This window comes from Bos mutus, chromosome 21, assembly GCF_027580195.1.
Source record: "Bos mutus isolate GX-2022 chromosome 21, NWIPB_WYAK_1.1, whole genome shotgun sequence".
Taxonomy (NCBI): domain Eukaryota; kingdom Metazoa; phylum Chordata; class Mammalia; order Artiodactyla; family Bovidae; genus Bos; species Bos mutus.
Genome location: NC_091637.1, coordinates 18,822,508 through 18,893,619, shown reverse-complemented (window position 1 = coordinate 18,893,619; position 71,112 = coordinate 18,822,508). Strand labels below are relative to the sequence as shown.

Genomic DNA, 71,112 nt, shown 5'->3' with positions numbered 1-71,112 from the left:
AATAATTTATTTTTACAAGTAGACACAATCCTTGCACAAGGTTGCTTCATGGTAGAAATTGATATTTGACCTTGGAGAGCCCTTTAACCTCTGTGTTACAGGTTCTCTTTACTCAAATAGGACTGGCGACCCTTCCTTTTCTCTCTAATAGCATTTTACTGAGCATCAAATACACTTACACACCAGAGAGCACTTTGAAAACTATAAATTCTGCTTAATGCTGATACTATTGTTATCACATAAAATGAAATGGCAAAAATATAATGAGCTAAGAACAGCTTAATCTAAGATTTACAACTAGAGCACACACTAATTTTAAATTAGGTTATAGACAAAGAGACAGCACTCAATTTCCCCCTTCATGTGTCCCCAGGGTGTTCTAAGCAGTGCAGATAAAGGCGTTTTGCCTAAGGAGGTGGGTGAGAAGGTCCTGGGTTTAACCGTGGGCATAAATCACAACTTTGGCAGTCTTCTGTGTTATCCATCAGGGGAGCCTTTTAGTGGAAAATGCCAGAGGCTGCAACAGAAAGAAGCAGGTAGAAGTGATCAGTTAGTTTGTCTAGGAGGCAGACCGTTTCAGAGAGGATACTAGTGAGTTCCCGGCATCCCTGAGGCAGGAAAGCTCTGGAGACTTGCCTCTGGGCCTCTGTCTTCTCTTGCCCTTGGGAAGGAAATTGATGAGTTAATTAATATGCACAGGAGATGCACCACGGCTGACTGACTACTGCTGATCCTCACTGTTATTACTAAAATGAGCTCAGCCCTTCAGCAGGATTGGGAGAAACCAGTTTCCTGGGGAAATCTCAGATCATTGCTGTCCTCTCATCAGGTGGGAAATCTCATTAAGTGCTCCAAGGACCTTGGTTTTATAGGTTTGGGCTCCACAGCCCCTGGCAGCCTTGGCTAGGATTTCATGCTAAAATAACATTTCCTTTTGGTAAAAAATGTTTTGTTGCTCCAGGCTCTGCGGCTCAATGACCTTTCTGAGCTTTAGACTCCAGGGGACCCAGAGGTGAACTGGAGGTTTGCAATTTATGTCAAACACACACACGTGCACACACATACACACACACACACCCCCTCTTAGTTGGCCTGTAAAGACAAGTGGGGACTTCTGTGACTATCCAGACAGGAGAGATCCTGTGTTCTCATTGCATCATATCAGGGGGACCACAGTGGTATCATCTTATGGCTGGTGATGTTAGCCTTTTATGACTGCACGGGGTCTTCACTGCAGTGCAGGGGCTTTCACTGCGGAGAGCAGGGGCTATTCTTGGTTGTGGCGGGCAGATTCCAGAGGGTGGGCTTGTAGTGCCCGGGCTTAACTGTGGGTGGGAGGGGCTTAACTTGTAGTGCACGGGCAGATCCCAGAGGGTGGGAGGGTAGTTGTAGTGCACGGGCTTAACGGTCCTGCAGCATGTGGGATCTTCCCAGACCGGGGATAGAACCCGTGTCCCCTGCATTGGCAGTTGTATTCTTAACCACTGGACCACCAGGGAAGTCCAGGAGGTCTTCACATACAAAGAAATGATCACTTTGTCTGTGATATAAGTTGCGAATTTTTTTCCCCAGTTTATCATTTGCTTTTGCCTATTGAGGTCTTTGTCACGTATAACTTTTAAAAATTCTGTGGTGGCTGAATGTATTAGTCTTTTGGGGTATCTGCGGTTTATGTCATATTTAGAAAGGCCTTTCCTGTGCTAAGATTATTTTTTTAATTATCCATAGTTTGTCTAGTTTTGTTTACATTTAAATCTTCAAACCAATTTGTTGTCTTTCATTCCTATATAAATCGTAATTTGATTTTTTTTTTCTTACCCTAAAGAATTATTTGAAGTGAAGTGAAAGTCGCTCAGTCGTGTTCGACCGTTTTCAACCCCATGGACTGTAGCCCTCCAGACTCCTCTGTCCATGGGGATTCTCCAGGCAAGAATACTGGAGTGGGTTGCCATGACCTCCTCCAGGGGATCTTCCTGACCCAGGGATCGAACCTGGGTCTCCTGAATGGCAGATGGATTCTTTACCGCTGAACCACCAGGAAAGAATTATTTAGGGGAATATTTAATTTTTCTAGGTAGATAATATTTTGGTTATCCCTTTAAAATTATTAATCTTGAATATTATTTCATTGTGTTCAGAGGTTTTGTACTCTGTATGATTTTTGAATTTTAGAATTTGTCCAGTTTTCCTTTGTAGCCTAAGACAGAGTCAATTTTTTGAGACTGCTCTCTATATGCTGTGTATGTATACGTCGTTTTATTAAAGTTTGTGTGTCTTTGTGTGCATATATGCATGTATGTATAAATGCAATATACATTTATATATTATCAAATTTAATTATGCTAAGTGAAAGCGTAAGTCTCTCAGTCGTGTCTGACTCTGATCCCACAGACTAGCCCACCAGGCTCCTCTGTCTATGGAATTCTCCAGGCAAGAACACTGGAGTGCGTTGCCATTCCCTTCTCCAGGGGATTTTCCCAACACGGGATTGAAACCATGTCTCCTGCATTGCAGGTAAATTCTTTACCGTCTGAGCTATTCCCTAAGTAATTGTGTTATCAAGTCTCTTATTTTTACATAGTATCCAATAAACACAGTCAAAACCTTCTACCTTGTGGGTTTATTGATTTTACTTTATTTTTCTATCCATTTTTTGGTCTATATATTTCAGTCATGCTCTTAAGTGCATAAAGAATATGATTTTTATTTACTTTTGTAGCTAAACTGGTAAAGAATCTACCTGAAATGCAGGAGGCCCTAGTTCTATTCCTGGGTGGGGAAGATCCACTGGAGAAGGGATAGGCTACCCACTCCAGTATTCTGCCCTGGAGAATTCCATGGACAGAGGAGCCTGGCAGACTAAAGTCCTTGGGGTCACAAAGAGTCGGACATGACCGAGCAACTTTCAGTTTCACATACACAAGTTAGTACACAAATACATCCTCATTGTTAAAATGCAAACAATACAGAAATGGAAGTGAAAGATCGATACTCAGTATTCTATACATTAAAACAAAAATGAGATACCATTTTCCCAATAATAGATTGGCAAAACTTTTAAAGACTGTTAACATTCTCTGATGGCAAGCATGTAGAATATACACATAGTCTCGTATTGCTGGTGAGCGTGTGACTAGGAGAGTCCTTACAGCATTGCCTGGCAGGTGTTAAATGTACAGTGAATGTGACCTCTTATGACAAGTGAAATTACCGAGTGTCATACCACCAAGCTGCCCACCTAAAGAGCTTTCCCCACTCTACATCAAGCCCACTCTGCCAAGTCCTCCTCTGGCTCCAGTGAGGGAAATCCAGTATAAATCATTGTTTCCTCTCCTACCATCAGACTTGTGCAAAGGTTCCAGGTTGCTGGAGATGCTAAGGCATTGGGGTGACTCCCCAGCTCACCTGGGTTTCCCTGAAGCCAAGGATCACTGGCCGCCCACACGGTTACTTCTCACCACCAGGTCCTGTGCTACACATGGCTTAAGGAATCCTTTGGTGAGGTTGGGAGCCCAGGTGCCTCAACCCACCTGAAACTGAATCCGAGCAGGACCCTGCGGGACTCTCCCAGGGACAGACTCTACCCCCCTACCTTGCCCCTTCCAAGACTCCTCCCATTATCCCTTGTTCTGTGGCTTAATATTTTCCTAGAGGGGAAAGGCCTTTGCCTATAGGCTGTTTCTGCATTCTGTCCTGTTCTGATTAAGGAATTTCAAGTCCTGCTCAGCTACTAGAATTAAGGAGACAGAAAAGAAAATTAAAGTGTAAACAGATAAAGTGTGATATTTCATAAATAATCCTGCCACAATATCCTTCATGGTGATTCCATCTTAAAGCCTAATACTCCTTTCTTCTTTCCCAGCTCGCTTTGCGTATGTACCCCTAACACACACACACACACACACACACACACACTCCATTTAAAAAGACAGCTGGAGCAACGTGAGTCAATGCCAGCCAGGCCTTTCTTGCACCTCTCAGTGGAGCAGAGGCTCACGTTCAATAGCTGCTAACTAGGCTCTCTGGCCATGCCGCTCTCTTGGTCTTTTCTGTAGGATCATCAAGGTTGCCTGGCAACCACAAGCCCATTGGCCTATCACATGGTTTCCTTAAAGAAAATGGCAAAGCACTCGCTCCTGACGCAGTCCCAGCAAGGCCTAATTAGTGTGAACCAGCAATCAATCATAGAAGGGTGGGGGGGGGCACTGTAAAAGGGTGTAAAGAGCACAGAGGAGGGTCTGTGATGGGCGCCTGGGAGCTGGTGTGAAAATAGCCATCATTTCTTAATTTTACCTCTTGCTGTCTCCATGATGCAACCAGGACGGGGCATAGCAAGGTGGATGGTAGCAAGACTCGTGTCTGAGCTACTATTGAAGGAATCTTTAATGTGGAGAAGATTCCTTTAGAGAATTGGAGACGTGGTTGTCTTTAAATATTTGGAATCTGAGAGTATAAAAAAGGGGTTAGTCTGGTCCTGGGTGTACCATGAGGGAGAAGCAAATGTGGGCCCATTATGAGGTAGTGTTTTTTAACTTTATATTTTATATTGTAATATAGCCAATTAACAATGTTGTGATAGTTTCAGGTGGACTGCAGAGGGACTCAGCCACACATATACATGTGTCCATTCTCCCTCAAAGTCCCCTGAGGCCAGGTTGCCACATAACACTGAGCAGAGTTCCTTGTGCTATATAGTAGGACCTAGTTGGTTATAAATTTTAAATATAGCAGTGTGTACGTGAAGGAGTGGTTTTGAAAACTACATGTTTCCTAGAGGAAGGGGCTAATCTTGAGGAGGTGGTAAATTCTCTGCAGCACAGGCGTGCTTGCTGGGGAAGGATGTGCTCAGATGGACACTGATGCCCATGATATGTGAACGTACATCCACAACACCTCATCTTGGACAGGTCAGAATTCCTGAGTGGCTCAGCGTGTAGGCACTGAGTCTGTCTCATCCATATCCTGGGTCCTAAGAACCAGACATCCTCTGGTCTCCATTGGCAAGTGCTGGGTATGCTGATGACCTCCTCCTCATTCTCCATGGAAATCCCAGCCCAGGGTCTCCTGAATGAACAGATGGGGTGGGGACCAAGGCTGGTGTGACCAGGGCTGCTGCTGGGAACACTGAGCGCAGCAGTGGGGTTTGGGTGATCTCATGGATTGGACGGTAAAAAGATTGACCCACTCTTGCTGGAGTAGGTGGCAGTATGAACAGGGGACAGCTCAAAGGTTATAAGAAGGACTTCTGAAGTTGGAGTCAGGACCAGAAAATCATGGAGTGCATGAGAGAAGGTGGAGAGAGAGAGGAGTTGCTACCATGCAACATCAAAATTCGTTTCAGATGCTGGGTGTGTCAAACTGAGATAAGAACAGGTAAGCAGGAGAAGCAGGCTCCTGAGGGGCAAGCTACTACACCCTGACCAGCGCTGCTATTTCCTGCACATCTGCCATGTGCCAGCGTCTTTCCATTGAACTGTCTTTGATCAGTTACAACTGGTAAGGCAGTCAATAATATCCCCTCTTTACAGGTGTGGAAACTGAGGCACGGAGGGGCCAAGTGACTTGCCCAGAGTGACTTACAAAGAGAGGAGTCAAGATGCAAATACAGATACGCCTCCTCCAAATGTCATCTTTGCTACTGATCAACCCCACCCCACTCCCCCCAACCCCCCCACAGCCCCCCACCCCCCTCCCCGCCCCCACCCCTGCATCAGCAAGCAGAGATCCAAGCATTAAGGCTCCAGTTGTGCACACACAGCCTGGGCTCCTTGGTTGTGGGATGGGGGTATGTGTTAAACCTAAGAGCTTAGCAACATTCAGTTGTGCGTTCCTTTTTTTAAATAGATTTTTTTCTTTTACATTCTAAAGTAGAAGGATAACACAGAGACAGTACATGTATAAAGGACATTTAGGCATATAGCTGGATGGTGTTTTTACAAATGCGTTCGTCTGTATAATCATCACCAAGGCAGGACACAGACTATGCATTTGTAAAACATCAAATCATCCAGGGACTTTTCTGGTGGCTCAGTGAATAATAATCTGACTGCTCAGCAGGGGATGTAGGTTCAATCCCTGGGACGGGAAGATCCCCTAGAGAAGGAAACAACAACCCAGTCCAGTATTCTTGCCTGGGAAATCCCACGGACAGAGGAGTGTAGCAGGCTACAGTCCATGGGGTCGCAAAAGAGTCAGACATGACTGAGTGACTAAATAACAACAAGGCAAGATACAGGATATTTCCAGCAGCTCCACTTGTGTTTTTCTTAACACAAATCGGAACTCTATTGGAACAGCTAAGCATATACATCAGTGGGTCATATGCTACTAGACAGAGCTTAGCAAGGTTTGCTAACACAGGCACTGTTTTCTCCCCAAATGCTATGGTTTCCAGAGCCCAGGAGAGGTGGGAATGAGGCTATTGGTCAGTAGATAAGATCCTCAAGCCCAGCATCTGAGATGATTGATTGTCTCTGGGCTGCAGTTCCCATTTTGTCTGATAATGGAGAGAGGGCAGTCTTGTTTAAACTCTCCCTGTTCCAGCCCCTTTTATCCAATCATGCTGCCCTGTTATCTCACTGAGACTAGACTTAACCTGTGTTTAAACTCCCAGGAGCCTCAGGGAGGGCTCATTATTGCTAAAAATCCATCTCTTAATGAAATTAAAGCAGTGTTCCTGAAGTGTTACCTGAGAACCCAGAGCTCTGCCTTATAGCTCTGGGGACTTTGGGGGTTTTCATTTTCCCCTGGCAGTTGTTCAGGACCCCTGCAGCCCACTGGCCTCGAGAAAGTGAGCAAGGAGGCCTGGGTGACCCTGTCTGGAGGATGCAAGTGCCAGATGGCAGGGCAGGTGCTCCAGCTTACTTAACCACTTATCAGATGCCCTGAGGGGTCCAGCCCCCAGCGGACAGTAATGTTTTCAGAAGGTGGCAGGAGAAGGTCTCCCCACTCCACTATCTCCTCCTCCCATCTCTTCAACCTGCCCCAGTTGGTCAGAAGGCCGTCCACTAGTCCTTAGCTGCTGGCTGTCACTCGGTCCCCATTGTACCAGATCCCTGACAAAGGCTGCTGGCTAGGTTCCTAGAAGGACATTGGGTGCCTCCGAAACACCATTTATAGACTGCCAGGGGGATGGGCTATAAAACTCCCTCCCTGGCTGCCCATAGGGGAGATTCCAGTTGGAGTAGAGGGTGATTGGTCTTACTGCGGTCACACTGGGGGGCTCGGACATCTGCAGAGGTCATCCTCTATCTTCTCTGCCCTCCTGAGCTGAGCCAGGACTTCTAGTCTTTAGTTTTCATGAATGGGGTGGAAGGAAGAAGAGTGTAACTCTGGGTGACCTCTGGATGGGGTGGCCAACCTCACATCCAGCTACTGTGGTTATTGGCCATGTGTGTGTGTGTGTGTGTTTTCAGTGGCTCGATCTTTTTTGACTGTTTGTGACCCCGTGGACTGTAGCCCACCAGGCTGTTCTGTCCATGCGATTCCCCAGGCAAGAATACTGGAGTGGGTAGCCCTTCCCTAGGGGATCTTCCCCACCCAGAGATTGAACCTACGTCTCCTGGATTGGCAGGCAGGGTTTTTGTTTTTGTTTTTGTTTTTTACCAGTGTACCACCTGGGAAACTCTGTGGTTTTTGGTTACAGATGGCAAATATTAATTTCCAGTTCCAAATGCCCAACCCAGCGTCTTGGGATAGAACCCAGCTTCTTTATGAATATACCTAAAGTGGTTCTTTTCTTATATTCAACCTCTGGGGACCAGGGAGGGTGAATGTCCCCACAGCCACAATCTTTCCCAGAACCTCTGCTCCTGTAAATGACAGAAAGGAGCCTCCAGGTCAGTGTGGCTCCTTGCACACTTATGTTTTCCTCTCCCCTTCTCTAACTCCTGCGGTGATGAACAGAAGGAAACAGACTCATGATGATGAGGAGAACAGGAAGAGGGACCCACAATAGATTCAGTGATTAACAAGTTTCTGGAAGGCAGAAAGTAATGGGTAATACTGAGCCCAAACAGCTGAATACTCTCATAGGACACAGTTGTCACTTCCACCAGAAAACTGCCAAATTCAGAGTCTGATAAGAGAGTGGTCGGTGAGGTTAAAGAAAAAGAGAGTGAAGTCATTCAGTCGTGTCTGACTCTTTGCGGACCCATGGACTGTAGCCTACCAGGCTCCTCCATCCATGGAATTTTCCAAGCAAGAGTGCTGGAGTGGGTTGCCATTTCCTTCTCCAGGGGATCTTCCTGACCCAGCAATTGAACCCAGGTCTCCCGAATTGCAGGCAGACACTTTACCTTCGGAGCCACCAGGCAAGTTACTTAGCATCATTGTGGTTACTTAGCATCTGTTCCAGGAGGAGGTGGAGCACTTGTCTGGGCACAGACCCCTTTGTCTCCTGTTGCATTGGATGATGCTTAGAACAGTTGCTCTCAAACTCTACTGCATTTTAAAATGCCTCCAATGCTCTGAAATATCCCCAAGCCCAGGCTGCATAGCAGATCAGTTAAATCAGAATGCTTGCGAATGGGCACCTTCCTGGCAGTCCCGTGGTTGAGACTCGGCTCTGTGTTTTCCCAGCACGGGGCGCAGGTTTGATCCCTGATAGTTTATTTTCTTGGGCTCCAAAATCACAGCAGATGGTGACTACAGCCATGAAATTAAAAGACACTTGCTCCTTGGAAGAAAAGCTATGACCAACCTAGACAGCATATTCAAGAGCAGAGACATTACTTTACCAACCAAGGTCCATCTAGTCAAAGCTATGGTTTTTCCAGTAGTCATGTATGGATGTGAGAGTTGGACCATAAAGAAGGCTGAGGACTGAGGAATTGATGCTTTTGAACTGTGGTGTTGGAGAAGACTCTTGAGAGTCCCTTGGACTGCAAGGAGTTCCAATTAGTCCATCCTAAAGGAAATCAACCCTGAATATTCTTTGGAAGGACTGATGCTGAAGCTGAAGTTCCAATACTTTGGCCATCTGATGCAAACTGACTCACTGGAAAAGACCTGATGCTGGGAAAGACCGAAGGCAGGAGGAGAAGGATCAACAGAGGATAAGATGGTTGGATGACATCACCGACTTGATGGACATGAGTTTGAGTAAACTATGGGAGTTGGTGATGGACAGGGAGGCCTGGCGTGCTGCAGTCCACGGGGTTGCTAAGAGTTGGACACAACAGAGCGATTGAACTGAACTGAGGGAAATATGATCCTACATGCATGCAGCGTGGCCAAAAACAAAGCAAAGCAAAAGAGAATACTTGGCGGGGGGGGGGGCGGTACCCAGAGTTCAGCATTTCTAAAGCTCCCTGGTTGTGTTTATCAGGCAGCCATGATTGAGAACTATTGGTCCAGGGGACACTCTTCTTTCAGGGGATTGAGAAAAGAGTGATTCATCTTGCTCCCTGGCTGCTGATCCATAAGAGGGGGTCCCTGGACACACCTCCTGGCCTGAAACCTCATCACCTGGAAGGATGACCCAGACTCTCCCATCACTCTGGTCCTGGTTCCCACCCTCTTTGTCTGTCTCACTGCCCTTTGAGTGATCTTTCTAAGGATCAACGCTATTCCTGTCACCCGCTTTCCGTTCTTCCTACAGAACAAGTCCAGGCAGTGGAGACGCTTCAAAGATCCCTGTGTTTTTCCTTCCATTCTTCCACCAGCCCTGTGCTCTAATCACACTGAGGAGCAAGCTCATCTTGTTCTTGTGTTGCTTCCCCCACCCTCAGTGCCTAGCCAGGCACCATGCAGAGAGATGCTCGCATAAAGAGCTTGTCAAGCTGAATTTTTTTTTTAATTATTAAATATAGTTGATTTACAATGTTGTGTTAGTTTCAGGTGTATGGCAAAGTGATTTGGTTTTTATATATATATATATATATACCTTTTCCGATTCTTTTGGAGAAGGAAATGGCACCCCACTCCAATATTCATGCCTTAAAATCCCATGGACGGAGGAGTCTGTAGGCTACAGTCCATGGGGTTGCAAAGAGTCGGACACGACTGAGCGACTTCACTTCACTTCACTTTTCAGATTCTTTACCATTAGTTATTAAAAGATATGCAGTAGAGTTCCCTGTACTGTACGGTAGGACCTTGCTGGTTATTTTATACTTAGTAATGTGTATGTATTAATCCTGAAAGTGAAAGCGTCAGTTGCTTGGTCATGTCTGACTCTTTGCGACCCTGTGGTTTCCCTGTCCTTCACTATCTCCCGGAGTTTGCTCAAACTCATGTCCACTGAGTCGGTGATGCCATCCCACCATCTCATCCTCTGTCTCCCCCTTCTCCTCCTGCCCTCAATCTTTCCCAACATCAGGGGCTTTTCCAGTGAAATACCTTCTATTGTTCTTAAGTGAGGAATTCTACTGTTCTTAAGTGAACAATACAAAGAAATAGAGGGAAACAGCAGAATTCCTTCGCTTAAGGGCAGTAACGAATATTCTTTCCAATCAACACAGACTCATCCGAGACCTTTTAATCGCTGCCTGACCTTCCACCCTTCTTTTTTATAACCAGCATCCTCTTGGTAGCTGTTCCCAGTCTTACCTATAAAATTTTTAGTAGTGAAAACACAAAGTGTAAAATGTGAAAATGAAAAACATTAGAAGGTATGTCTTGTCTTGTGCTTTCTCACCTACTGTCCCCTCCGCTGCCTGCTCCCTGGACAGCCATGCTCCAGACCTGGTTAGAGATCACTTCCTCTTTCCCAGCTAAGGAACAGCAGGACTGGCTGTCACTTGTGTGTATCCTCATGGCCTGGTGCCGCCCTAAACCAGCACCTTCCCCGGTCCACTTTCTGTTTTCCTGTGTGAGTTACTTATCCGGATCCTCTGTGGGTGAAACAGAGGAAAAGAGAGGGAGGGGGTGCCGGCCCCTCCCCCACAGATTGCCCCTGACTCCTCCCAGCTCCTCTAGTGGCCGGTGGTCTATTAAGCTGATCGGAGCCCTGGCTTAGGCACCTTTGTTAGCCTTCTGCCCTCGCAGCCCCACAGTTCATGGGCTCCAGGCCCCCATACAGGGGATGGTGGCTACGGAGAGGCTCGTGTCTTGTGGGTGGCCAGGCCACCTCTCTCCTCCTCCTGTTCCAGGTGCCCCCATTACAAGGCAGCCCAGTGTGGGGCCAGGAAGGACTGTTTGTTCAATCGTCACAACAGAGCGGCGATTACTGGGTGCTGGAGGGAGGACCAGCTGTTTCATCTCCAAAGCTAGTCCTGGTTCCCCGACCTGAAAGCCTCCCTAGGTTTGATCGAATCTCTGTGTCTCACAATTGCCTCTAATTTCATTGCCTTCATGGGAAGAAGAGTGCTTTTCCTTGCAGCTAAGACTTTTTTTATGTTCCCATTTTTTTTTTTTTTTTACTGTTTTTATGCCTCCTAGGGGGAGGTGGGAACCCAGACTCTTCACTTTCAGCAAGTAACATGAGAAATCCTCTTCTGGGATCTCTTCCTGTAACCCCCCCACCCCCACTCACACCCCAGCCATCCTCCCCTGTCCTGCTCCTGAGAAGGTGGAACAGGCTAGCCCGCAGGGACCCCTGGTTTAAGGCACACGCTCCACAGGGCTCTGCTCTGTGGTCGAAGCAGCCACATGCACGGTAAAGGGGAGGGGCTGATGTATTTCCCATTTTTTCTTCCTCTCCGGAGAACTTCTTCAAACCTCCCATCTCAGGAACACCCAGAAGGACTTCAACTTTGGCTTAACTCATCCATCCATTCACTCACTCATTCAACACCTACTCACTAAGACTCTAATATGTGCAAGGCACCAGACAGTCAAAAACTTCTTATTTAACACAGACTCTGCTCTTGGCTTCCCTGGTGGCTCAGATGGTAAAGAATCTGCCTGCAATGCAGGAGACGCAAGAGACCTGGGTTTGATCTCTGGGTTGGGAAGATTGCCTGGAGGAGGAAATGGCAACCCACTTTAGTATTTTCACGGACAGAGGAGCCTGGTGGGGACTATAGTCTACAGGCCCACAGAGTCAGACTCAACTGGGCACACACGCCTCCTTCCAACTAGACAGCAGACTTGTCTGAAGCAGGAAGCATGGCTTATTCACCCTGGTCCTGCCACACTCCTCACAGCACCTGGTACAGAGCCAGTGTTCTAGAAAGATTAGCTGAACAAGAAGAGACTGGTGAAGTCACTTGTCTAAAGTCACACTTTGAGCGTAGGGCAAAAATGAGATGTGAACCATGGGTTGCTGCTACCAGAAGGCACCTTTGTGTGAATTAGGACCAGGCTCCCTTTCTAAGGGGTTTGTCTTAAAAAAAGGCAAGACCTCTGGGTCAGAGAGAAAAAGACACTCCTTTCCTAGCAGATGCAGCCCTATGCTGGGGTCCTTGGGTCCCAGGGTCTCAGGGCTTGGCTGAGCCAGAAGAGCTAGATTTTAGCCCCTTCTCGCTCCCCATGGTTTCCAGACCAGCCAGAGTGAGGGACGGCATGTTTAAACCCATATCAGCCACATTCCAAAACCTGTATTTTTCTTTTCTGCCACTCAAACAAGAGCAATTCTCCCCAAACATGTTGAAGTCAAGAGAAAGCTGTGTGTGTGTGTGTGTGTAAGAGACACACAGAGAGATTTTTGGTAAGAAATGAGTAAAATAGTAAAAGCTCAAACAGCTGCTGCCTTGTTCCTCTTGACCCCAATTTGGAAAGTTATTATCCCCCTATCCCACCTCGAAACCGAACAGAACAAAACTCATCCAGTTGTCTGAGCACTGAGTCTTAAGTGCAAGAGGCAGTGGGAAAATGTCTGAGAAAGACTGAAGGTTGCAGACTCACTAAAGGTTAAGAAAACAAACAAGAAAAAAGCTTCCTGGGGCAGGAAGCATTTAGCCAAGAACATGGGGGAAGGTACATCTTCATACAGTTGATAAGACTTTGGGTTTGAAATCTGAAAGCTGAGGAACTGCAGGCAGAAACTGAACATTTCTTGCAAATATCAATAAAGTAAGATAAAATAAAGGTCTTACAATAAAGGAAGACTTACAAAGAAGTGAACCTCATAAGGAAAGAATAGGGTGAGGTTTCCACAAGAGGGCTGAGTGAGACTTAGTCTCGGTTTCTGTGTGTAAAGCGGGGATAATACCTAACACACAAGGTTACCCAGGGGAGTGGATGGGATGACCTAAGCGAAATGAGTGACATGTGGTCTGGTGTACAGTAAATATGTACTAAATGACAATTTCAATTGTTTCTTGGCCCCGCCATGTGGCATGTGGGATCTTAGTTCCCAGACCACGGATGGAACCTCTGCCACCCTCCCCCGCCCCCCGCAGTGAAAGCACAAAGTCTTAACCACTAGACCACCAGGGAAGTTCCACAGTTTCAATTATTTTGATTAAAGATTGATGATGACGATGATGATGATGATGGTGGTGATGGGGTGGTGGTGGTGATGTAACTCTCAGGATAAGAAATGTCTGCCACTTAAAACAGAAGTGAAGAGAGCTCACCAGCCTCCGCTAGAAAGGGAGAAAGAACAAGAGCCTCTTGTCCTGCTTTTTGTTCCCTTCTCCTCTCATGGCTAATGCAGAATGCAAGCAGAGCTGCTAAAAGCCTTGGCAGAAGGGCCACAGGAGGACGGAGTGAAAGGAGAGAGGCTCTCCAGCCCTTCAGCACCCCCATCACTCCAGCATCCCAGCCCCCGGGGACCCTGTGTGTATGGAGACTCCAGAGAAGGACAAAGGAGGCAGGGGTCTGGGGTGCAGTGGGGGCGCAGGACTTCCTGTTCTTCCTGGGGTGAGAGGACAGTGCGGGGGGGAGTGGAGGGGAATCAGAAGTTGGAACGTCTGGGAGAGGCAATTCTGAAGACCTGTGGAAACAGAGAGTGGCGTCCACTGTGCTTGGAGACTGCGGCACCGAGGCGCAGCCCTGCAAAACAGGAGACGCAAAGCAGAAACGGCCCGTCCTCCCATGGCATGTGCGCGCTGTTCTGTCTGATGCTGTGACCCCATGAACTCTAGCCCGCCAGGCTCCTCTGAGCTGGCTTCAAATGTCGCCCAGTCTAAATATTCTGTTCCTTTCTGAGCAAAAGCATTCAACTACTTAGGCCCAATACCTTGGCATATTTTTGCCTTTTCTCTTCCTTTCACACCGCTATCAGATCCATTGGCAAGTCCTATTGACTCCAACTCCATATATATTCCACTTCTCACCACCTCCAGCTCTCTGACATCAGTCTAGGTTACCATCATCATCTCTTGTCCAGACTGTCACAGTAGACTCCTGGCTGGTCTCTTAATAGCCCTCCTTTCCCTGTGGCAGCCAGAGTCAAATTTCTAAAACATAAGTCTAGTTATGCTAGACCTCTGCTCAAATCCTTTTGTGCTCTTGATTTCATTCAGAATTGAAGACAAAGTCCTTGCAAAGACCTACAAAGTAGGCATGGTCCTGCCTCCAGTTGCTTCTTTAACCACAAATTCTGATAGCAACAGCAGCTGGAAAAAATGAAACAGAATCCACTTCCTAGAAAAGGCAGGGAGAAAAGACAACCTTAGGCCTCCTCTGCCACTGGCAGATTTTCCAGGAAGCGCAGTGTAATGCCCTCCCCACGTAAGACTCTGCAGTAAACAGACAAATAGCAAGAAAAGTCATGGAAGGTCAGGGTATTTTCAAGGCATCACTGTGAGTAAAGTTAAAAATTAAAGACAAGTCTCACACGGGAACAAATGCTTACAATCCTAACAAAGGATCGATATTCAGAATATAAAGATAGTTTCTATATATCAATAAGAAATAATATCCCAGTAGGAAAATGGGAAAAGGATATGTAAAGACAACTCATAGTAAAACTGTAAATGGCCAATAAACACCTGAAAAAATAGTCAACCTCATCATAATCATGAAAATTCAAGTTAGAACAACGAAATACCTGGCATAAATAAGAAAGATTGATGATATGAGCAAGGGTGTGAAGAAATGAGTGCAAATTAGTACAACCTTTTTGTAATGAGCATTCTCTATCTCAAAACTTTTTAAAGGCTTCCCTGGTGGCTCAGTTGTAAAGAATCCGCCTGCCAGTGCAGCAGTCATGGGTTCAATTCCTGATCCAGGAAGGTCCCACATGCCACAGAGCAACTAAGGCTGGTGCCATAACTACTGAAGCTGAGCTCCAGAGCCCAGGTTCTGCAACAAGAGAAGCAACTGAAATGAGAAGCCCATGCACTGCAGTTAGACAGCAGCCCCTGCTCGCCACAACTAGAGAAAAGCCCGCATAGCAACGAAGACCCAGCACAGCCAAAAAATAAATAAATAGTTATTTGAAATAGAAAAAAAAAAACTTTTTAAATGCCTGACTTCCCTGGTGGTCCAGTGGTTAAGATTCCACTGCAGAGGGCATGGGTTGGATTCCTGGTGGGGCACCTTCCTCATCTGTAAAAACCAATAAACATTCCTTACTCACTGAGATGCTGTAAGCCCTGTGGACAGAGCCATTCTTTCATGGACTGAATCTTCCTTGAGTGCCAGCAAGATGCCAAATGCTATAGAAGGTGAGGATAGATGAGAATACAGAACTAAACCCCTGCTCTCATGGAATTTACATTCTAGTGGGATCAAAGAAAACAGAACAAAGAAAGAAAACAAAACAAAAAACCAAAAAGGGTACTATCAGATAGAGATGAGTGCTATTAAGAAATAACACGATGGAGGTGAAATGAGAATGGTCAGACAAGCCTTCTGAGGAGGTGGCATTTGCTCTGAGATCTGAATTGTCTGGAAGAGGCTGACACCAGGAAGTTCAGGGGCAGACTCTCCAGAAATAGGACAAAGCAGAGGCTTCTAGGGAGACAATGTTCTTTAGTCCCTCAGTGGTGTCCGACTCTCTTGCAAAGCCAGGGACTGTAGCCCGCCAGGCTCCTTTGTCCATGGGATTTTCCAGGCAAGAATACTGGAGTGGGTTGCCATTTCCTTCTCCAAAGAGACAATCAGATAACCTAAATGAAAGTCAAGTAAAGGTTACAGGATTAATTTAGCGCAAGACATTTTTACTATACATCTGCTGTGTGCTAATAAATATCTTAGGCATAGAGATCGGTACAGCCCCAGTCTTTATAGCACTCATTATTGAGGAGGAAACAACAGAAAACTGATAGTTTCTCAGCTGATGAAATGGTGCATATAATCAAGAGGTGACAATTAATTTTTAATTCATATTTTTGCAAATGTGCCCAGAGGGTGCAGAGACATTGCCATAGGAGATCAGTCAGTTGCTCAGTTTAGGGTTGTTGTTGTTCAGTCGCCCAGTCGCGTCGGACTCTTCACGACCCCATAGACTGCAGCACACCAGGCCCCCCTGTCCCTCACCATCTCCTGCAGTTTGCCCAAGTTCATGTCCATTGAATCAACCATCTCATCCTCCGTCGCGCCTTTCTCCTCCTGCCCTCAATCTGTCCCAGCATCAGGGTCTTTTCCAATGAGTCGGCTGTCCGCATCAGGTGTCCAAAGTATTGGAGTTTCAGCTGCAGCATCAGTCCTTCCAATGTTTAGGGTGCCTGGTTCCATTTTTCCTTCGCAGCCACTGTAACTGTTTTGGCTTTGACCCTCCCCCTTCCGGGCACCAGGGTGCGCTGTAACGTCCCTTAGTGTCAGCTGGACTGTGCCGCGCTCTCCCCTCTTCCGTTGTCGTTGTGCCGCAGTTCCGGTAGCTCGCGGAAGCGAGAGCCCGAGGCTGCAGGTGCCGGGTCCCAAGGCATGGCGGGGGCGGGGCCGGGGCTGGCGCGCGCCCAGCAGGCCGGGGTGTCCCTTGCCCCGGCCCTTTGATCCCGGACCGGACAGGTGAGGACTTCTCCTTCCTTGTTCCAGCCTCTCAGCCCGTCAGGCTCTCCCCGAGGCCTCCTCGATTTACCGCTATGGGGCTGCCCCCTCCCTGCATAATGCCTAGGTCCTGCGGCCCCCGCCTCGCTTAGAATGCTCTGCCCTTTGAGGCCCCGCCCCGGGCTTTTCTTTCCAGGGGCGCCCCCTTGGGCATGTGTGCCCGTCCCTAGGTGGCCCCTTCCCGTTTAGGAAGCCGTCAGAAAGAATAGAGGGTTACGTGCACCTGCCGGCATAGGGAAACTGACCGGGTATCTAGCTTAGTACCGTACCATGAGTTAGTGGCCACTTCAACTAGGCTTTCTTCTTTCGTTCAGTTGATAAAGTACGGATGCATGTTATGGGCCAGCTCCAGTGCTAGGCTCTGAAAAAACTAAGATGACCAAAGTAGGCATGGTTACTTCCTTTCTGGAGAGTTAATGGGGGAGTCGAACAGTAAACACTTAGCTGTGCAAACGAAAGTACAGATTCACATTATGGCAATGACTAGTAAGGACGCAAACGGAGAAGGCAATGGCATCCCACTCCAGTACTCTTGCCTGAAAAATCCCATGGACGGAGGAGCCTGTTAGGCTGCAGTCCATGGGGTCGCTAGGAGTCGGACACGACTGAGCGACTTCACTTTCACTTTTCACTTTCATGCATTGGAGAAGGAAATGGCAACCCATTCCAGTGTTCTTGCCTGGAGAATCCCAGGGACGGGGGAGCCTGGTGGGCTGCTGTCTGTGGGGTTGCGCAGAGTCGGACACGACTGAAGTGACTTAGCAGCAGCAGCAGTAAGGACGCAAACAGGAAAAGCAATGGTAAAGCGAAAAAGATCTCTTTCAGCCAGGATGGTCAGAGAAGACCTCCTAAAGGAGATGACACTCAAGCTGCAACTTGAAAAATGTGGCAAGGGCCAGAGGAAATACCTGCTAGGTAGAGGAACAGACCCTGTGGATATTTGATTTGGTAAAGAACGTTCAGAAAAGGAGGCTTACAATGGGTCAAATCCATGTTGGGCTTACAGGATATAATGTTTGTGTACTGGCCAGGAGTTCACCATCTAGAGCCAGTTCCATTTGTTGTTTAGTTGCTTAGTCTTGTCTGACTCTTATGACCCTATGAACTGTAGCCCACCCAACTCCTCTGTCCATGGGATTTCCTGGGCAAGAATACTGGAGTGGGTAGCCATTTCTTTCCCCAGGGGAACCTTCCCAACCCAGGGATTGAACTGGCATCTCCTGCACCACAGGTGGATTCTTTACCACTGAGCCACCTGGGAAGCTATCTAGTGCCACAGACAGAAATAAAATGCAGAGATGAAGTTGCAAGTGTGGTGAGTGTTAATGAAGGTGACATATGACTGGTATACCTGATGGAAAGGTGAAGGAAGACTTCCCTGAGGAAGTGGTGATTAGGCTGATGTCTGAAATAGGAGTTAAGTTGGCAAATTGAAGAGAAGAGCTTTTTTTAGACTGAGATGAAAAGCATGTGCCAAGGTTCAGAGACAGGAGGTGGGCCACCCATTAAAGAAATGATTAAACGGGCAAAGAGAAGGCATGTAAGGATTTTGATCCTTTGTGTTAAGAGCAGTGGAAAGATACTAGGTTGGCCAAAAAGTTTCTTTCTTTCCCCTCTGGAGCTTCCCTGGTGGCTCAGACAACAAAGAATCCACCTGCAATGTGGGAGACCTGAGTTCAGTCCCTGGGTTGGGAAGATTCCCCTGGAGGAGGGCATGGCAACCCACTCCAGTATTCTTGGCTGGGAAATCCCATGGACAGAGGAGCCTGGTGGCCTACAGTCCATGTGGTTGCAAAGAGTTAGACACGACTGAACGACCGAGCACAGCACAGCACACAGATTAAGACAAGACGTAACAGAAAAACCTGAATGAACTTTTTTTTGCCAATCCAATACTTGTTTTAATCCACAGGGGAAAGGGTGTGATCAGAAATGAATATTGAAAAGATTGCTCTGGTTGTTAAGCAGATTGGAAGTGGACAGGAATTTAGGGAGACCACTTATGGAGTGGTTGCAATGATGTAGATATGAAGTTATGAACATTTTGGGTAAGGGTGCTGGCTGGTCATGATAGAAGGAAGGTAGATATTAGAGGACAGTTGAGGAGGTAAAAGCTTCAGAGTTCAGGGACTGAATGATCAGATATGGCGGCTGAGGGAAAGAGGTCCCAAGGGAGACTCTTAGGTTTCCAGTTCCTTTGGCAGCAGGCGAGTGGCTGTGCCATTAACTAGAGTAAGGGAAGGGTAGAGGGTCCACTTTTGGAAAAAATATAAGTCATTCTAACATTTTTAGTAGCTCCTACTCTGACTGGAAGGGACTTTCATTATGTACTTTTTCTATATTGTCTGAGTTTTTATAAGCGTGTAGTTTATAATTGGAATAACAAGACAGGTTGAGAAAGACCAAATTCCACCATCTCTCTAAAAACTGTCATTGTGTGATATAAAATACGGAGCAGGTAGAGACCATACTGAGAGAAGGGTTAGGAAATTAAGTGACGATTTTTGTATAGCTTGGAGCTGCTTGGAGCTGAAGCTAGCAGGCCTTCACCCCACCCCTCTTCCCCCATCACAGTACTGATGGCTTTTCCCTTAAAAAAGACAAGGCAGAGAATTTAAGGTGGGACTATTCAAAATGTATACACTTTTTTTTTTTTTTAGAGAATTAAGCATCTAGTTTGCTTAACATGATCTGTGATTGTAAGTCAAACAACTAGTGTGCTTTATCTGATTCGGTTATTTGTGGTTAGTCTGCTGTGCATGCTCAGGCACTTCAGTGGTGTCTGACTCTTTGCAACCCTATGGACTGTAGCCCACCAGGCTCTTCTGTCTTTGGGATTCTCTAGGCAAGAATACTGCAGTGGGTTGCCATGCCCTCCTCCAGGGGATCTTCCTGACCCAGGGATTGAACCCAAGTCTCCCGTGTCTCCTGTACTGCAGATAGATTCTTTACCTTTAGCCACCAGGGAAGCCAGTTAGTTTGCTGCTGCTGCTGCTAAGTCACTTCAGTCGTGTCCCACTCTGTGCGACCCCATAGAAGGCAGCCCACCAGGCTCCCCCGTCCCTGGGATTCTCCAGGCAAGAACACTGGAGTGGGTTGCCATTTCCTTCTCCAATGCATGGAAGTGAAAAGTGAAAGTGAAGTCGCTCAGTCGTGTCCGACTCTTAGTACCCCATAGACTGCAGCCCACCAGGCTCCTCTGTCCATGGGAGTTTCCAGGCAAGAGTCCTGGAGTGGGTGCCATTGCCTTCTCCTAAGTTAGTCTGCTGGACGGTGTCAAATGCCTATTCCTTCTTCCATATGTGGGCCATACTTGGCTCTCATCCCCTGCTCGTCTCCCTGTCTGATTCCAGCCCCTATCTTGGGTTCGAAGGATGCGAGTGGCAACGATGTCCTGGACAGAGAGTGAGTGAGGTAGTTTTGTACATTACTTGGTATTTAAAACTGCTTAAACCTTACTAGTATTTTTTTTGGACTATATCAAAATGTGCACATGAACTATGTCACTGTGAAAAGGAGTAGCTGTGTGAAACTCAATATTGTTTATTTTTGCTCAGAAGTGGAGGATATTGCTTACTGAATCATGCCAAAATCCTTTTAGAAAACTCATGAGAGATATTTTTTTAAAATTCAGTGCTGGGGATTTCTGTGCTTCTTCCAAGCAGCTATTAAGTTTTTATCTTATTGGCAGTGTAGAGTCTATAACTGTGTTTTCCTGTGCCTTGTCTGCTGAGAAACTCAGAGCCAACTTGGCAGTTCTGCAGTTTCTCATGGTATGCATTTTTGTGTACTTCAGACTTCATTTCATTGTCCTTTGTTGTCCCTTCACAGTGATTGTTTTCTAATTAAGAAAAATTCTGAGGAAGCACAAGTATTACTTTAAAAAAATATGTAATTTTAAAAGAGTAACAGTACAATGAATGCTAATTCAAGAAAAAAAAACAAAACACCACACTTCAGAATACTGCCAGGGTGTCCCTAACTCCCATCCCATTTCTTAAACTTCCTCAGAGGTAACCACTTTTGAATCTTATGTTTGTAATTCCTTTACTGTTTCTAATTATATGCCATATGTATTTGTGTTCTTAAACTAGAAATTGTGTGAAGCTTATATAAAGGAAATCGCACTGTATGTATTCTGTAACTTGCTTTTTTCATTCAACGCTGTGTCTGAGATTCATCTCTGTTGTTATGTATGACTGTAGTGCATTAATTCATTGCTTGCATGTGGGGATTGCCGGGCAGTCCAGTGGTTAGAACTCGGTGCTTTCACTGCTGGGGCCTGTGTTCAATCCCTGGTCAGGGAGCTAAGATCCCACAAGTCTCATGGTGCAGCCAAAAATAAATAAAACAAAAAGTTTCCCCTGCATGAATGTGCCTGGATGAATTTAGCTAGTCTACTGTATTTTTTTTTTTTTTAGCTAGTCTACTATTGATGGACATTTGGAGTATTGTCAAGATTTTGTTGTTGCCAATAGTCCTGCTACGGACATCCTTGTATATGTCTCCTGTTATATACATGCAGACATTTCTCTAGGTCAGGATTTTAAGCTCGTGGGCTGTGTGGTCTTTGGTCTTAACAAATTAGCTATGCCGTTGTAAAGCAAAAGCAGCCATAGGCGACATGTGAATAAGTGGGTGTGACTGTGCTTCAGTAAAAATTTATAAAAATAAACAGGCAGGCTAGATTTGACCTGAGAGCAGTTGTTTGCAGTCTTTTGCTCTAGTCTAAATCAGTAGGAAATATATTAATGAATTGTGACTAGTAGTTTGAGAAACTTGATTTGTTTAGTCATACAAGTATACACATTTTTAACTGGACTAACTCAGCTGGTAAAGAATCCGCTTGCAGTGCAGGAGACCCTGGTTCAATTTCCTGGATTGGGAAGATCCCCTGGAGAAGGGATGGGCTACCCACTCCTGTATTCTTGGGCTTCCCTGGTGGCTCAGTGGTAAAGAATCTGCCTGGCAATACAGGAGACATGGGTTCAATCCCTGGGTCAGGAAAATCCCCTGGAGGTGGGCATGGCAGCCCACTCCAACATTCTTGCCTGTAGAATACCCATGGACAAAGGAGCCTAGCGGGCTGCAGTCCATCGGGTCGCAGAGGGTTGGATACGACTGAGCAACTAAGCACGGCACAGATAGTATATATACTTACACCAGGTATTTCTAATTTCAGGAGACAGAATGTAAACAAATTCCCACTGTCTGTATGTTTTTATTTCTAAGATACAGATTGGATCAGTCACTCCTGCTTAAAACCTGTAATAACTTGAATGACATGGCACACAAAGTATTTTCTAATCTGGCTCCAATCTGCTTTTTTTAGGTTTCTCTTATCACTGTGTTTCCTGTGTTCTAACCACTTGGAATTGTGTTTCCCAAGTGTACCACACTACACTCTTTTTAAGTGTATTTTTTAAGCTACTTTCTTTCTGAAATGTTCCTCCTTTATTTTACCTAATGTGTTGTTTATCCTGGATGACCTTTGTCAAATGTTGTTCCATTCATTCATTTCTATTTGTGAGCACTTGCTGTGCTTCAGGCGCTGTCCTAGGTGCTGGAGATTCAGCAAGGAATTAGACAAGGCCCCTGCTTGCTGTCCAGTGTGGAGAGACAGATACTAAAACAGCAAACAAATGGTTTCAGAAAGTGATAAGGGCTGAAGAAAATAAAATAAGGTAAACAGCAGATTGATGTGGATGGGAAAAGGCATGACTTTAGGTAAGGTCGTCAGGGAAAAACTGAAGAGTTGCTATTTAGCTGAGATTTGAATGATCAAACAGTTGGTTCAGCACTTTAAAAATGTTGCTTTGCTTCTTTCTGGCCTCCATAGTTTCTCATGAGACATCCACAGGTATATGCATTGTTGTTCCCTTGTGGGTAGTGTATCATTTATGTGGTTGCTTTCAAGATTTTTACTTCATGCTTTAGTTTTTCACAGTTTGACTATATGTCTGGGCATGGATTTCTTTGGGTTTATCATGTTTGCTGTTCTCTGAATTTCTAATCTTGGGTTTACGTGTGTGTGTGTGTGTGTGTGTGTGTGTGTGTGTTAGTCGCTCAGTCGTGTTGACTCTTTGTGACCTCATGGTTTGGGGCCAGCCAGACTCCTCCGTCCATGGGATTTTCCAGGCAAGAATACTGGAGTGGATTGCCATTCTCTTCTCCAAGGGATCTTTCCAAGCCAGGTATCAAACCCAGGTCTCCTGAACTGCAGGCAGACTCTTTACTGTCTGAGCCACTAGGGAAGACTTGGGTTTATGTGTGGGAGGGTTTATTTCTCAGGTGTTAATTCTCTTCATTTGGTATATTTTTCTATCTTATGTCAGTGTCACACTTTTTTGAAATCAGTAAGTCTGAGTCTTCTAACTTTGTTCTTTTACAAAATTGTGTTTTAGGGTCCCTTGAGGTTACATGTACATTTTAGGATGAATTTTTCTATTTTTGCCAGAAATGATTTTAGAATTTTGATAAGAATTGCATTAAGTCTGTAGATTCTTTGGGTAGTATGGACATCTTAACAGCCCAGTCAGTAAATATATTTTTTATATGAATTACACACTGAATGTGTTTACACTGAGAAAATTTGATGTATTTGGAGGTTTGTTCTTTTGAATATTCCCAACAGCTGAGCATGCTTCGAAGGTCTTCCTAGAGAATTCGGTCCTTCCCTCAAAAACTGAGTTTTGATAGACTCAAAGCTATCTGAACCACTTACTAACTGTAGCTTGGGAAGGAGAAATGCCAATCACCATCATCTTGGGAGCTCCTCCACCCAGGGTATATGGAGGAAATGTATTTGACTTGTGTATACACAGTTGATCCTCGAACAACTCAGATTTTAACTGTGCAGGTCTGCTTACACATGGATTTTTTTTTTAAAGCCATTCATAATTTTTATTTTATTTTTGGTGGAGGATGATTGTTTTACAATGTTGTGTTGGTTTCTGCCATACAACAGCGGGAATCAGCCATAACTATGTATATATTCCCTTCCTCTTGAGCCTCTCTCCCACCCCCACCCCCACCCCACCCCTCTAGGTCATCACAGAGCGCCAGGCAGGACTCCCCGTGTTGGACAGCAGCCTCCCGCTAGCTGTCTGTTTTACACGTGGCAGTGTATATACGACAGTGCTACTTTCTTAATTCGCCCCACCCTCTCCTTCCCCCGTACATGTGCATTTTTTCCAACAGTAAATACTGCACTACTGCACATCGCTTGAATCCATGGATGTTGAAGATCTGTGGAACCACGTATACTGAGCCAACTATACTCAAATTTTCAGCTGCAGAGGGTTGGTGCTCCTCACCCCCGCCTTGTGCAAAGGTCATCTGTATTTATGTTTTGGTAAATTTTTGTTTTCTTGACTTCTCTTTTTTACTTTCCCATGCAGAGATGTGATAATGGATCATCATGTTTCCACCATCAAACCTCGAAGAATCCAAAACCAAAATGTCATTCACCGCCTGGAGCGCCGGCGGATCAGCTCGGGCAAGGCAGGCACCCACTGGCACCAGGTCCGGGTCTTCCACCAGAACGTCTTCCCCAACTTCACGGTCGTCAATGTGGAGAAGCCGCCTTGCTTCTTGCGAAAGTTCTCCCCCGACGGACGCTACTTCATCGCTTTCTCTTCCGACCAGACGTCTCTGGAAATCTACGAGTACCAGGGCTGCCAGGCCGCCGAGGACCTCCTGCAGGGCTACGAGGGGGAGATTCTGGCCAACGGCAACGACCAGCGGTCCGTCAACATCCGCGGCCGGCTCTTCGAGCGCTTCTTTGTCCTGCTGCACATCACCAGCGTCGCGGCCAACGGCGAGCACCTGAACCGAGAGTGCAGCCTCTTCACGGACGACTGCCGCTGCGTCATCGTGGGCTCCGCCGCCTACCTGCCGGACGAGCCGCACCCCCCCTTCTACGAGGTGTATCGCAACAGCGAGTCCGTGACCCCCAACCCCCGGTCCCCCCTGGAGGACTACTCCCTCCACATCGTTGACCTCCACACCGGCCGCCTGTGTGACACGCGCACCTTCAAGTGCGACAAGGTGGTCCTGTCGCACAACCAGGGGCTGTACCTGTATAAGAACATCCTGGCCATCCTGTCGGTGCAGCAGCAGACCATCCACGTCTTCCAGGTGACCCCCGAGGGCACCTTCATCGACGTGAGGACCATCGGCCGCTTCTGCTACGAGGACGACCTGCTCACCGTGTCGGCCATGTTCCCCGAGGTGCAGCGGGACAGCCAGACAGGCATGGCCAACCCGTTCAGGGACCCCTTCATCAACTCCCTGAAACACCGGCTGCTGGTGTACCTATGGCGCCGGGCAGAGCAGGACGGAAGCGCCATGGCCAAGAGGCGCTTTTTTCAGTATTTTGACCAGCTGCGGCAGCTGCGCATGTGGAAGATGCAGCTTCTGGATGAAAACCACCTGTTTATCAAGTACACCAGTGAGGACGTGGTGACCCTGCGAGTCACAGATCCGTCGCAGGTAGGAGCTGCCGTCCTGCCCTTCCTCCTTCCCGTCTCCTTGGGAAGGCTTCTCTCTTTGCCTGTGGCCAGCCTCTCAGAAATAACACATTTTATGTGGATCTTGAATTTTTGCTACCCTAGGGCTCAGCCGAACTTAAAACAGCTCCACTTTTCTCTAGCCACGTGTATTTATTTGGACAAATGGAAGCAAAATCTCAAGCCATTGACATACAGATAGTCAACCCTGTGAATATTATCCTATTTCTTTTTTTTTAATATTTATTTTTTTAAATTTTACTTTTTTGGGGCTGCACTGGGTCTTTGCTGCAGCAAGCGGGGCCATCTTTCTTGCCCTGCAGCATGTGGGATCTTCATTCCCTGACCAAGGATCAAATCTATGTCCCTTGGATTGGAAGGCAGATTCTTAACCACTGGACCACCAGGGAGGTTCCCAACCCTGATTCTTCTGTAGAGCATTTTCAGTACCCTGGAGATGGAAGCCCAGATGCTCTAAGGTTAAGATTTGACTCCCTATGGATAGTGCCTTGGTTTTGTGGAAGACTGTACTTATTGGTCTGTTTTAGTTCTGGCAATGAGAATGAACCCACCATACAAAAAAAGAAAATCTTCTAAAAAGTTTAGTCTTTTTTCTTACTTAAATGATGTCAGTATACTTTCTCACAATATCTTTAGATTGTAACTAGTCTTTTTTCTTACTTAAATGATGTCAGTATACTTCCTCACAAAATCTTTAGATCATAACCAATGGGACAGTTCATTTAACAGAATTAAGCTCTATGACTTTACTCTGACCTTGCCCACACGCTGGAACATAGATTGTGGAGCAGTGATAAGATGGGAAGGAAACCAAAGTTTTTGATCTGCCGGTGAATCACCAGGACTGCAGGTTCTGAGGGGTTTTTAGTTTGGGTGAAAGATGTTGATGGGGAAGATGCATTTCACAAATAGGAATAAGGTATTGTGTTATGAGTACAGAAACCATGAAGACGTTTGGGTTGAAACACCATGCCAAACCTCAGAGCGATGTGGACATTTCCCTTTGAGGAGCTGTCTACTTTATTATTGACCAAGTGAGAGACCTAACTTCTTTACAGTTCAATTCAGTTACTCAGTCATGTCTGACTCTTTGCAACCCCATGGACTGCAGCACGCCAGGCTTCCCTGTCCATCAGTAACTCCTGGAGCTTGCTGAAACTCATGTCCATCAAGTCGGTGATGCCATCCAACTGTCTCATCCTCTGTCAACGCTTTCTCCTCCTGCCTTCAATCTTTCCCAGCATCAGGGTCTTTTCTAATGAGTCAATTTTTCACATCAGGTGGCCAGAGTATTGAAACTTCAGCATCAGTCCTTTCATTGAATACTCAGGACTGATTTCCTTTAGGATTGACTGGTTCGATCTCCTTGCAATCCAAGGGACTCTCAGGAGCCTTCTCCAACACCACAGTTCAAAAGCATCAATTTTTCAGTAATCAGTTTTCTTTATGGTCCAACTCTCAGAACCATACATGACTACTGGAAAAACCATAGCTTTGACTAGATAGACCTTTGTCGGTGAAGTCGTGTCTCTGTTTTTTAATATGCTGTCTAAGTTTGTCATAGCTTTTCTTCCAAAGATCAAGTATCTTTTAATTTCATGGCTATAGTCACCATTTGCAGTGATTTTGGAGCCCAATAAAATAAAGTCTCTCACTGTTTCCATTGTTTCCCCATCTGTTTGCCATGAAGTGATGGGACCAGATGCCATGATCTTCGTTTTCTGAAGTTTGAGTTTTAAGCCAGCTTTTTCACTGTCCTCTTTCACTTTCAAGAGGCTCTTTAGTTCCTCTTTGCTTTCTTCCTTAAGGGTGATGTCATCTACGTATCTGAGGTTATTGATTTTTCTCCCTGCAATCTTGATTCAAACTTGTGCTTCATCCAGTCTGGCATTTCATATGTTGTACTCTGTGTATAAGAGCAAGGTGGCAATATACAGCGTTTATGTATTCCTTTCCCAGTTTGGAACCAACACCCCACCCCCCATCATTCTCCTGTTTCCACATTGTCTCCTTATATACGAGTTTGGAAATGTACAACAGAGCAAGCCAGTAAACTGCAGTCAGCTGAGTCTGGTTTCTCTCATTGACTTGTAGCTGATTCTGCCCTTAAGAGAAACTGTACAGAAAATTGTCTCCTGAGACCTTACCAACCGTCCATGGAAAAATGGTTTCTAATATTTTTCTTCTGAATCATACCTTGTGTATTCTTAAAAAAAAAAAAAAAAGGAGCAGAGGTGACTAAAATGGTTGTTATTTAGTCACTAAGTCATGTTCCACTCTTTGCAACCCTATGGACTGTAGCCTGCCAGGCTCCTTTGTCCATGGGATTTCCCAGGCAAGAATACTGGAGTGGGTTGTTATTTTCTTCTCCAGGGAATCTTCCTGGCCCAGTGATCCAACCTGTGTATCCTGCATTGGAAAGAAGATTCTTTCCAGTGACACCAGGGAAGCCCATTGAGATCTGAGTAATACATTTGTGAGAGATTTTTTTTTTCCTGAATTTTTTTACTTTCTTATTAATGATGAAGTCACCATTGAGCCAGTCACCATTGTGAGTGAGCGTCCAGTTCATCTCAGGCGTCATGAGAGGGTGTTGGTAGAGCCCTTGACTTCTGTACCCTTCTGTCCTGTATCTCCCAGTCTGCCCTGGTGGGAATGTTAGTAAATGTTTGTGTAATTCTGTATTCACGCAGTCACGATGGGTCCTGGTGAAGCCCTCCTGTGATCAAAGGTCGTCCAGGTTTATAGAAAGGACATGAGTCCATCTTGTATGTAGGTTTGAGCTATAATTAGCTTTTTGTTTTGGAGGGAGTATGTTGTCTGTGACTGCCGCATTCGAGATTATCCTTTTCTCCTTCACTAAAACATGACCTCCTTATGTTCGGTAGCTACAGTAAGTCATAGCCAGCAACATTGCTAGGGCTCTGTGCTTTGCTTACAGAATTTGTAACTTTAAACCCAAACTCTCCCCTCGTTGTCCTTCAGCCTCCTTCCCCAGTTTAATTTGATAGGTTCCAATAAGGTTAATGAGTAAAAAGTGTACCTCAACACAAAGCCTTGCTAATATTATGGGTATTATTCTCAGATTACCCTCCAGCCTCTTTAATTTACAGCCAAATTTAATTTCCAGGTGACCGCAAAAGTCATGTAATATAAGCTCTGGGAAGGACTAATTACTGGTGAAACAGGTGGGCCAGATGTCTCCAAAAATTGGTAATGAAGATTCAGGTTTAATCCTAGGAGGCAGAATACTAATCCTAGCATTCTGGAAACTTCTAGAGTCCTGGTGGTAGCCCCACACTGCCACATTCACTGTGACAAAAACTTGGGGTACCTCGCGCTTCAGTGTTAAGCTGAGCAGAGCACTGGAGGTTCAGAGAAGAGGACCAGGCACCTGGGGACCCATTCAGAGAAAGCAGTAACTCTCCCACTCATAGCATTTGAATGCTTTTCATGTTTCCCACTCTGATCTGAATTGCTACGAATGTCCAACATGTGTTACAAACGCTCTTGGCTAAAAGAACATTTATGAAGAAGGAAATGGAAAACACTTCTCTGATTTTTTCATTTGTTCAGCCCAGTCCCCCGCTTGGTTACAACTTGCCTAGGTGGACATGGTGTGCTTAAGATGTCTCTCTGCATGTTAGAAATATTAAGAGAGAAAGGAAATGCCCCCAAATTGAACTTTCTGCCATACACATACAAGAGAAAATAATTTGCCAACAGGCAGCTCCTGATTGCAAATCACTTTCTCAGCAGGAAGGAAAATTAAATCTGGCATTTTAGAAAAGTGTTTTTAATCTCAGAGTGGGTTGGGGCATAAGTAGGGAATAAGCACTTGAAAGGAAACATACTAAATTTGCACACAGGTTGAAATGAAAGATTGAAAGCCCTTTTATACATATATGCTGAGCAACTCAGTAATTCCAGCAGCACAGGTACAGTGGGAAATCAGTCAGCTCTGAGGCCCTTGATGGCTCAAGCCCACTGAGGCTTCCTCCTCTTCCAGAACCTCTGGGCATCACGCTGCTGTAGTGCCGGAGTGGAGTTGTTTGCTGGTTTTACTTGGGGAGTTTGCGTTTTCAGCCAAATGATGAATATGCTAGGTGAGGTCTTATGCTCAGCTGTCCCTTGGGTCTCCCTCTTCTTCCGCAGGCATCTTTCTTTGTGGTGTACAACATGGTAACAACAGAGGTGATCGCCGTGTTTGAGAACACGTCAGATGAGCTTTTGGAGCTCTTTGAGAACTTCTGTGATCTCTTCCGCAACGCTACCCTGCATAGTGAAGTCCAGTTTCCCTGCTCAGCTTCCAGCAACAATTTTGCACGGCAGATCCAGCGCCGGTAAGCTGCTCCACTGGACTTAACAAGCTTAATTTTTCTGTAGAAAATGTGTTGGTGTGGAGCCAGTAGTTGCTTACTTCGGGAAATCTTCCCATGTTCTTTCTGCCCACCTGGCCTTGGGTCGGTCTACCTGTTGTAACCTCCTGTGGCATCCTAAATGTCTGTCTCTTAGCACGCGAGGGATTACTTGTGTGTTGTCTGCGATTCCTCCTAGACTGTCTGTTACCTGCAGAGAGAGAGAGACTGTGTCTTTGTTTAGTTTATTGCTGTATCTGCAGTGGTGCACTGTCAAGCACTTAAAATAATTTTTGAATGAATCAGTGCAGTTCGGTTCAGTTGCTCAGTTGTGTCTGACTCTTTGCAACCCCATGGACTGCAGCAGCCCTGTCCATCACCAACTTTGAATGAATAAGGAAATAATTTTATAACTTTTGGTTAAACATGTGCATTGAACACATGCATTTATCTCTGCTGTATCCCAAAACCCTACTTAAAGTGACAATAAAGGATGAAGAGATGTAAACCTACAAGAGGAAAGAGAATGGGGAGGCGATATCAACCGAGTTTTAGAAGCTGAAGAGCCAATGGATGAGTGATAACTAACTTGACATACCTCAGAGAACAAAAAAGACTACAGAGCTTACCCATCAAGAAGTAAGTTGTCTTGCACTAGAGAACTCTGGAAAAAGTCAAGAAACTGGAGGTCCTATATACCTCTGAAGGATTGGATGACATTCTTTTTTATTTTTGCTGTGCTTTGAAGCTTGTGGCATCTTAGTTCCCTGACCAGGGATCAAACCTGTGTCCCCTGCGGTGGAAGCATAGAGCTTTAACCACTGGACTGCCAGGGAGTCCCCTAGATGACGTTCTTAAAGGAAACAGTCAGATACTCTAGTTCCTTTCCTTAAGCCTCCAACTGCCGTATGACTGTCTCTTCCCCAACTCAGCAAAAGGCTAGAGGTTTATTCTCTGGAGAAATCGAACCATGCAGGCTCTGGTTTCAAGTTCATGAAACATGGCTGAGAATAGAGATGAGACTCATCATGCTTAAACCAAGAATTAAGTGAAAATTGATATACTGGTAGGGTAGACTCCAATTCCTCTTATCAGATATGGCTGATTAATTAACTCTAATTAATTATTAGAGTTAATTCCCTAGGGAAACTGACCAACCTGAAGAAGAGACCCTTGGAGGCCCTTCTCAGAACACCTAAGTCACCCTCAGTTGAAACCCACCTGCTAAGAACCAGAGCTTCTCATAATTATCTGAGTATATTATTGTGAAATGACTAGTTATTTTGGACCAAGGGCCTGCCTGCAACACTACTTAAGTCAGTCAGTGTTTCATCAACATTCCACATACCTTAGCCAATTATAGAAAATAGCTGCTTCAGGTTCCAGTACAGATCAGATCAGAGTGAGTGGATGAATCAGAATAAGCATTACTGCTGCAGGCAGTAATGGGCAAAGCAGATATCTAATTCACTGGCATCGTATTCCTATAGGATAGTACGTGGTTAAAAATAAGTGGATATTGATTTTCAGACAAGTAAACATGCCCTTTTATTTTTTCTGGTTCACACATATTTTCAGCCTGACTAGCATCTCTCTTCAGTATAGAAGGAATTTTTGGAAGCAAAATATGGATCAGGTTTTGCTTTTTTCATTTTGAAATGAACTTTGTCTCTTAAAATTAACTTTTAAATTAAGTAGATTATTATCAACTAGTAACAAAAGCTGGGTACAGTTAAAGTATCAAAGAGATCACCAGAAGGCCCAAGCTCCATGAGGGCCGGGGTTTTTATCTGTTATGTATACACCGCCATATCCACAGCACCTCGGCCAGTGTCTTCCATGTGGGAGGAGCTCGTTAGGCATTTGTTGAATGAATAACATCATCAGGAATTAGAGGAGGCTACATTTTCTGAAAATTTATTTCATAGTGTACCCATAATTAAGTGAAATTGTAGGAAGAGAAAATAAACATTTTAGCTTCATGATCTTCAAAATTTTGCTTCTTACCAGCAAATGGTTCTGAAAACTGTAGATCTCACACATTAATGTTTAAGTTGCTCTTTAAATTTCTTACTGTTAAATTTAAATAATGGCAGAGGATGCAGTTTTCAGCATGTTAAACATTGACATTTAAAAATAAAAGTATTACAAGATATAATTGGCATATAACATTGTATAAGTTTAAGGTATTAAGACTTTTAAATATAGCCAAGGGACTCTATAATACCATAGTACTATAATACTATAATACCATAGTAATTTAGTATTCATATTTGACATAAAAAGCTCAGGGTAAGTTTTTCCTGTACTGTTTGAACTTTTATATTTCTTCTTATTTTCAAATTTATCCCTCTTCCCCACAAAATTGTGTCCTAATAACATGTTATCAATCATTTTATCATACTTTGCTGCATTGAAAATACAACGTACATATAAATCAAAATTGTTTTGGTTTCTTGTGAAGGCATGGTTCTAATGGGACAATTTTACAGTCTTCAAAGAGCTTCTGGTAAAAATGAGTGAAATGGATTTTTATTGTTACTATTATAGGTTAGAATGAATGGTTAAGAAAAAATGCACATCAGAGATCAGGAGTCACTTAAAGAAAGCCTTTATTTTGAAAGAGACCAAGATAAAACAGTATAAAAAATGAACATGGTATTAATTGAAATAATTTAAGCTATAAAAACAGGAACATTCCTAGAATAGTGATGCTAAGTGAGATACTTTAGAAATCTAAACTCTGTTAGATATAGTTTAGAAACTCTCCGAGAAAGTAGGAAAAAAAAGATAAGAGTAAGAAAATGGGAAAGAATGATTAAAAAAAAAAATTTAGAGCATTTCCCCAGGAGATCCAATATGTGGGTACTTCCAGAAGGAGCAATAGAAAAAATGAAAGGGAGGAAACGATGTCAACCATTTCCTAATATTAATAGATACACATTTTCATGGGAGTTGCCTAGTGACCTAGTGGCCTGGCTTCAGTCCTTGGTTGGGGAACTGAGATCCTACAAGCCACATGACATGGCCAAAGGAAAAAGAAGAATACACACACACACACACACATACACACACACACTTCTAGATTGGCAAGCACCGTCCCATCATGGTGTGCTGGAGCTGGCTCATTCTGGCTTGTGAGAGCAAACCGTTAAACTTTCAGGAGCTTCTAAAATCAAGTTGTTAAACACAGCCATTATTAAAAATTAATTATTTCCTAATTATTAATTCACAGTTATTTTACTATTGTACTCTTGAGGTTATTTGTAACTATTTCACCTGTTTGGTGAAAACACCGTATAATGATGTGCTACTGCTCATCTCGTGACAGCTCGGCATTCAATGATGCCACTTTGGTGCCTTGAAATTTACTACACCAGAAGAATTTACACCACAGATATTGGCAAGCACTGCAAACCATGGCTTTTTTCCCTTCAGGGAAATAATTATTAAACCTATCATCACATCGCAACTCCATCAAGTACCCAGTACAGTCAATAAAGAAAAGACCATACTGAGACATATCATCATGAAATTTTAGAACAATGGAGATAAAGAGAAAATGGTAAAAACTTTCAGAAAGAACACATACATTTCACGTATAAAAAATTAAGCCATTAATGGTATCAGTGTAATAATAATACTGAAAACTTGAAGCCATTACAATCATGTCCTCAGAATTCTGCAAAAAAAAGATTTTAAAACTAGAATTCTACATCGAAATAATAGGGTTTAACAAAGACATTTTCATACACGTAAGGTCTCAAAAAACTACCTCCCGTGTTCTTTTTCTAAGGAAGCCTCTGAAAGATATTATCCCCCAATAAACCACGAAAGAATGATACAGGAAGTAGAGTCAAACAGTGGAGAGAAGCACAGAGAATTCCGAGGATAATGTCAAAGGGAGGCTCCAGGATGACAGGCTGCGGGTTGGACCAGGTGGAAGCAGGAAGGGGGAGGTTCCCATCACGGGTGTACCCAAGGAAAGGTTACAATATCTAGAATATCTGTTGGGTTTGAATGTATTAAGACGAGATTGTCTGTGCTGTCCTGGCAGGGTTCTCAGCATAGGCCTCACTGAGAAGGTGATGTTTGAGTAAAGCTTTTGAAGGAGGTTAGGGAGCAAGCCATGTGGCCGTCAGGGGAAGAATAGAGCAAGCAAAGGGAATAGTAAATGGAAAGGTCCAGAGGTGGTCTCAGACATCTGAGGAACACCAGGGGACTCGGGGTGGCTGGGCTGGAGGAAGCAGGAGGCAGGTAGGTAGAGGTGTGTGGTGAGAGACAGGACCAGACACGTGTGGCCATTCCGAGGCTTTGGCTTTAACTGTAGATGAGATTGTGTAGTGTTTGAAGTATCTGAGCAGAGGAGTGACGTGGTCTCACGGACATTTTTTTTGGCCTCACCCTGTGGCATGTGGGATCTTAGTTCCCTACCCAGGGACTGAGCCTGTGCCCACTGCAGCGAGAGCTTGGAGTCTTAACCACTGGACCACCAGGGTGGTCCCTCCCACTCATGTTTTAACAGGGTCACTCTGGCTGCTGTTTTAAGAATAGATCATAGGGGGATAGGCTGGAAGTTAGTAAACCATTGCAGTGATCCAATAATAAAAGTACTACATTCTGTTTCCTGATGGGAGCTTTAAAAAGTTTTCTTTTCATGGCTTCTGTCAGTTACGAAGAAGGCAGTGCCATCCAGGAGGGTGAGCATGGAGGGTGGGGAGGAGGAAGTAGCCATCGAGGGGAGAGGGTGACTTGCCGGACTGTGGGAATGCAGCATGAGTGCCTTGCAGCATTGTGGCAACATTTCTATCCATGAGTTCATGGGTATAAAGTCTGTGATTTCAACAATTGTGAAATGTAAGCTGGCTTAGGAAGGGAAAGAGTTCATGATGAAGGCATAGGATGGAGAGAAGTTGGTAGAATCAGTGGCATTTTGGTCCCATTTCAGTTAAGGACGTTGAAGCTGGGATGAGCAGAGTTATCTGGAAAATTAGGAGAGAAGATAACTGGAGTCTTTGTGCTGCTCCCTGAGATTATGGAGGTGCAGTCATTGGTAATAGTGAGATTGAGGGTATGATGTGGGAATGTATTGCTGACGCAGAAAGGAGGTCCAGGAACTAGGAAGCCATGGTGTGGGAAGGATCACCTCTGAGAATTTTGAAATCGTGAATTGAGAGAAGGGTGGTTGGACAGAGGGACAGTGCACCAGGAGTTAATCAGCTGAAGACATCAGAGGGGTGACAGCTTCATCTTTTAGTTGTTGGGCATCTGAGAGTAGAGGTGGTGGGCGCTGTGGGCAATGGGAACGGCTTCAGCCTATGGATGGTCATGGAGGCTTTGATTTGTGGTCATCACAGCCACGGGCCAGCCCCGTCATTTGAAATCACCTTTTGAAGCCAGTGAGCCAGGCAGGGTGGAGAACTAGATCTTGGCTGACAAAGGGCTGAAAACCAAGGAACCCAGGATCTTTGATACCAGCTCAAATGAAAAGGAAAGAAATTAGTTTTGTGTAGCCCAGGGTTTAATTTTAGGATTTATTCCAAGGCTGTGAAAAATTACTGTTAAGAGAAGTAATGGAAAAGCAGTGTTGACGCTCGGCTTCCTTCTAGGGGAACTGAGAAGTGTTGATGTCCATCTAGCCCTGCAGGTTGACAGTGAAAACAAAAATCAAACCCATCTCATCAACCTCTCTAGTCTCATCAAAATTAGGAACATTCGAGTTTTTTTATACCATTAGTTTCAAGGGTGAGATGTTATATCACATTTCCCCTGGACTAAAAAATTATTTATTTTCCCTTTGATTATTAAACCATATGATGTACTTCAGTGTAAAGATTATAAAAAATAAAACTGATAAAAACAGCTATGACCATTTTGATGTATTTCCACTGTTTTTTTTTTAAAGACGTTAATTTGTGTGTGTGTTTTCAATCATACTGTATATACGGAACATAGCTTACTGGTTTTTGTTTTTTTTTTGGCCGTGCTGTGTGGCTTGCAAGATCTCAGTTCCTCAAACAGGGATTGAACCTGGGCCACAGGCAGTGAAAGTCTGGAATCCTAACCCCTATTCCACCAGGGAGCTCCCCGTACCCTACTTCTTTTACTTACCATTATGATAAACATTTCTTCTGTTACCACATTATCTTTGAAAATAATAGTTTTCCATTAGGTTTTTAATATTCCTGTCATTTTTTTTTCATTGTCATGACCACTGGTATATTGAATGTGCACAGGGATTTTTCTTTCCTAGGGCAGATTTCCAGAAGAATTGAAATACTTGGTCAAAGGGTATTAAGTTTAGTATTCATTATAATTGTGAGAAATAACTGCTCCATTGTTATTATTACCATAATTAAAGATAAGTGAGATAGATGACTCTGTGTTCCTATTATGTGCTTCTGGATTCTGGTGTTTCTGCAGAAGTATAGGTAGCTAGTTCCCAGCTTTATTTTTATTTTTTGGAAGCACAGAGTCTTAACCCCTGCACTGCCAGGGAATTCCCTCCCCAACTTTATTTAAAACAAAGGATCAGTAATTTTTCAAAAGATTTGATGCAAGTTGGCTTATAACTGATCTCAAGAAGAGTCAGACACTACTTCTGTCCAGGATCCTTTGCATCTCCTTGTTAATGCAGTCGAAGGCTCTAATTTGGGGGAAATATATAAATTTCAACAGAAATAATTGTCAGAGGTTAGTTATACTCATTTTTAACTTTCGTAGGATCTTTGCTAACTTTTCTTAAGTAACTTCATGTTTCCAGTTTTTCATTCTGTTTTCTGCTTTTTTGAGAGTATTTACACATATGCAGAGGGGCTTCCCTGGGGGCTCAGATGGTAAAGAATCTGCCTGTAATGCAGGAGACCTGGGTTTGATCCCTGGGTTGGGAAGATCCCCTGCAGAAGGAAGTGGCAACCTATTCCAGTATTCTTGCCTGGAGAATCCCATGGACAGAGGAGCCTGGTAGGCTACAGTTCGTGGGGTCACAGAGGGTCAGACAAAACTGATCAACTTTCACTTCTTCACCTTGGAGATATATAGACTTGGGAGGTGTGAGAGTTCAGTATCTAGATTGTGTTTTCAGGATATGTTGTTTTTAAACATGTTTGTCAATTTAAAACCAAGGAACTTGTGCGCCACTGACACAGCCTTCCTCCTCGGTGCTTTATTTCAGGTTTAAAGACACTATCGTCAACGCCAAGTACGGAGGACACACAGAGGCCGTTCGCCGGCTGCTGGGCCAGCTCCCCATCAGCGCCCAGTCCTACAGCGGCAGCCCTTACCTTGACCTGTCTCTCTTTAGCTACGACGACAAGTGGGTGTCAGTCATGGAGCGACCCAAGACTTGCGGAGACCACCCTATCAGGTGCTTCAGCTGCGGCTGCCTGTGGGTGCGGGCGGCCACTTTCTCTTCCTTCTCCTGAGCATCACTTCACTGTGACTCTGTCTACTTGTACTAACAGGTTCAAGTCACAGGGCAGGCTGTTTCTTTAATGTGGGTGTTTTGGCTTCCTTGGTGGCTTAGCTGCTAAAGAACCTGCCTACTATGTGGAGACTTGGGTTCGATTCCTGGGTTGGGAAGATCCCCTAGAGAAAGGAAAGGCTACCCACTCCAGTATTCTGGCCTGGAGAATTCTATGGACTGTATAGTCCATGGGGTCGCAAGGAGTTGGACACAACTGAGCCACTTTCACTTTGATCATTTAGGGATTAGTATCAAAAATTAATTAGTTCTGCTCTTTTCCTCTCCTCAAAACATCCAATTCAGTAAGTATTGTTCTCTTTTTAAGGTAGCCACGGAAGAGAACCATACTTCTCAATTTAATGACCTAGTACCATTTCACAAGAAACGTAAAAATAATTGAGACTTACATTTTACCCAGCTCAAATTATTTTATCCCCTCCTGTTACCTAATGGAAAAGAGAGACAGTTTGGGGGAACAAGTAAGTTTTGGAGAAACCCACGCTTCCTCGGTTGGAAGAATGTTGGAACGCAGGTTGCCGTGTTACTCTTAGGACCTTGCAGTTCCTTCGTCACGGGTGTCCAGCTCACAGACCCTCCTGTCCCTCCATGCTGGGAGCCTGGGTTGTTCTGTTTTTGCTTTCACAGATGCTAGAGAGAGGAGCTGGCACCACTTCCACTGTGGGGTTATTTCAAGGGACGTGTGAGCTGGGTTCTGGAAGGTCTTCACATAGAGACAGTGGTAGTTAGTATTTCATAATCCAGCTTCGTTGTGTATTAAGTAGGCTTGTGTAACATATTCTGTGCGATTAATTACTGTTTGTAATATTTCCTTTGGGAAATTGTAATCAAGTTCTGAAAATGTTTTTACTGCGGAGATTTTTAAACATAAAAGTGGAAGACTGTAATGAAGCTCTGTGCCCATCACCCCGCCTCCGCAGCTGCCACTCACGGTCAGTGTTGTTTCATCTCCTTCTCCCACCACTGCTCCCCTCCCACCTGCCAGTCTGGAGTCTCATAGCCCAGGCATCATAGCATTTCACTTGTAAATATTTCAGTATGAATTTCTAAAAGATAAGGACTAAACGAAAATTAAACCTTTATAAAGATCACCGATAGCAAGTGAGTTTTCACGTTTTCCTATTGTTTTGTATATATTCTTTTTACGGTTTGTTCCAGTCAAGACCTAAAGAAGGTCCAAATGTGTTTTTTTGGTTGTTGTCCTCTAAGTCTTTTTTATTTTATGGGTTCTGCTTCCCTGTTACTTTCTTTGTAGTGAAGTTGTTGAAAAAACCAGGTTGTTCGTCTGGTGGTATTCCCCACATTCTGGATTTTTGCTCATTGCATCCCAGGCAGTTCTCATTCCCCCGTTTCCTGTAAACTGGTAGTTAGATTTAGGAGCTCCAACAACTAGCTTTACATTATAAGCCCTTTGTGTGCTGGGGACCTTGTGGGTGAGGGGAAGGTTTTCACACATAAAAGCAGATAATTGGGCTCATTTGACATTGTCACGTAGCCCGAGATAACATTTCTCTCCCTTTTGACTGCCCTGCCTTTCTGATTTGAAACAATTAACCTAAGTAACAAATCTGGAAATGCCATTGACCCTGACTTCTTGTAATTCCTATTTATTTTTTAATTTAAAATGAGAAATGTAAGGATATTAAAGTCGTTTGAAGAGGTAATGCCATTACTCTAACAGCTTTATTGTATTAAATATATCCCATTCTAGTCTCTGCCAGGGTGTGTGTTTACGTTTATGCAGTCATAGTTACGGTTGGCATAGGACCTTGTAGCCTGCTTTTATTTAATAAACATTTTCCATATTCCTTAAAGTTACAGTCCTGACGACAGCATATTATTCCATAAAATAGATGTAGCATAATTTATTTTGCTGTTCCCTTGTTACTGAACATTTATTCTCTACCTGCATTTTTACATTGGAGCTAATGCTATGTGCGTGCTAACTTGCCTCAGTCATGTCCAGCTCTTTGCAACCATGTGGACGATAGCCCACTAGGCTCCTCTGTCTGTGGGATTCTCCAGGCAAGAATACTGGAGTAGGTTGCTATGCCCTCTTCCAGGGGATCTTCCCAACTCAGGGATCCAAACAGGTCTCTTATGTCTTCTGCATTGGCAGGCAGATTCTTTACCGCTGAGCCACTGGAGAAGCCCAAAATGCAATAGTAGCCATCTTTATTCACGTCACTATTTACTTTACTTAAAATAAATTCTGAGGATATAAGCTCTTGGATTATTGGATATTACGAATATCTTTGTATCTCCTGTATATTTGCTTTCCAAGAGGGACATGCATTGTAGAGCTCTTTATTTCAGAGCTCCTTTTTTCTTGAGCTTCCTCCAATTCAGCCCCAACCCTGCCAATCATCTCTGGTTCCCAAGTTCACAGGGCACTTGCTTTGCATATGGGCAAAAGGCATTTAAGTCCTGGGATGGATGGAAGCGTCTTTGTTCTTACCGTGTTAGATGAAAAAGTAGAAACTAGTTAGTATTTTGTTTTTGTGTGTGCAAAAGAAGAACCTTCCAAAAGAATTTCTTCTTAACAGTGAAAAAACTCAGGACTTCCCTGGTGGTCCAGAGGTTAAGATTGCACCGCAGTTACTGAGCCCACTCACCACGAGCTCTAGAGCCCATGCTCCTCAACAAGAGAAGCTACCGCAATGAGAAACCCTCACACTGCAGCTAGAGAATAGCCCCTGCCCGCCTCAACCAGAGAAAGCCTTTGCACAGCAACAAAGACCCAGCCCAGCCAAAATTACATAAAATAAATTTTAAAAAGAGGAAAGAAGAACTCAAGATACGCGCCTAAATCTGCACTGTCCTCTAGTAACCACCAGCCTCCCATGGCTGGTGAGCACTAACATGAGATGTGTTCAAGTGTCAAATGCACGTCAGATTTCAAAGACTTAGTACAAAAAATGAAATATCTCTTTAGTATCTTTTATAGCATTGGTTGACATGATAATACTTTAGATGCCGACGTTAGGTTAACTAAAATATTATTAAAATTATTTTCACTTTTTCCTTCTTACCTTGTTTGACGTGGCTGCCTGAACATTTAAGCATGCCTGCTTGGCTTGCATTATCATTTCCAGCCCTGGCCTAGGCAGGTAGGTAGCTGGGCAGATAGCTGCTGGAAAAGGGGAAACTGTAATCAAGGCCATCACTAAGGGTCATCTTGGGAAAGACAAATGACCCAGTGATTCAGGCCAGCATAGTAAAGTTCATAATCTCTGTGCTCATAAAATGAGCTGATCAGACATAGGCGATTTTGACTGAGGGCTGACGTTAGAGGAGATTTCGTCAGTGAGGTTAATTCATGCTACTGCTGCTAAGTCATTTCAGTCGTGTCCGACTCTGTGCGACCCCATAGACGGCAGCCCACCAGGCTCCCCCATCCCTGGGATTCTCCAGGCAAGAGCACTGGAGTGAGTTGCCATTTCCTTCTCCAATGCATGAAAGTGAAAAGTGAAAGTGAAGTCGCTCAGTCATGTCCGACTCTTAGCGACCCCATGGACTGCAGCCTACCAGGCTCCTCCATCCATGGGATTTTCCAGGCAAGCGTACTGGAGTGGCGTGCCATTGCCTTCTCCCGGTTAATTCATGAGTCCCCTGCTATTCAGGTTTTAAGGTGGTGGTGAATGTCTGTCTCATGCTCTCCTCCTTTCCTTGTTCTGTTTAGGTTCTACGCCCGGGACTCTGGTCTGCTCAAGTTTGAGATTCAGGCGGGCTTACTGGGCCGCCCCATCAACCACACGGTGCGACGCCTCGTTGCCTTCACCTTCCACCCTTTCGAGCCTTTTGCCATCTCTGTGCAGAGGACTAATGCTGAGTATGTCGTCAACTTCCACATGCGACACTGCTGCACGTAGGTGCCTCGCGGAGCCGGCTGCTCTGGTCTTCCGAGCCTCTGGCCCGCCCACCCTGCCGCCCCATCACGTCTCAGTGGGCTGTGAAGCAGAAGCTCCTGATGCCCAGCCTTGGAGTCCCAGGCTGTACCGCCCGCGTGGAGAGCCAGAGACAGGAGGAAAGAGGTGTGAGGGTGGCTCAGCCTTGAACACAATACAACTACTGATCAATCGACTTAAAAGTCCTCTTGCCTTTTCCCTGTGGGAATGCCCAGCATTAAGTCCATTTAATTTTTTGTCTTATTTTGCATTTTTTTGCTATGAAGATGACAGCATTACACCTCTGCCCCATTCGTGTCACTTCTTTAGCATTACAGTATGCAGCCTGCAGGAAACTCTTGTTTACTCATGAGAACTCTGTACATCCTTTCAATTAGCCAACAGCAGGGCTGTCTTTTTAAGGAAAAAAAAAATAAAGCCTTGGTATTTTCTTAAATATATCCCGCTTGAGGACTGCCTTCTGTTCCGATCTCACCAAATGCTTTTCAAATACATAGGTTCCAGCAAGGCCTGTGAAAGGGACTAGAGGCCGCAGACCCAGCAGCGCCTGCTGGTAGGACTAAGTGGGGGTGGGCTGGCATGGAGGCCGGCTCTCTTCCTGGCTTGTGTCCTTCCCTGGGGTGTTTGCCCGGTAATTGTTACAGCTGGAGGAACGGAGCCTAATTGCCTGTCCCTGTGTGGAAGCATGCTCCCATCTGTGCCATCTGTGTTGTGCAGGTGGACAGCAGGCCGTCCTCTCCGGCCGCAGCAGAGACAAGCTCTGTGCAGCACGTACTGTCGTTTGGAGGGGTGGGAGCTGACAGGCCCCAGGCGTCCCTAAGGAGACCAGCCGGGCTGTTCCTGGATGGCTGAGCCATCACCACACTCCTCCAAACACCTGCCAGGCGCCAGGCAGCATCCCTCTCACATTCTCAGCTGGTCTCCCCACCAGAGATTGTCAGGACGTGTATGTTCATCCTTATAAATGTGTCCACCATTTATGAAGTGAGTTTGTTGTGCAGCCTCTGACTTTGAAGCTCGCTCTGGAGTGTTGGGTTTCAGAGAAGGCAGGGAAAGGAGCCGTGGATGCAGACAGCTGGATCCTCCATCCCTCTCCCATCTAGGGACGAGCTTCCCTTGGGAGTGTAAGAAATGTGATATGAGATGCTGCTGCTGCTAAGTCGCTTCAGTCGTGTCCGACTCTGTGCGACCCCAGAGATGGCAGCCCACCAGGCTCCCCCGTCCCTGGGATTCTCCAGGCAAGAACACTGGAGTGGGTTGCCATTTCCTTCTCCAATGCAGGAAAGTGAAAAGTGAAAGTGAAGTCGCTCAGTTGTGTCCGACTCCTATCGACCCCATGGACTGCAGCCTACCAGGCTCCTCCGTCCATGGGATTTTCCAGGCAAGAGTACTGGAGTGGGTTACCATTGCCTTCTCTGGATATGAGATGCTGAGCCCCACCAAAACCAGTTCAACTAATTTCATCATCTTCAGTCTTGAACAGCTAAATTCATTCTCGTTCAGCGTTCAACATAAGATTTGAGCACCTACTATGTGTCAGGTAAATGCTGTGCCGAGATGTTGAGGATGAGGGGAGGAGTAGGCAAAATGCTAAAAAGCCCCTGAGGTGTGTATCGGACCCGTAGAGGAGATTGGAGGAGAAGCAGAGAAGGACAGCCGCGCTGGGGAAGGGATGCTGAAACTGGGTAGGTGGGAGTGTGTCATGTGGGCCAGGACAGAGGAAGCCTTGAGTCCTCACCTCTTTTTCTCTATATATTCTTTAGTTGATTTCATCCATTTTATGGTTTTAAATTCTAGGGATAAGCTAATGATTCTCGAAACTGTAACTCCAGCCCCGACTCCTTCCTTGAGTGCCAAATTCACATATCGCTTGGCTTACGTGGCCTCTTCATGTGCAGATCTAACAGGCATTTCAGAATCCGTGCATCCTAAACAATATTTTCCATTCCCACTCCCACCCCCAACCTGTTTTTCCTACAAGGCTCCCAAATGACTTCAGTATCTAGCCATTTACTTGCAAAACCTAAGGAGTTACTCTCAATTTCTTTTTTTTCCCCCACCCCCCACACATCTGACTTCACTCCAGGGAAGTGCCCTGAGCAGTCTCAGCCAATTATGGTGGTCTCATACGAACTGCTAGTTACTAGAACTAAGCTAAGACTAGTTGGCATAGGGGTTAGTGTAGGAATGTCATGTGATGTAGTTCAGGTCAATAATACCCTGAGATAAAGGTGTCTAGTGCCTTTGAGGAAACATTTCTCTCTAGAATATGCTAATGAGGGGGAATTCCCTGGTGGTCCAGTTGTTAAGAATCTGACTGCCAATGCTGGAAACATGGATTTGATCCCTGGCTGGAGAACAGTGCACATACCACGGAGCAACTGAGTCCGTGCACTGCAGCTACTGAACTCTCAAGCCCGAGAACCACAACTGCTGCAGCCTGTGAGCCACAGCGCCCGTGCTCCATAGCGAGAGAAGCCTCCGCAATGGGGAACCTGAGCACTGCAACAAAGGGTACCCCCACTCCCTGCAGCTAGAGAAGGCCTGTGCACAGCAGTGAAGACCCAGTGCAGCCAAGAATAAATAGATAATCTAAAAAAAGAATATGTTAGTGAGGAAACATGTAGCCCACACTCCTGCCATCCAACACCCTATGATCATGTTTCACTGAGAATCAGCCTTAGGATGAAGCTGGCCTTCTGGGTGGTAAAATGAAGAAAGAACCTGAATCATAGATGACAGAGGTGGCTGATTAGATCAGCCAACCCTGAAACCCACCCTACATCTGAATTTCCAGTTCCGTGAGACAGTAATTTCCTTACTGTCTAAGCTGCTTGAATTGGATTTGCTGTTTCTTGCAGTTGAAAGCAAATTAATAGATGCAAAGAGAAAGGCAAGTTGCCCATGGCAAGAGTCAGAAAGTTCCTTGTGTCTGGGGACCTTCTTAGATCCCGTTCCAGTGTCCATGAGGCCCCATTATGATTCCCATTCTTAGATCCCTGTTCTTGAATTTCTGTCAGATTTCTGGCCCTCCTGTAGGCCTCTTCAGCCACACCTGAGCTGAGCTGGCTGTTTCTCGTCCCTAAAATGACTTAACTAAAATGGGCGATAAAGCACTCAGCACATTGAATACTTGACCCATAATTAGTTCTCAAATCCTGTGTATTTGTTTACATTAACTTTGTTTCTAAAGGATTTAAAGCTGTGTTAAGTAAACTCTAGTGTCTTCTCTCTGCAAATGTTCACCCAGTAAACCTCAAGAATCTATGGAGAAAAAAGCTCTTTGAAACCAAAATGTTTAAGAAATGCAGAGACTTCAGATTTAAATTCTTCTCTGAACCTCTTTCCTCTCGTTCCTACTCGGCAGGGAGCTGGCATGTCAACAGTCAGTTTGAGGCTGCTGTGGACCCTTGAGAGAAAGCTTCCATGTAAATTCAGCAGAACCTCTTTCATTTAGAGTTCTTACAGAGAAGCACATAAATCAGTGAAAAGCCTAAATTAGATAATTTTTAAAAGAACCGTAGCTTCATTATTTTCAAGTACACAGAGTAACTCCATCTCAGCTATGAAGTGTTCCTTTGCAGAAGCCCTTTGGGATGTTCCTTAATGAGTAGATCATAATTATTGGTAATCAGCATAACGGTTCTCCTCAGTGCATGCTTCCAAAGCATTTGAGTGTATTAAGTGGTTTTGATGTTCTGTGGGGTAATTTTGTTTACAACATTAAACAACATTGCTCAGTGTATACCTTTATAGCTATAATCCTCTGTTGTTTTCTTTAAAAAAAATTCTGAAGGCTGTCTCCATTGTACAACATTTGATTACCAGAGGCAGAAATAATGTAGGAAGCAGAGAGATGCATAGGAAGACTCAGATCCTTTGCAGATGGAGCCCTGATAGAATTATGAGAACAGCTCAGGTTTGCAAATGAGGTCTGTGCTGCTAGTTATGTGACCCTGGGGTTGATAATGAGAACCTGATGGAGTCTTAGTTTCTCCTCTGTAAAATGGGGATAATTTCTCATTTTCAGGGTCAGTGTGAGCACTGAATGAGCATTAACTAAATGCTTCTTCATTCCTTGGTGACCAAGCAACATAAGCTTGCCTCCTCCAGGCCCAGCTCCTGATCACCCCCAGGAGACTGGTAGCATTACCTCTGTCCCCACTCGCCCATGTCTGAGAGGATCAGAACATCCCTAACCCTCTTTGCAGCCAGACATGTTGGCTAGAAGGGAACTTTGTTTGCTGAGAGTTTGTTACCATTGATTGTTAGCATTTAGTAAGAGCTTATTATCATGGACCTGGTGGTTCAGACAGTAAAGAATGTGCCTGCAACGTGGGAGACCTGGGTATGATCCTGGATTGGGAAGATCCCCTGGAGAAGGGACTGGCAACCCACTCCAGTATTCCTGCCTGGAGATTTCCATGGACAGAAGAGCCTGGTGGACTATAATCCATGGGACTGCAAGAAGTCAGACATGACTGAGTGACTCACAACGTCTATCATGGACCAGAAGCTCTGTTAAGCACCTCACACAGGAAGGGATTTGTGTACTACTGCATCCATTCTGGGATGCAGTTTTCAAAATCGGACCCTATCTAAAGTTGGCATCTTCGAGTGTCAGCCAGGTGACAGTTGTGACGTCACTACTGTCACCTCCTCTGAGTGATCACATTGAGCATAGTCATTGTGTCATCATTTCTACCAAGTAATATGCATTACTGACATGTGACATGTGTTAAAGTTCTGTGCTGTTTAACGTGTCTTCCAAAAGACTGACCTATAATATTTGGTTTTCTCTTTCTGATTTACTTTACTCTGTATAACAGACTCTAGGTCCATCTACATCTCTGCAATGACCCAATTTCATTCCTTTGTCCTTTGTTTGACTGAGTAGTATTCCATCACATACATGTGCCACATCTTTATTACCTGTTCATCTGTCGTTGGACATTTAGGTTGTTTGCATGTCCTGGCTAACGCATATATGTGGAATCTAGAAAATAACCTATTTCCAGGGCAGGAATAGAGACACATATGTAGAGAACAGACATGTAGACACAGAGCAGGAAGGGGAGGGTGGGATGAAATGGGAGATTAGGGTTGACATATATACACTGTCATATGTAAAATATACAGCTCGTGGGAACCAGCTACATAGAACAGGGGGCTCAGCTCTGTGCTCTGTGGGGACCTAGAGGGGTAGATGGGAAGTGTGGATGTATGTATACAGATAGCTGGTTCGCTGTGTTGTACAGCAGGAACTAACACAACATTGTAAAGCAGTTACACTCCAATTTAAAAGAAAAAAGGCGTTGTACCATGATTTGGTATTACAGTGAAAGGTTATTTTGTACTCAGAATGGTACAGCAGCAGTTTGAAAATGAAAGTGTTGGTCACTCAGTTGTGTCTGACTCTCTGTGACTGTAGCCCGCCAGGCTCCTCTGTCCATGGGATTTCCCAGGCAAGAATACTGGAGTGGGTAGCTATTTCCCTCTCCAGGGGATCTTCCCCACCCAAGGATCAGACCCACATCTCCTGCATTGCAGGTAGATTCTTTACCATTTGAGCTACCACGGAAGCCCATAGAAGCAGAGCAGTGGGATTCATTTTGGTATTAATGAAGCAAAGGTTTGCCATTTTAGGAATGAACATGAGGTAGTATTTTTTGCAAAACAGCAATCAGATGCATCTTGAAAGTGATGTGAAAGTGTTAGTCATTCAATCGTGTCTGACTCTTTGTGACCCCATGGACTGTAGCTTGCCAGGCTCCTCTGTCCACGGAATTCTCTAGGCAAGAATACTGGAGGGGGTTGCCATTCCCTTTTCCAGAGGATCTTCCCGACCCTGGTCTCCTGCATTCCAGTCAGATTCTTTCCTGAGTCACCACGGAAGCCCCCAGTGCACCTTAGAATTAAAGAAAGAAAGATACACACTAGTAATTGAAATTTTACTGACATGCTGAGAATGGTGCAAAAGGCTTGCCTATCAAACACAAAACAGGGCAAATGAATGATGGGAAAACCATCCCATCCTTTGGATTAAATGGACGAAGTTCCTAATGCAGTGAGAGGCCTGGTGTGACCAATTCATGCCAAACTGTCCATGGAATTCTTCAGGCAAGAATACTGGAGTGTATTGCCATTCCCTTCTCCAGGGGACATTCCCGACCTAGGGATTGAATTCGCATCTCTTGCGTCTCATGTACTGGCAGGCAAGTTCTTTACCAGCTGAGCCACCGGGGAAGCTTATATCCTTCATTGTTTTTTAAATTATTTTTTCTTGGAGTATAGTTGCTTTGCAATACTGTGTTAGTTTCTGCTGCACAGCAGAGTGAATCAGCCAGATGTCCGTTATACATATATACCCTCTTTTTGGACTTCCTTCTCATTCAGGTCACCACAGTGCATTAAGTAGAGATCCCTGTGCTATACAGTAGGTTCTCATTAGTTATCTATTTTATACGTGGTATCAATATTCATATAGTCTGGTGGTGAAGACTCTGCCTTCCAATGCAGGGGGTGGGGTTCAGTTGCTGGTGGGGAAACTAAGATCCTACATGGGGTCTATATGTCTACTAAAAAAAAAAAGGAATGGAAATATTCTGAACAGTTGAAAAAAGTAAAAGGTAATTTTCAGGCTTCTCCCTAATAGTTTTTGTTGGGGGTTATAAGGATTGAAATATATCCTTATGGAGGAATGTGTTGCTCAGAATAAATTGCCTCTGGACTGTTTTCCCAAGACAATATTTGTTTTTTAACTTTAGATGCCATTCTGTTTATATTTTTTTTTAAATAAAGTTTACCTGAAAAGTGATTCTCAATTTAGCATCAGTTAAGGTTAAGATTGAAGCGGTGGGCATATTCAAATCTTGAGGGAGATTCTGTTGAAAAAACAAGTTGGTAACCATTTTTATTGAAAAAATGAAAAATATGTATAAGGTTTCACATTACAAACTGGAGACATTGGAAAAAATCTTATCTGCTGAGGTTAAGCAAGAAGACACAGGGATTCATAACTGGGACACATCCTTTAAAACATCCTAGAGGAACAGAAGATTTTCTGGTTATCAAATAGGGAGATGTGTTTAGGGAGGCTGGAAAGCATTGTGTTAGAAAGAAGTTGGATTTCACACACACACACAAAAAGGTAGAATGGAAAAAGCTGGAGAAGGAACGTTTTTTTCTTTCTTTTTTTCAATCTTTTGGCCTCACCATGGGTCATGTAGGATCTTAGTTTCCCCACCAGTGACTGAACCCCACCCCCTGCATTGGAAGGCAGAGTCTTCACCACCGGACCACCAGTGAAGCCCCTGAGAAGGAACATTTCTATGAGCTCCTGAAGAGAAGATTCAGGGAGGGGCAGGCAGCAAGCGCCAAGGTCAGAGAAAGGTAAGGGATACAAAATGAACCTGTAATTGCTGAGGTGCCGTTGTCTTCTAGATTTCTATTTATAATTTTGCAGTGAGTAAGCCCCTTTTAAGAAGGGAAAAAAAAATCCTCGATAATACATGCAAATGGAAACTTGGGAAAAATTACCAAAATAAAATCAACCCGTTTGTCAAAGGATTGATTTCCTTAGTTTAAAAACATTTAAAATATTGACTATAGTTCTCTGTGCTACACAGTAAACCTTTGTTGCTTGTTGCATATATATTTTTTTTAAATTGGAAATCTAGCATTCTTTTCATTCTAAGTCAAACAAAAAGATGAACTATCCCAAAGAAAAAATGGGCCCAGGGTATTATTAGCAGGGTGTTCACAGAAAAAATAAATGCATGGTCAAAAACTATATGAAAAATGTGTATAATATTTATTTTTCACTAATCAGATTAGCAAAGGTTAAAAATATTTGATGACCCAGTATTGTCAAGAAGGTAGAGTGCTCTCACCCACTGTTAGTGGGAGAGAAAGTTGATTCAGATTTCTTGAAAGACAAAGAGCAGCGTCTTAATAAATGTGCATATCTTTTAGCTCAGTTAGATGGTACATTATTAAGCCAAAACATATGTATATGTGCCTGAGATATATGCATAAGGCTTTTCATTGCAACTTTTTTATTATGAAAAAGTGGAAACTGCTGAATGTACGTCAAGAGAGACAGACTAAATAGATCATGAAATATCCATAAAATGGGATCCGATACTGCTGTTAAAAGTAATGAAACAGATCCATACATATTGATTTGCAAAGCTCTCTGAGACATATTAATTGAACAAGTGTGTTTAGTGTGATGCTCTTTTCTGTAAAAAAGAAAAACGAATCTGAAATGAAATTGAAATCAACATAGACATAAATACATACATATTCTTAGAGTCATAAAACATATCTGAAGGCCCACAGAAGACACGATTATGGTGGTTCCCTCTGGGCCTGGGGCTGAGGGAAGGTGGACGTTCACTTTTTAGCTTATCCTCTTTATCTTTGCGATTCTTTTACTGTGAACATGTATTTCTTAAAATTTTTAAATGAGTTTATTCCTAATTTGTAACTGTGGTAAACAAACATGTGACATGAAATTTACCATCTTTACTGCGCGTACAGCATTTCTGAGTGCACAGCTCAGTAGTGTTAAGTACACTCACACTGTTGAGCAGCCCATCTCTACAACAGTTTCATTTTGCAAATCTGAAACTACAACTTTTTCAGCTTGCGAAACTCAAACTTCTAAACCCATTAAACAAGAATTCCCCCATTTCCCTGTCACGCCACCCCTGGTAACCACTGTTCTACCTTCTGTCTCTATGAATTTGACTTCTTTAATTACCTCAGATAAGTAGAATTATACAGTATTTGTCTTTTTGTGTCTGGCTTTTTTCACTTAGCACAATGTCCTCAAAGTTCATCCATGTGAGAGCATCGGTTTTAAAGGCTGAATAATAATCCATTATATGTATATACCGGGGCTTTCCTGGTGGCTCAGATGCCCTAAAGAATTTTCCTGGAATGCAGGAGACCTGGGTTGGATCCCTGGATTGGGAAGATCCCCTGGAGGAGGGCACAGGAACCAACTCCAGTATTCTTTCCTGAAGAATTCCATGAATGGAGGAGCCTGGGGGGCTACAGTCCATAGGGTTGCAAAGACTGATAGACTAACACGTTTTCACTTTCAAATGTATATACAATTGAATACATTTTGTTTAATCTATTCATTCGTTGTTGCTGGACACAGGTTACTTTTACCTCTTTGCTATCGTGAATGATGTGTCTATGAACATATATCTCTTTGAGATCCCGCTTTCAGTTCTTTTGGATAAATACCCAGAAGTGGGATTTAAAGAGTTTTTTAAAAAGTGTTTAATGTGAATTTGCTTGTAGCAACAGAAGTAGCCACTCTGTGGGCTTAGTTGAGCTGAGTAGTCTGAGGTCATGATTTTCTTTACTTTACCAGCCTCCTGGAGGTTGAGCAGTTTCATTCCTGCCCCCTGAGCCTTTCCTTTGCCCAGACAGAGAGGCCTTAACATGCTTGTGAACTTGCTGCTCCCTGCCTGCTCCTACCTGCATTGATTCGGCACATTTCTATAGCTCCCTGAAGGAAGAGACGTGCAGCAGCATTTAATTAGAGGCTGAGAACATGCTTTCCCAAGGACACGACTTATTCCTCAGCCAGCTGTTGCCAGTGGCTCCCTAGCAACGGGGGGCACTCTCGCCTGATTGCTTCTCCCCAGGCCAGGTGGGTGGCCTGCCCACCTGCTGTCACAGCCTGGGGTGGGAGGGGGTGGGGGTGGCTAATTCTCCAGGGGAAGTGGGTGATCTGAACCTATTATTCCTGTAAAGCCAGAAAGGGGGCTAAAACCTCTGACCTACCTGTTTCACCCCGCTCCCTCAAGTTCATGATTAGAGCAGAGAGAAGGTCACCAGTTATAACACAGATGGAGCAATGTGATCCAGGAAAGTCTGCAGGGCTTGTGAAGTGCAGCTGGGAGACTCTGGGGCAAGAGAGGGGGAACTTGCCCCACAGTAGGCAGAGCCTGACTTTTGGGATGGTTGTGGGTGTGTGTGTGAGGGGGTCCCTGGGGGCGCCTATCCTGGGCACAGAGAGAAAAGAAAGCCTCATTCCAGGTGGCCCCAACTGCTTTGGGTTTCCTGGGCTTTTGGAAAGGGGTTGGGGGTGAGAAGATGTCAGCAGAAGCCACACCCTGTATCTGAACTCACCACCCTCCAGGGTGTGAGCAATGGCTACCCAGGAACAGACTCTAGGCCTGATTCCACCCAAATGCTTGCACAGAGTTTGCAAACTGGACACTGCAAACCCCATGTGGGGTTTTTAAAAATAATTATTTAGCAGGGCCAGGTCTTTCGTTGCGGCATGTGGGATCTAGTTCCTTGACTAGGGATTGATCCCAGGCCCTCAGCATGGAGCATAGTCTTAGCCACTGGACCACCAGGGAAGCCCCATAGTGGTGTTTTTACAGATTTGAAGGTTTATAAAATATTCTGCCTTTTCACATTGCCATTAGGCAGCCTGAGTCCCACGGCTGGGGTCCTCTTAGACCGGGCGTGTGTGTCTCCAGCTTGCATAACCCACTTCACTCATGTATTGGCCCATTTGCCCTGTGACCTCTGCACCTTTCTGTATCCATGGTGTGAACAAGGTTGCTTCTGCAGTGGTCCACTTGTATTTACTGCTTAATTTTTTTTTTTTACTCAGCTCTTTACACAAACATTTCTTGAGCTTCTTCTGAGCATCACAGCCTGAGCTAGGCACTGGGCTAATAGGATGGGAAGGCATGGTCCTTGCAGACCTGAGTTTATGGACTGGATCGGGAGACAGAGAAGGAAGCAGGCTGGGGTGAGGGAGGTCACTGAGAGCAGGCAGGAGATGGATGCGCAGGAAACAGGGGAGCAGAGACTCGGGCACCTGACCCAGGCTGGTGGTGTCCAGGAAGGTTTCTGGCAAAGCTGAGACCTCAGCTGAATTCTGAAGGATGAGAAGGGTTAGCCTGATGAGAAAAGGGGAGAGGAGAAGTCCACCAGAGGCACTGACCATCCCAGAGGGAGGGAGGCCAGGGAGTGGCTGAGACTGTTCTGTAGAATTCTCATTCCGTACCTTCTCAGTCTCTGACCCTAGAGTGTGGGCTCTCAGAGCCTGATTCTTCACATAGAGATGCACGTGAGTTCAGTTGTCTCTGACTCTTTGCAACCCCATGGACTGTAGCCCGCCAGACTCCTCTGCCCACAGGATTCTCCAGGCAAGAATATTGGAGTGGCTTGCCATTTCCTTTCCCAGGGGATCTTCCCGACTCAGGAACTGAACCCACATCTCTTGCATTTCCTGCATTGGCCTGCGGATTCACCACCAGCTGAGCAACTGGAGAAGCCCCATAAAAAGGCATAACAGTACTGACTTTCGAGGGCCATTGTGAGGATGGAATTAGAGCCTGCACATCTGGGCCCCACCTGCATTATAGCGGGTGCCCAGTACCTGGGGCAGAAAACGCTTGTCAAATGCCAGGCTGGGCAGCCCCTGCCTCCCTCCCAGAGAGCACACGCCCTCTCCCTGGGTCCGGGTGGGTACAAGTGAGTGTTTGAAGGGTTAACCTGGCATTTTCAAGTCATTCTACCCATGGCAAGCCAGGACTAGCTTTTCCCATTTCTAGAGAGGCCATGGGAGATGGCGACTCGTTTCTGCCTTCCCTTCCAGCTGCTGCTTGTAGTTGAAGTGAAAATAGGAAGCCACCCCCTCCGGGTTCGCCCACCGCGAAGGCAAAGGCCAGCTTGTCTCAGCCTGCGGACACCTTCTGGGTGTGGGTTTTATATTGTGCAAGCCACAGCACAACAGGACGCCCGCTGAGGGGTGGGTGTGGAGGAAGGCTGGGGAAGAGTGCGTCCTCAACACGCCTTCTCTAGAAACAGAACAGAGCGAGCGGGCTCGGGCCACCGGTGCTGCAAGGAGCACAGGGCGGGAGGCAGTCGGGCATCGCTGCGTTCCCGTGTTGGCCTCATGAGAGGCCATGAGATTCAGACATGCCCAACAGTTTCAAGTTCAAGGCCTCCATTCACCCTTATATTGACTTCAGTGGGCTCTCCCCTACAGTTCTGCTTTTCAGACCATGGAGTGCCTTCGTCATCTTGACTTCCCCTGGCATTTGAGCCTCTTTCTGGGTTTGTAGATTCTACATTTTATGAGTCCCAGTAGGGGGCCAGGGCTTCCCTGGTTGCTCAGCAGTAAAGAATCTGCCTGCCAATGCAGGAGACGTAGGAGATGCAGGTTCGATCCCTGGGTCGGGAAGATCCCCTGGAGAAGGAAATGACAACCCTCTCCAGTATTCTTGCCTGGGAAATCCCATGGACAGAGGAGCCTGGCAGGCTACATTTCATGGGATTGCAAAGAGCTGAACATGACAGAGCACGAGACAAAACAATAGGGAGCAAAGACCAGCTTACTCTATGGGGCCTCATAGCTGAGGCTCTGCCAGTCGGCCTACCAGGGCAGACTTCCTGGCCCACTGGACTGGAAGGATACAGAGGCAGCCCCCTTCCTAGGGCCGTAGCCCCCAGATATTGATATTTTAGTCTAAAACTTTGTTTTCTAGATCCAGTTCCCATCAGGAAGCAGCGTCAGCTATTGAGATGCTGCTGTTGGAGTGATGGGGCTCAGGCAACATGATTCCCAGGTTATGGACCAGGAAACCAGCTACAGAACGAGAGCAAGGGAGTCACTGACGGGGCCAGCATCAGCCTGCAGCCTTTCCACTAAATTCTTTTTTAATAACTTAAAAAAATTATTTTTTAATTTATCTTTGGCTGTGCTGTGTGTAGTTTTTCTCTAGTTGCCGCGGGCGGGAGCTAATCTGTAGATGTGCTGCGAAAGCTTCTCCTGGCGGTGGCTGCTCTTGTTGCAGAGCGCGGGCTCTAGAGTGCTGGCTCACGGAGCACCGCGCTAGTTGCCCAGAGGCAAGTGGGATCTTCCCAGACCAGGGATCTAACCCATGTGTCCCCTGCATTGATTGACAGGGGGACTCCCAACCGCTTGACCACCAGGAAGGTCTCTCCACTGAATTCTTAAGGTCCCCATAGACTTCAAGACACTTTCCAAAGAGAGTTTTAAAATGACTTCTTTGGCTCTCCTTAAGAGAGTGCAGACAGCTGGAGTTGAAGGCTCTGCTGGAGTTAAAGGGGAAGTCAGCTGCCAGGGGTGCCTTTTAGAGGTCAGAGGGAATGCAAGGGTCTAAAGAGAGTGAGCATTTCTTGGGCATGTGAGCCAGGCACTGAGTCACACATTCTTTATGCATGTTAACTAATTGACTCAGTTCTCTGAAGTGCCTTGTCTCCATCTTAGAGATAAGGATTCAGGCACAGAGAGATGAAGTAGCTTGCCAAAGGTCACAGAGCTGGAGTCAGAATTCAAATGGAGTTCAGTATCAGCAGCTCAGGCCTGCTCCACGCTGTGTGTAATCAGGGGCCTGGGGAAAGGGCATGAGATCTCTGAGGGCAGATGGCACGTCTGGGACTCACTGCCGGCAGCCAGCCCTCTGGGAAGGGTGGAAAATCCCCATATGAGCCACAGAGCCAAGGCAGGGGGACAGGGGAGGGATGCTGTGAGGGATAAGGGCCATCTTAAGGACACCTGAGCATCTCTGGCCAGGAAGGGTGGGTGACAGATGGGCAGCCATGGAGCCCGGCCCTGACCAGCTGTTGTTTGCAGAGTGCGTGGTGACAGCTGGATTAGGTGTACCCTGCAACCTCAGTGACCACGGGGGGAGGGGGGAGGAGATGCACACTGCGCCCTTCTGGCTGGTCCCTCCAGCACCTCCAAACCTGGGGAGCTTAGTGCTTGCTAATCTCTGTCCCCATGGCAGCAGGAGGTGAGAGGGCCATCGCTAAGGCCGTGGAATCTTCCACTTCTTGATGGCCAGGGAGCTTTTCCAAATGATCAGAGAAACTCCTCTCTCCTAGAAAGTAAGATGCCCAACTAAGACGATGGGCCCAGGGTCGTCTGTAACTGTGATGAACGGTCTCTCTCCTGTCCTACTCAGTCCCCCTTTGGTCCACATGCTTTGTATCTGCTTTGATTTGGGGCTGCAGACTTCATTGGTTTTGTCTGCCCTCCTGTCTGTTTCCTGCCTCATTTCACAAAGGATTTGAAGCAGCTCTCAAAAATATATTGAAAATAATGTTGTTGTTCAGTTGCTAAGTTGTGTCCAACTCTTTGCGACCCCGTGGACTGTAGCCTACCAGGCTTCTCCGTCCATGGGATTCTCCAGGCAAGAATACTGGAGTGGGTTACCACTTCCTTCTCCAGGGTATCTTCCTGACCCAGGAATCGAACCTGGGTCTCCCACATTGGAGGCAGATGCTTTAACCTCTGAGCCACAGGGAAGCCCTTGTGTCCAACTCTTTGAGACCTCATGGACTGCAGCACACCAGGCTTCCCTGTCCTTTACTATTTCCCGGAGCTTGCTCAAACTCGCGTCCATTGAGTCAGTGATGCTATCCAACCATCTCATCCTCTGTTGTCCCCTTCTCCTCCTGCCCTCAATCTTGCCTAACATCAGGCTCTTTTCCAATGAGTTGGCTGTTTGCATTAAGTGGCCAAAGTATTGGAGCTTCAGCTTCAGCATCAGTCCTTCCAATGAATATTCAGGGTTGATTTCCTTTAGGATGGACTAGTTTGATCTCCTTGCAGTCCAAGGGACTCTCAAGAGTCTTCTCTAGCACCACAGTTTGAAAGCATCAATTCTTCGGTGCTCAGCCTTCTTTATGGGCCAACTCTCACTTCCATACACGGCTGGTGGAGAATAGAATAGTGAAATATGTATTTGAGTAACTTGGGGCCAGAGGACTGTATGGGTAAGCCATCAAGGTGTGTATGGAATGCCAGGATCCCTCAGCGACCCCTTTTCTCAATACTGCTTCTGGAATCACTCTAGTCTTTATTTTATTTTTTTTAGACCGGCCCTTCTTCTTCTCGCCGCCCTTCTTTGCGGGACCATCCTGCAGGGCCAGGGATGGAAAGGACTAGTCTTTAATACTTTAATGCTTAGAATGACATTTGGGGCATATTTTCTTTTTCATGTAACAAAGAATTTGATTAATTCAATAAATATTAAGTACCTTTTTAAAAAAAAGAAGCAGCAAAGTATTTCCACTATTTGCATTTCTAAATTCTTTTGTCATGTTTTGGGGCCATCAGTATGGTGGTCTTTCAGAATCAGATATGCTGGCTAGTGTTTTAAATTCTAGTGAACACTTCAGAATTCACTACTACGTATCATTTTAAGTGTGCATCTTGGTAAGCCAGAGTCTTTTCCTTATTGTCTTGGAATGTTTCTCCAGAAATGTTCTAGAAAACCATTTAAAAAATCACATTTTTCTAACGCTCGCCAACTTTCTCATAGTATCTGGATTATGGCTGCGTTTGTAACTGGGTATTGGCTCCCCAGCAGCATGGGCCAGTCTGGGAAGTCCTGGGTGACTGAGGTTGGAGGCGAGGCCCCCACTGCAGTCACTGGTTTAGGCCCCTTGATTCAGTGGGATTTACAGACATTTATTGATCCCAGGTGGTGCTAGTGGTAAAGAACCTGCCTGCCAATGCAGGAGATGTAGAAGATGCAGGTTTGATCCCTGGGTCGGAAAGATCCCCTGGAGGAGGGCACGGCAGCCCACTCTAGTTTTCTGGCCTGGAGAATCCCATGGACAGAGGGGCCAGGTGGGCTTACAGTCCATGGGGTTGCACAGAGTTGTACACGACTGAAGCGACTTAGCATGCACGTGTTGAGCACTTTCTTAGGCTCTGTGAATCCACCAGTCCCTGCGTTCTTGGTGTTCCGTCCTAGCAGACAAAACAGAACACAAATGAGAAAACTAATACAGTGACGTCATCTGGTTTATGTTTTGGCAACATCCCTTTGGCTGCTGGGTAGAAAATGGGTTGTGCTCATGGCCGGGGCTGGTGGGAAACAGGGAGCCCACTTGAGAGGCCAGGGCAACAGGCCAGGCAAGACAAGGGTGCGGCAGCAGATGTGGTGATAAGCGATCAGACTGGGACAATTGCAGGGTTCTGCGTAGAGGTAAGACAAAGGAATCAAGGATGCGTCCAGAGTTTTCTGGCCTGAACTGGGAAATGGTTCCATTAGCTATCTTATGTTAGTCTGGGAGAGGGAAAGGGTTTTTGGGGAGGGGATGAGAATCAAGAGTTTTATTTTGGCCAGACTGGGTCGAGATACCTATGAGACAGTCAGTAAAAAGCTCCACAAACTTCTAGTGATCTGTCAGCACTTCTCTGAATCTGGGCTGGGTGTGCAGGAGCAGAGGGATGGTCCGCAAGGAACAGGCTGCCCAGTGCCACACTGCCTGTGATTAGGGCCACCCTGGACTCCCCTGGAATCCTCCTGCCCAAGGCAGCTTGCCCTAGACTTCTGCATTCATTCATTCGTGGGTCACATTCAACACATATTTATTGAGTGCCGTGATGGTTATTTTCCATTTGCCCCTCAAAAGTGCATGTTTTTGTGTAATCTAAATGGACAACATGTTCTTTTCTGGCGTTCCATTTAGTGTTCTACTTTTGGAAAAAAAAAAAAAAAGACATGAAAGCCAGCGGAGTGAGTGGCTCTGTTTATAAGATAGTTAATAAGGCCGACGAAGCTGGGCTCCTATAATCCAGGGCTGGTGGAAGGACATGTGACCTTAGAACCCTTTTATCTTATATGTCTGCTCCTTGGACCCCATTCCATCCCCCGAATGCTGTCATGCCTCTGATCAGAGCCCTGTTCAGAATCCTTAGGGGTGCACCAGATTCCTTTGCCTGGCCTCACCAGCCTGGCCTCAGCCCCTTTTCAGGCCTTCCACTTGGCATTCCCAGCCGACCCTGCCCCCGACTCTGCTCATCCTGACCCACGTGTGGATCAGGAGGGCTGTTTACAGAACACGCCGCCCAGCCTGACCTTGATGTTTTCCAGCCTTCCAGTCATGATTCCACTACTCCACACCTGCACGTGATGCTTGGCAGCTGCAGCCCCCTGCGCTGTCCTCCCCTGGTCTGCCGCCAGAATGAGGGCCTTGCTCTGCTGTGCTCCTAACGAGCTCATCCACTGAGGGACTGAAACCCCCATCCAGCCAGGAAGCACTTGCTTGCTTGTGTCTGAGGAGCGGGATGAATCCTTTAGTCACAAGACATGGAAGGTGGGAAGCTAGGTCCCCAGGGCCCATGGGGCTCTGTGCAAGGTAGGAGCTGGCCCACCGTGATCCTGGGGGTCCCCAGTGTGTCTCATTCCTCACGACGCCCACCATGCGCCTAGGCCAGCCTGCACTTAGGCAGGATGGTAAAGGGGCTTTCTTCATGCTCCCTTGGAACTTCCGCTAAAGGCCCCCAACGGGGGACCAGAGATGTTCAGTATCCTCCCAGGCTATAGCTGTGCTCTTTGCAGGGGGTGGGGGTGACTCCAAAAGCGCTAGCTGGGACTTGTCAGAAATGCAGACTCTCAGGTCTCAACTGAGATCCACCCCATCAGAACCCACATTTTAACAGGGTCCCCAAGGATTTTGCACGCTCAGTAGAGGATGAGAAGGGGAAGGACTATCATACCCACACAGGACTTAATAAAGGAGAGCAAAATGAATCCAATGCCCACCACCCCAAAGGAGATTCGGGATTCGAAAAGGGTGTTCTACGCCAGTCAGGTTCACAGTTGCAGGAAACGGAAACCACTTTGGTGGTTTTAAGTAGAAGAAGATTTGTTACTGGAAATTCAGTGTTTACACTGATGGAAGGAACCGGAACCCACCTGCAGAATCTCTACAGAGTTGCTGCCTAGCCTCACCTGGAAGGCAGGGCTGCAGGAATGACTGAGGCTGTGGGCAACCTCAGTCCACTGCTTCTCCTTGACCTGAGGATGGGGACATTGCCACGGCCACTGCCACAGCAGCCTCTCAACACTGACAAAAAAAAATCCAGCATCTCCCCAACCAAAGCAGTACGGAACCCCCTGCCCAAGGCAGCTTGCCTGTGCCTTTCTTCTTCCTTCCAAACCTAGTGCAATCACAACTAATTTGCGGAACTGCTTGTGTAGCCAGGGCTCCTTTCCCCTGCTTTGAGGTTAACTGATGGAAGAAGAGCTTGCAGAACTTGCGGCACTTATCAGAAGGAGACAGTGGTGTCTCACGCCTTGGCTGGTAGCATACTGGGGTGGAAAAAACCAGAGCGTGTTCCGTGCCATCTCTAAAGCAGGGTTCAAGAGTGTTCTCGGGAGCAAAACACTGAGGGTATCTCAAGAAGCGTGGGCGGGGCGTATTCATGAAGATGGAGGGTGGTGCCTGCTTCTGGCCAGGAGTATTCTGGAGGGGGGAAGCCAGCAGAGCAGGGCAAAGGGATAGGGTAAGCTGGGTAAGCCACACTGCTGGCCTTTGGTGGGTCGAGGATAAGTGAGGTGTCCCTAGGATCCCTGTGGCTCAGTGGGGACTGTGGAGGGAGCTGGGCTTGAGTCAGCATTGCTGGTACCCCACTCACCTAATGGGGTTCACAGGTCCCTGTAGGAGCACCCTGGGTGGGATGGGCCACAGGGTCAGGAGCTGAGACGGGTGGGGAGGGGTCAGCCAGAGAGCATGTGCTTCTCACTAAAGCGGTCGTGTTTGGATTCTCCAGAGAGCAGACCCGGAGACACTCCTGGGTGGGGGATATTTATTAGGGAGTGGTCCAGGAGTGACCCAAGGGAAGGGAGGGAAGGGGGCATGGTGGGCAGAGAGAAAGCTGGCTATGCTGCAGCCTAAACCGAACCCCAGGGGCCCATCAGAGCTGGCCAGGCCCTAATGCCTGGGCCTCTACCAGCCACTGGATGGATGTGCCACTGGAAGGGTGACTGCTCTCTGTGGCTATCTCTGGGGCTGACAGCAGCTAGGCAACAGACCCTTCCTTTGTGGGGTGTCTGAGCAGCATCTCCATGTCCACCACAGAAAGGCCCAGGGTAGAGCACTCTGCATGAGGCGGGGGTGGGGACTGGCCCCAGAGAAGCCACCACGGGCCCAGGCGAGAGCCAGCCTGTCATGACGGAGGTGCAGTGATGGCCAGTGTCGGCCAAGAGAGCCCCATGGAGGCAGAAGGAGCTTTGCACTTCCGCCTCGTTCCATCCTCCCTTATCCTGACCCTGGAGAAGTGAAGACAGACTCTACAGAGGGGCGAGGGGAGAAGCTTTGAAAGGCCCGGAGATCAGAGTTTTCTAAGAGATTTGACTGGACTTTTAGATCCCTGGAAGATCAGGATAAGTCAAAATGGGACCTCTTCTTTTTAAAAATTTTTTTGGCTGCGCTGGGTCTTCATCGCTGCTCGTGGGTTTTCTCTAATTGTGTTGAGAGAGGGCTACTCATGAATTTCCATGTGCAGGCTTCTCACTGCGGTGGCTTCTCTTGTTTCAGAGCACAGACTCCAGGTGCAGGGGCTTCAGTAGTTGTGGAGTATGGGCTTAATTGCTCCTCAGCACGTGGGATCTTCCTGGACCAGGGGTCAAACCTGTGTCCCCTGAATTGGTAGGCGGATTCCTAACTACTGGACCACCAAGGATGTCCCCAAGTGGGATTTATTCTTACAATTAAAAGAAGGCCATGGAATTTTCCTGAGATGAGGGTTTAGGTCTGTATGGAAAAGAAGATCCGACATAGGTAAGGCGAGGCAGTGATGGGAGAAAAATAAAGTTGTATCCTGAGAGTCCAAGTTCAGCCTGTTTCCTGAATTGGCCCTGGCTGAGGGGCTGCACAGAGCTGGCGGTGTCCTTGGTGGAGCACGGCAGGGGAGTGGGCCTGCACTCTTTGCTTCTCGCATCCAAGAGGCTCTGGAGCCCTTGTGGTGACCCAGTTTTCTGCCTCGACTAAGCAACACGCGCTCTGATTATAGGGGTGTGAAGGTCCTAAATGACTGTGAAGAACTTTTCAATCAGACAGAAAATAGGTGAGAAATGCATTTCCAAGAATGCTCCAATTATCCCAGTCTCAATAGGACAAAAACTTGTGCTTTGCCTGCTCCCAGGGACGTATCTCACGGTCCCCATGTTTTTCTCCCAGAGGCTGTGTGTGCTCTGCTCTCAAGGCTGAGGGCTGGAGAGGATCCTTGGAAGCACAGATTTTATTTTCTCGGGCTCCAAAATCACTGTGGACAGTGACTGCAGCCACAAAATTAAAGGACACTTGCTTCTTGGAAGGACAACTATGACAAAACTAGACAGCATATCACTTTCTGACAAAGTCCTGTATAGTCAAAGCTATGGTTTTTTCCAGTAGCCATGTACGGATGTAAGAGTTGGACCATAAAGAAGGCTGAGTGCTGAAGAATTGATGCTTTTCAACTGTGGTGCTGGAGAAGACTCTTGAGAGTCCCTTGGACAGCAAGGAGGTCAAACTAGTAAATCCTAAAGGAAATCAGTCCTGAATATTCATTGGAGGAACTGATGATGAAGCTGAAGCTCCAATACTTTGGCCACTTGATGTGAAGAGCCAAATCACTGGAAAATACCCTGATGCTGGGAAGGGTTGAGGGCAGGAGGAGAAGGGGATGACAGAGGATGAGATGGTTGGATGGCATCACTGACTCGATGGACATGAATTTGAAGAAGCTCTGGGAGATGGTGAAGGACAGAGGAGCTGGCATGCTGCAGTCCACGGGGTCACAAAAAGTCGGACACAGTTGAGCAACTGAACAGCAACAACTTGCGACGGCTGAGGCTCTTCTTCCCTTCAGAGGCCCAGCTGCCTGGCCTGGGGAGGCAGCCCCGTCAGTATCGCAGAGGCAGGGCCCACCGGCTCAGGGCATCTGTCCGCATGCCTGCCTGACCCTCCTGTTAGACACTCACTCACTATGGCAGCTCTGGTGCTTCTCAGCCCACTTCAACCCAGAGAGCAAGTTTGCCTCGTAAACCACTCTTGAACGCGTCCTGCCCTGCAGTCCTGCCTCTCTGCTCTCAGCCCTACTCTCACTTTCAGTCTCATCTCCAGGGGGGAACCTGTTTCTGGCTTCTACCAGCTTCTGCTGGCTGCAGGCAGTCCTTGGCTGACGGCTGTCTGGCTCCAGTCTCAGTCGTATGGTCACATGACCTCGTCCTCCTGTGTAGTCCTGTCTCCCGTGGCCTCTGTTTCTTAAGGGTTCATGTGATCCCACAGGGTCCACCCTGATCATCCAGAATAATATCCCCATTTTTTATTTTTTTTAAAGATCCTTTAACTTAATCACATCTGCAAAGACCTGGTTTTCGAATAAGATGACACGTTCAGATTCCAGGGTTAGGATCTGCTGTCTCTGGGGGCCGTTATTCAACCTGTTGCAGCACCCCTCCCCGCAACTCCCCTCACATTATGCTGTGACCTGTTGGCAGTTTACTGCACAGACTGTCATTTCTGCCCTCTACCGTTTGTCCATGCGTGCACCCTCTCTGCAGAAAAGGTCACCCGTCGCCCCTAATTCCCCGAACTTGTCTCCTGATGGTCACTCTCTTATTTATTTGGCTGCACTGGGTCTTAGTTACAGCAGGCGAGATCTTTAGTTGCAGCATGTGGGATCTAGTTCCCCGACCAGAGGTCAGACCTGGGCCCCCTGCACTGGGAGCTTGGAGTCCTAGCCACAGGACCACCAAGGAAGTTCCCTAATGCTTACTCTTGTTTTGAGCTCAGGTTCACCTCCTGTAGGAAGTGTCCGTGACATCTCTTCTCATCACCACTACCATCACACACACACACACACACACACACACACACACACACACACACTCCCCTGTCTGTGGTAGGACCAGGGAGATTACAATGGACTTTTTCTGAATTTCTCTCTCCTGCTAGCCTCAAAGCTGTTGAGGGGCGGCCACTAGGCTCTAGACTTATTTTATCTGAGCATGGAAACATTTTCAAGGAAGGAGGGATGAAGAAAGACTCCTGGAAAATAGACTTCAGAATCATTTGGCTTTTAAATTTAATTTTTGGCTGCACATTTGTAACAATCTGGCTTAATCTACATTTGAGTGGATTTAAGGAGGAGGAGGTTGAGTGGTTGGCTCCTACAGAACATTTTCTGATTAAAATCACAGGGAAGAGAGCTTTGGGAATAGTAATGATAATCCTGGCAGCGAGATGGGCTTGCATCTGCATCCGCCACTGTTCTCTGCCAGGATCCCATAGACTGGGGCCCGAGGGAGCAGTGTGGAAAGAGCTCAAGGGCCAAACGTGTACACAGCTGTCTGGGCGGATGCACCTAACTGCCACATGCAGGTGGAATAACTGAGGGTCAGACTGATGCTGACCCAGGGTTCCAGCCAGGGCTGGCTGTCTCCAAAGCCCCAGCCCTCTCCACTGCAAGCAGGCTGGCAGGACCAGGCGGCTGGGAGCCCTGGGGGGAAATGCAAGGCCAGAAGAGCCAAGGGCGTTTCCGGGGCAGCCAGTAGGTCTGTGTCGCAGCCCTGCGGCTTCCCTCTACCCAGTGTGGGCTAGTGCATCTGATCCGAGGCTGTCCTCCCCGCCATGGAGGAGCCGTGGCTCCCAGGTGCCATGTCCCATCCATCAACTGCCTCTTGGTCCTCAGAGGGAAACTGAGGTCCATCTTGGGGAGGGGATGTGGCTGACAGCCTGCTGAGTCAGTATTCCAGCTGGGTTGAGACAAGTGTCCTGCCAGCCAGGGCCCCCCGTGACACCACACTGCCCCTCAGTTGACATTTGCTTTGGGTCCAAGGGGATTACACAAATCCGAGGTGGTTAAGCTGCCTCAGGGCGCTATGGAAACGGGGTGCTGAGCTCTGTCTGCCCCCACCTTCCAGCCAAGCAGTAATGACACTGCTGTTCTGACTTTTTTGGCCAGACTTGTTAGGCTGAATTGCAGGGCATGTGCACAATTTAATTTGAACTTGGGCAGGCAGAGGGGAGAAGCCAGATTGATTACCAGAACAAATTGCAGAGCCAGGTCGGAAGACCTCCCCCAAATACTGGGCCAGCTGCAGGGTGGGGGGTGTTACAGGTCTGAGTGTGTCAAAACGTCTATTAAAAAATGTGATCTGCACACTTCAGGTAATTGACATAGCGCCTGACTCTGCAATTTCTACATGTTTCTTATAAATCAGCTATTTCTATTTTATTTTAGTCAGTTCATTATTTATAATCTGAATAAGCAACAACATGGACGGCTGACCCTTGAAGAACACAGGTTTGATCTTTGAGGGTTCACTTATACGTGGAGTTTTTGTTTTTCCACTAAATCCTTTCAGTACTACGATGTCCAAGGTTGAATCCGTGGATATGAACAGTGGATCCAGAGGGTCATTGTGATGTTTTGTGTGGATCTCCAAGTGCATGGAAGGTGGGTGCCCCTAGGCCTGGTGTTCAAGGTCAGCTGTACATGGCACCTTCTGAAGGTGGAAAAGGTAAAAAGTCTTCCTGTTTCCCAGTCACATCATTTCTCTCCCTGGAGAGAATGTTACCATTTGGAGTATGTCTTTCCAGATAACTCAATGCATATGCATTTATGTATACAAATCCTGCCCTTTTCTACAACAATGCATGACTGTCCTCCACATACTCTCCTGCCCGTCCCACCCACAACCTCTGCTTTTTCACTTAGCAGATACATCTTGGCTTGTTTCAGGGCTAACATGCTGTTATACGGATGGACTGTAATTTCTTTAGCCTCTGTTGATGGGCATTTAGGTTCCAGTCTCCTTCCATTACTCAGTGCGTCAGTGAGCATGCGTCTCTGCCTACGCGCACCCACATGGAAGCCCGTCTCAGCCGCACCGTCCACTATGGTAGCCAACGGCCTCAAGTATTTATTGGGTTGGCCAAAAAGTGCGTTCTGCTCTTTCTATGGCATGTCACGGGAAAAACCCCAAACGAACTTTTTGGCCAACCCAATACATTCCAATTAATTTGAATGGAATAAAACTGAACTCTCAGCTCCTCGCACATGGTCATGCTGGCCACACTGAAAGTGACGGCGTGTCCTGGAGGTGCTGGTGGTGCTGTGCTGGCCCTGTGGTCCCAGGGCACGTCCATGAGCCGGGACTATACTGCTCCACTGAGGGAAATACCTCAGTGGAACTGTGAATTCCAGGCACAGAGGAGCACTGACATATGTACACTACCACGTGTAAAACATAGCTCGTGGGAAGCTGCTGTGGAACACAGCGGGCTAAGCTCCATGCTCTGTGATGACCTGGAAGGGCAGGATGGAGGTGGGGCTCGAGAAGGAGGGGATATATGTACACATGGGGCTGATTCATGATGTTGTACAGCAGAAATGAACACAACATTGTAAAGCAATTATATTAAAATACCAAAACCCGAAAAGCAATGGGTCTATCCAGAGTAGGAAAAGGAAAGAACAAAGGAAGCCGGGGGAAGGCGTACACGCATTTTTTACAAATGGACACATCAGAGTCAGGCTGCAGGCAGAGGTGATTGGAAAGTGGTTTCTCCTAAAGTGCCTGGTTATATTCTGCGAGCATCCAGGTACCTGAGTTTTGTTGTTATTCAGTCACTCAGTCGTGTCTGACTCTCTGCGACCCCATGGACTGCAGCATGCCAGACTTCCCTGACCTTCATCATTTCCTGGAATTGCTCAAACTCATGTCCATCCAGCCATTTCATCCTCTGTTGCTCCCTTCTCCTCCTGCCCTCAATCATTCCCAGCATCAGGGTCTTTTCCAATGAGTTGGCTCTTCCCATCAGGTGGCCAAAGTATTGGAGCTTCAGCTTCAGCAGCATCAGTCCTTCCAGTGAATATTCAGGACTGATTTCCTCTAGGATTGACTGGTTTGATCACTTGAGTGTTAAACAGGCTTATTTTGATGGTGACGGTACAGCTCAGTGTCAGTGACTGACCTTGACTGAAAGGAGAGAAAACACTGCAACTATGCTGAAAGAAACTACATTTGCCTTTTCGCCTGCAGAGGAGAGGAGAAGTGAGGGGAGAGGGGAGGAGAGGCTTTCTTCATGTAGCCAGTCCCAGGCCACCAGCTTTGAGCTGCAGACAAATTCATAGCAATAACCGGAGGCCCTGCTGCCAGGAAACAAGGAAGTGTGTCACACGTGCTGATGCCAACACTCTGCTTGTGCAAACACTCAGGACCCAGGGCCGGGCTCTGTCTTCTTTGCCCAGGGGAAGTGCAAGCACATGGCCACCTGTGTCTCAGGCCTGGCAGGCTGGCTTCAGAGAAGGGCTTGTGCCAGCGGGGACAAGGCAGCCTGGCATTTTGGGTGAACAATAAAGCCTTAAGTGGTCAGTGAAGATGCCTTAGTGCCCCCTGAGGAGGAGCCACTCTCTGAGGCCAAGACCCCATGATTAAGAGGTGATAGTCTAAGAGGGGCTTCCCAGGTGATGCTAGTGGTAAAGAACCCACTTACCAATGTAGGAGACATAAGAGATGTGGGTTTGACCCCTGGGTCAGGAAGATCCCCTGGAAGAGGGCATGGGAACCCACTCCACTATTCTTGCCTGGAGAATCCCCATGGACAGAGGAGCCTGGCGGGCTACAGTCTACGGGGTCGCACAGAATTGGACATGACTGAACTCATGCACAGTCTGCTGCTGCTGCTAAGTCGCTTCAGTAGTGTCTGACTCTGTGCAACCCCATAGACGTCAGCCCACCAGGCTCCCCCGTCCCTGGGATTCTCCAGGCAAGAACACTGGAGTGGGTTGCCATTTCCTTCTCCAATGCATGAAAGTGAAAAAGTGAAAGTGAAGTCACTCAGTAGTGTACGACTCTTAGCGACCCCATGGACTGCAGCCTACCAGGCTCCTCCATCCATGGGATTTTCCAGGCAAGAGTACTGGAGTGGGGTGCCATTGCCTTCTCTGATGCATAGTCTAAGAAAGCACACATTCACTGGCTTCTTAGAGCCTGGACCCAGCAGGGCCCTGGGGCTCCCAGCAGTAAAGCTGTGTCATCTTCCAGGGCACCCTGACAGCAGCGCCACCCCAGCTGGCTCCTAGGCCTCCGCTGTTTCTGGTCTAAGACCAGTGATCCTTTAAGGTCCCCAGCGTGCTACTTGTAGGCACTCTTAGTATCGTCCTTTTCAAAGCCCTCTTGGGAATAACACTTCCTAAAACTACAGCGTTAAGGAGGATTTCACTTCTGGAATGATGGAGACCACCTGTGCTTCCTCTTCTCCACATGCCCCTCCCGAGCGGTTCCACACCTGCTCCCTCGGAGGCATGCCCTCCAAGGATGGACCAGAAACTCCCGTGTGTTCTGGTTCTTGTTGGATTCAGCCCTTGGGGATGTTGGGTGGTCAGAGGCTGGAGCAGTCAGGGTGTTTCTTCACTCTGCCTCTGAGGGGCCGAAGTTTTGGCAGAGGCTGAGTTCCTGTGACTGGAGCTTTGGCCAGGCTCGGGGGACGGGTCCTTCTCCTGCCCCTGCTGGTCCTCAAGGGCTCCAACGTGCTTATCCTGACCCTGTTGGCACTTCTGTAAAGTGAAATTGTTAGTTGCTCAGTTGTGCCTGACTCTTCACGAACCCGTAGACTGCAGCCCACCAGCTCCTTTGTTCATGGAATTCTCCAGGCAAGAATACTGCAGTGGATTGTCCTTTTCTTCTCCAGGATATCTTCCTGACCCAGGGGTTGAACCCAGGTCCATCTGAGCCACCAGTAAGCCCCTCTTTTGAACCATCTGCCTCTTGCTCTGATTAACTGCTCCAGGCCCTCATGAGCCCTGTGTTATTTAAGCATCGTGTTTACATGCAGTTTTATGGTGAAAAGTGTTAACTCCCTACGGCAGTGGCTTTAACACCAGAAACCTTCAGTTGGGTTCCTTAGTCATTGGTCACAAGTTATCCTTCATAGGTCCTTCTCAGGATGGAAAAGGCAGCAGGGAGACACTTTCCTTCTAAATTCACATCTAGATCATGGTCTTTCTCCCTTCTCTAGCCTGTACAGCACAGCAGCTTTCCTATTTGAGGGCGTTTGTGGACTTACTACACGGAGCTCAGGCAAATCGCAGCACTTGGCTGGCTGGGCCCACGTGAAACCTGTCAGAGGTCAGCAGGCCCTTCCTGTAGACTCACCTCTGAGGGTCATACACCTTTTCATCTCCTGTGATGCTTTCATCCTTGGTCCTCTGTCTGAGGAAGGAGGGGTCTCTCCGGCTGGGCCCCTGGAGCCCCCATCTGTGGCTTCTGTGTAGCATCCAGTGACCCCAGAGCCCAGGCTGAGCAGGCAGTGCTACTTGGTGGGGCTGGCTGAGCTCACCTGGGTGGGGACTCCCTTTCCTGCACTTCTGTCTGGGCTCTGTGCTTGCCCATCCCACCATCCACACTAATTCCTGTTTTATACCACTCTCCCTTCCCTCCTTCAGGGCCACACAATCTTGGGTGTTCGGACTGCTGACGCCCATGGAATGCGGAAGGATGCCTTGATTGTGGGGAATCTCTGATGGTTCACGCTGTTTTTTTTTTTACACGTAAGGGTTGACATCTTTATTTTTAAAATTTGTATTGGAGTATAGTTGCTTTATAATACTGTGTTGGTTTCTGCTGTTCAGAAAAGTGAATTGCCTATATATATTCCCTCTTTTATTGGATCTCCTTCCCATTTAGGTAACCACAGACCATTTAGCAGAGGTGATGGTTCACACTTAAATCCCGATCCCAGGGCAATTCTCTTGTATTGTTAGGGCTAACTTTAGACGTTTCCATTAACAGTGAAACCTACTATCAGAATACTCCAGAGGTAGGGGGCAAAAACCTCTCAATTTGGGGTCAAATTACAAGTTAATAAGCAAAGTTGCTAAAGAGCTCTGAAACCTTGGTTTAGGGGCTAAAGAGGAAATACTTGAAGCCAAGGGGGACGGTGTCTGGTGCTCAGTTGCCCATATTTACATCTGACTCCTTCCACTGAGGGTCTCACCTCAATTCACAGTCTTGTTTTCAGGAACTGCAGGGAGGTTTAGGTCTGCAATGCTGGAAGCAAAAAAATTAACCAAAAACTCACAAATTACTACAGATGGTGGAAATAATTTTATTTTTTCAGAAGAGAAACAGCATTTACTGCCGGGAGTCTGGGTCAAGCTGCCCTTTAACTCCCCTTGTGTCCAAGAGAGGCACGGCCTCACTTCTAGCCACGCCGCTCTCCAGTCAGAGGAACAAGCAGAGGCCACCGAGTCAGGAGGTGAAGCTCTCCCTTACTGTCTCAGGGTCTCAGTGAGCCCTGCCTGGAGAGGCTGGACAGTGCATTTTCCACGAGGCCCAGCTGGAGGCAGATGGTGTCAGGTGTAGGCTTCCTGGCCCTCACAGCCTTCGCGCCTTCCTGGGGCGGCAGCCGTTGTGTGGGATGGGGGTGTTGTCTGTGATTGAGATCACTTCCAGGCCCCCCATGGTCAGGCCCTTGATGGCAGACTGGAAGGGGCAGGAGGAACAGGCTGATGGCACGGACCAGAGACGATGCCCCGGTGTCCAGACAGGGCTCGGACAGGGATGAGGGGTTGCGCCCGCAATCCAATCCCCTCCTTCCAACCCCTCCCCCAGGCCCTCAGCGCTGCCCACGTCGGGTCCCACCTGCCACGCCCCACCCTGCCCTTTACAACTTAAAGAAAAAGACTACTGTAAACCTCAACACGTCTTAAGCATTGCTTTTGTAGTTCCCTCTGCCTGGAATGAGTCCCTCACCCCCAAACTCATAAACACACCTGGCTAGTCCCTCGTCATTCTTGAGAAATCAGTAGAAATGTCACCTCTATGGGGACACTTTGGTGATCACACCCAAGGGGCTCCCAGCACCCGGGGTAGAAGCTTCCCCGCTGCACCCACGAGTCTGTCCCGAGGGACTCATTTGTGACAGGCCCCAGGGAACCCCTTCCTGTCCCCAGCAGGCACTCAGTAAGCGTCTGGGAAACTGAAACTACGTGATCAGGGCTGGCCTGGAGAGGTTCAGTGGATCAGAAGCAATGGAGACAAACTTCAAGCCATCAGGGAAGTCCAGTCCCTCCTCTGCCCCTACCCCTACTTCTCTCACTAACTGAAGGACGAAGCGCACAGGCTGGACTGTGAAGAAGCGAGGTCACTTACCAAGCGCCCGGGCCCCAGGCCTTTGACCACAACTCGGACATGGGTCACGCCTTTCCCTGTAGCTTTCTGGCGAGGAGCAGCAAGTGGTTAGTGCTCCTGGGAAAGAACTGCAACAACCCCAGCCCTTGCTACCACCCACTGGAGTGACAGGGTTATGAGCTCCAGGGGACAGGCACCCACACAGGCAAACAGGAGAGGACAGGGAAGGAAGCAGAGGGCTGACGGCTACGGTGCAGGACAGACTAGTGCAGTCAGCTGGGGGCCCTTTCTGCCCGGGACGGCACTGCCACCTAGTGGATACTTCAAAATATTGCTCAGATTGTTCCCTGGATAAATGCAGAATTTCAGACCATAACAATCCCTGGACTCCTGGCTGAGCCTCAGTACCCTCTTAGAGCATATTTTTTGATCATTTTAAATCTTTCATTACAGTTGAAAGCTTTCTTTCTTGATTATAAAGGCGGTTTATTACAGAAAGTCTGGAAAACTCACAGAAGTAACTCAACCCACCATGCGGAAGCCACCGTTAATTAACACTGACATTATTTTCTAAGTGTATATAACGTGTCCATTTAGTGGCCGTTGGTGGCATTTTGATGGTCACTAATACAGTGCTGTCAGTATTTCGGGGCATGGAGCTTCATTCGAGGGTCAGGGTCTCCTTCAGGGGACACGCTAGGTTTGGCAGTGTGAACCTTTGTGGAGCCTGTGTCGCAGCAGCCAGTGTACAGACTCTGGGCCCAGACCTGGGCGGTTAGTTCAGGGAACCTGACCGGCTGCACGGCTCTGAGCAAGCAACACACTCTGAATCCCAACTGACTCTTAAAAACGTGGGTAATACTGAGGGTCTTCGAGGATTCAAGATAATGAACATAAAGTATCTGGTGTGTAGTAGATATGCTCTGCCCTGCTCAGTTGTGTCCGACTCTGTGCTACCGCACGGACTGTAGCCCGCCAGGCTCCTCTGTCCATGGGATTTCCCAGGCAAGAATACTGGAGTGGGTAGCCATGCCCTTCTCCAGGGGATCTTCCCCACCGAGGGACTGA

General features: G+C 46.6%; 2 protein-coding genes across 3 annotated transcripts in view; one reads left to right on the top strand and one right to left on the bottom strand.

Annotated features, from left to right (window-relative positions):
• The first annotated feature begins 16,637 nt into the window (after nt 1–16,637).
• DET1 (DET1 partner of COP1 E3 ubiquitin ligase) lies at nt 16,638–41,538 on the top strand. Of its 2 annotated transcripts, XM_070358235.1 has the most exons (6): nt 16,651–16,785; nt 24,225–25,317; nt 29,511–29,698; nt 36,888–37,079; nt 38,029–38,128; nt 40,879–41,016. In XM_070358235.1, the coding sequence occupies exons 2-5, from the start codon at nt 24,235–24,237 to the stop codon at nt 38,081–38,083; spliced, it is 1,518 nt and encodes a 505-aa protein (XP_070214336.1). In that variant the 5' UTR covers nt 16,651–16,785; nt 24,225–24,234; the 3' UTR covers nt 38,084–38,128; nt 40,879–41,016. The 2 variants fall into 2 exon arrangements, with proteins under 2 accessions (XP_005911077.1, XP_070214336.1); XM_005911015.2 differs by lacking the exon at nt 38,029–38,128 and having other exon boundaries at nt 16,638–16,785; nt 40,879–41,538.
• A 27,467-nt stretch (nt 41,539–69,005) lies between these two features.
• The window catches only part of MRPS11 (mitochondrial ribosomal protein S11), a 10,946-nt gene continuing 8,839 nt past the window's right edge, over nt 69,006–71,112 (bottom strand). Inside the window, exons 5-6 of the mRNA XM_005911013.3 lie at nt 70,066–70,131; nt 69,006–69,396 (exon numbers count right to left, since the gene is read on the bottom strand). Coding sequence (XP_005911075.1) covers nt 69,289–69,396; nt 70,066–70,131 — 174 coding nt within the window. The 3' untranslated portion in view covers nt 69,006–69,288. The remainder of the gene's footprint in view (nt 69,397–70,065; nt 70,132–71,112) is intronic.

Excerpts from the sequence above, each read along its gene's own strand:
- DET1 (XM_005911015.2), top strand. The coding sequence starts at position 24,235 with ATGGATCATCATGTTTCCACCATCAAACCTCGAAGAATCCAAAACCAA. Across the intron at positions 25,318-29,510 it reads GAGTCACAGATCCGTCGCAG|GCATCTTTCTTTGTGGTGTA; the intron begins GTAGGAGCTGCC and ends CTTCTTCCGCAG. Across the intron at positions 37,080-40,878 it reads TGCGGAGACCACCCTATCAG|GTTCTACGCCCGGGACTCTG; the intron begins GTGCTTCAGCTG and ends TGTTCTGTTTAG.